General features: G+C 43.2%; 1 long non-coding RNA gene across 1 annotated transcript; it reads left to right on the top strand.

Moving 5' to 3' along the window:
* The first annotated feature begins 53,069 nt into the window (after window positions 1–53,069).
* LOC115091970 lies at window positions 53,070–63,759 on the top strand. The gene is made up of 2 exons (XR_003856860.1): window positions 53,070–53,129; window positions 63,648–63,759. It is a non-coding gene; the product is annotated as an uncharacterized LOC115091970 (long non-coding RNA).
* The last annotated feature ends 8,330 nt before the right edge of the window (window positions 63,760–72,089 follow it).

Genomic DNA, 72,089 nt, shown 5'->3' with positions numbered 1-72,089 from the left:
TGTTTGAAAATAGGGAATATCTACAAACACTCTTATGGTGAGCAAAAATGCATAAAGGTGAACAAACAGAAGTTTCTTAGAATTAAAGAGCCCTAACATGAAAGATCAATGCTTTATCTTAATAGGTTATGTGCATACATGTTGGTAATACTTATTATGCACAAGCAATATCAATGTATAGGTGGGAGTTTCAGACTCTACATTTGAGATGTTGTTGCAGACAATTGGCCCCAAAGGATTCATTCACTAAGGAGTCAATTTTTAAAGGGTTCAGGCACCTAATTTAGGCTTACAGTCATTAAGGTGCAATGTTTTTTCATGGGAGGGGTTCCACTATTGCAAGGGGGTGCCACCAAGATAGTGGGGCCCTTCTCCCGAAAAAGATCGCAGCTGGACAGCGCATTCTTTTGTCTCATGGCCAAACACCACAGGACAAAAGAACATGGCGAGCAGCCCTTTAGGTGCAATGGTGGTCCCAACTTCAAGGGACTGCCATCGCCTTAAAGAGCAGTTACCAAAAAAAAAAAAAAAGCCGCAGCTCAAAGCAAAGTTGAGTGAGGGTCAGGACTGACTCCTGGCTCAGCCCAAGTCTGTCATTCAAGGTGGCCCTGATTACTTAATGTAAAAAACAATATACAATTTCACATACAGCAATGGCCATCCCCACCTCCAACCCCCCTCCAAAGTTTAAAATGAAAGTTATTGGGGTATGCCTCACCCCAATAAAGACATAAAAGCATTGGAGTATAGTATCCCCCAAAGTACTCCTCCCCCTCCCTGTTCCCCCCAAAGATGTGAAATTAAAGGGGATTCAGTGTCTTTATTTATTTATTTAAAACCTTTTCTATACTGGCATTAGTGGGTACATCACACCGGTTTACATTGTAACAAAATGGTTGAAAATACATATAACAGGGGTAGTAAACAGTAAGGATAGGGGGCACACTTGAGGCAGTAAGGAAGGGTAGAGCAACTGCAGAGAACTTCTTAACAAAGTAAATCAGAATAAATATATCGATATAGGACAACTCTCAATTACCAATTGAATAGAGATAGAAGTAATTGACTGAAGCTATATACATATGTGAGTGAAGTATGATTGACTGGATCTATATACATAAGTAGGTAAGGTATGACTGGCATTATACATATGTAATTAAGGTATAGGTACACACTGGTAAAGTAAATTGGCATTATATACATATGTAATTGAGGTATAGATACATACAGAATATCTGGAAAGGGCTTCAAGGAGGGGCTTTTAGACTGGAATGTATATTGTGGAGGGGGCGGCTGTTAATCAGGGAAGGCCAGTTTGAACAACCATGTTCTTTCTGAACTTAAAGTAACATGGTTCAAGACGGAGAATAGAGGGCAAGGAGTTCCAACGTGCAGGGCCAACGATTGTGAGGGCGCGTTCTCTTGTGGAAGTAAGATGTGCTGTTTTGAGGGTGGGCACGTGAAGGGATCCTTTGTTGATAGATCTCGTGGGTCGATTTGGGTGCGCAGCCATGAAGGGAAGGTCGAGCCAGTTGGAATGGTGAGAGTAGATGGCTTTGTGGATGATGGTGAGAGTTTTAAATAGGATACGGGATGGGATGGGGAGCTAGTGAAGGTCTTTGAGGATGGGGGTAATGTGGACTGTTTTTCGTGTGTTTGTTATGATTCTTGCCATGGAGTTTTGGAGCATTTGGAGGGGTTTTATGGTGGAGTAGGGGAGTCCTAGGAATAGTGAGTTGCAGTAATCCAATTTAGATGAGAGGATGGTTTGAATTACTGTACGGAAATCATGTGAGTGAAGTAGGAGTTTGAGTTTTTTTAAAACATTAAGTTTAAAGAAGCCTTCTTTTAAGATAGAGCTGACATATTTCTTAAGGTTAAGATGTTGGTCGAGGAGTACTCCAAGATCTCTTACAGCTGGTTGGGCGAAGATGATCTTGAAGGCTGGGTCTATGGCAAAGGCTGGTTTTGGAGTAGTGTGTTGAGAGATATACAGTAGTTTGGTTTTGCTGGTATTTAAGGAAAGGTGAAGGTTGGTAAGGAGGGAGTTGATCGATGTAAGGCAGGTTTCCCAGTGCTTTAGGGTGTCAGAGATGGAGGTGTGAATCGGTATAATGATTTGAACATCATCTGCGTACAGATAGAATTTTAGGTTGAGGTCCGAGAGTAAGTGGCAGAGGGGGGTGAGGTAAATGTTAAATAGGGTGGATGAGAGGGAGGAACCCTGTGGAACACCTTGCAGCAGGAGAGGGTGAGGGGCGGATAAGGCATTACCAATCTTAACAGAAAATTTTCTGTTTGCAAGGTAGGATGTGAACCATAGGAGGGCACTGCCTGATATGCCAATGTCTTTTAGGCGGGTGAGCAGGTGGTTGTGGCAAATGGTGTCAAATGCCGCAGAAATATCAAGGAGGGCAAGCAGGTAACTGTTCCCTTGGTCCATACCTCTGAGGAGGTGGTCGGAGAGAGTGAGTAGGAGTGATTCCGTGTTAAAATGTTTGCGGAATCCAAATTGTGAGTTGTGAAGGATCTTATGGTCCTCAAGGTAATCCATGAGTTGTGTGTTAACAATTCTTTCCATTATTTTGGCTTTAAATGGGAGGTTTGAGATAGGGTGGTAGTTAGCAGGATCTTTCGGGTCTAGTGAAGGTTTCTTAAGGAGGGGTTTAACTACTGCCTGCTTAAGAATGTTGGGGACAATACCTGTAGTGAGGGAGCAGTTAATGATATCAGCTATTGATAGCTACCAGGCTGCAAGTGTCTTCCCTTGCACCCCCAAAGCTTAAAAATAAGAATCAGATCCCATGATGGGGCCGGGCACCTCCTAGAACCCCACCCAGTTAATGCAATTTTTCAAAATGGTGCCGACCTGACTTTTGTCCCTGTCACATGACTGGGGCAAGTCTGGGGACTGGACCTATGCCACTGTATTGTTAAGCCCCCTCACTTCTGATCAAAGCAACTCTGGCATAGCCTCCAGCAGCATGATGTTTCAAGGACATGGGATAGAACTTCTAACTTTGGACTGCCTTTATAGGTCCCATAGCCGGGACTTCCTGTGGCACTGGCTGATGATGTCACATCCTCCAGGGGGTATATTTATTTATTTATTTATTTATTTATTTATTTCTATACCGGCTTTCACGACCAGAGGTTGCATCAAGTCGGTTTACATTTAACAAGTCGTGTAATAAACATAGAACTAGGGTAATTGAACTGGTGCAGAAAATAATAGTTACAATGAACAAGGAAATTACCAACTGGGATAGGAGGAAAAAAGAGAAAAGGGACAGGAATATTTACAGAGGGTATAACAATATAAAATTTATGCTAACAGTAATCCATGTACTTATATAAGGGAAATTCCATATTCTTGCTGTCTGCTCTTCTGTATTTGGTATTAATAACGGGATGGCAGTGGCACTTAAATGTCGAGCCCTTTGGTTATCATGGTGGCCTTCACATGTTTGTGGTTCCCATTGAGTAGGTTAATCTTTGCTACTTATTGCCTCCCGATCTACCGTGAGTATGTGATTACGGGGGTTAAGCTGGATGCTTGCTGTGAACTTATGGGCTTCTATTATGGTCATGTTCAAGTTTCTGAAGCTGCCTATGCTAATGTTTCTGTTTTTGGATATGCTGTTACTAATAAAAAATATTTACACAAAAAAAACGCATTTACAGTGAATATTTACATAGTATGCAATAAAGGATCTGTGTCTAGAGGATGTCAAGGGCTAAATGAAGTCAAGGAAGGGGTGGGGTATGGGATGGTGGGGTTTACACTAGGATAGAGGGAAGAAGGAGGTTAGGGGTGACAATTGGTGATTGAAAGGGAACCTGGATCAATCTGAACTCTGGTAGGCTTTTTTGAAAAGCCAGGTTTTTAGTCTTTTCCTAAAAGTAGGTAGGCATGGTTCCTGGCGAAGCTCTGAAGGGATGGAGTTCCATAGGCGCGGTCCTGCTGTGGATAGAGCTCTGTCTTCGAAAGATTTGTGTTGGAATGTTTTGGCTTTTGGAACATGAAGTGATTCTTTGTAGTGTTCTCTAGTTGGTCTGACAGAGGTGTGTTTCTTGAATGGTATTTGTAGATTTAATGGTGTGAGTTGATGTATGACTTTGAAAATGGTGGTAATAGATTTGTACATGATTCTGTAGTGAATGGGAAGCCAATGAAGGGTTTTCAAGATGGGGGTGATGTGGTCGAATTTTCTGGAGTTGGTCAGAATTCTGGCGGCTGTGTTCTGCACCATCTGAAGGGGTTTTGTATGAGCGGCAGGGAGACCTAGTAGAATAGAATTACAATAATCCAGCTTTGAGAAGATTATTGCTTGTAGAATTGTTCTAAAGTCTTGTGAGTGGAACAGTGGTCTGATTCTTTTGAGGATGTATAACTTGTGAAAACAGTCCTTGGTTGTTTGGTTTATGAATGATTTAAGGTTTAGGCGGTTATCGATGATTGCTCCTAGGTCTCTTACGTGCGAGGTTTGCAGGTTGGCTGGTAGGTTTGTGGTGATGTTGTTGTTTTCGGGTGCTATAATGAGGAATTCTGTTTTTGAGGCATTTAGAATAAGGTTAAGACTGTTGAGGAGGAGTTTGATTTCAGTCAGGCAGTTGTTCCAGAATTCTAATGTGTTTATAATGGATTTTTTTATGGGGATTACGATCTGTACGTCGTCTGCGAATAGGAAGTGTTTCAAGTTTAGTTTGGTGAGGAGGTGGCAGAGTGGGAGCAAGTATATATTGAAAAGGGTGGGGGAAAGAGAGGAGCCCTGTGGAACCCCTAGTGAAGATGGATGATACTGAGATTCTGTGTTATGGATTTTAACCTTATATCCTCTGTTTTCCAGAAAGGTTTTGAACCAGTTCTGTGCAGTGCCTTGCACTCCGATGTTTGCCAATTGGTTTAGTAGAATGTGGTGGTTGACCGTATCGAATGCCGCCGAAAAGTCAAGTAGAATTAGAAGGTAGGAGTGTCCTTTGTCTAGGCCGGTTAGGAGGAAGTCTGTGAGGGAGAGTAGAAGCGTTTCCGTGCTTGCTGCTCTGCGAAATCCAAATTGGTTGGGGGACAGTATTTGGTGATCCTCAAGGTAATTGGATAATTGTGTGTTTACTAGTTTCTCCATGACTTTTGCTATGAACGGGAGGTTGGAGATGGGGCGGAAATTACTGGGATCATTGGTGTTAAGGTTTGGTTTTTTGAGTAGTGGTTTGATCGATGCCATTTTGAGGTCATCTGGGTAGATACCCTGGGCTAGCGAGCAATTAATTATGTCAGCTAGGGTTTTGGAAATAGTGTCTGGGATTAGTAGGAGAATTTTTGTGGGGATTTGGTCGAATGGGTGAGTTGATGGTTTCATTTTCTTCAGAGCCTTTTGAATTTCAACAGTAGAGATGGGATCGAAGTAGTTGAGCGTAGTGTTTTTGTTTGGGTGGAGATATGAATTGAGTGATGGATTATGGTTTGGTGTCAACTGTTTGAGCAGGTCAGAGATTTTTCTATTGAAGTAGTGAGCCAGTTCGTCTGCTTTAGTCTGTGCTGTGTCCATAGGGATGTCTGGAGCCAAGGTTTTTGTGAGATTGGAAACGTAGTTGAACAAAGCTTTCGAGTCAAATATGAGGTGGTGGATCTTACTGGAGTAGTAGTCCCTTTTGGATTTCAGTGTGCTGTTTTTGTAGAGGTGGAGGGTGCGTTTGTATTCAGCTAGAGATGCAGGTGACGGGGATTTTCTCCATTTTTTTTTTCTTCTGTCGTAGAGACTGTTTAAGTTTTCGTAGTTCCTCATTGAACCAAGGTTGCCTCTTTGTTGCCTTGTGTTTAATATGTTTTGTTGTTAGAGGACATAGTGTGTTTGCTATAGATTCAGTTATTTTAGACCAGGATAGTATGGCTGCGTTGGGAGTGGTGGTGTCGATGCTGGATAGATCTGGGGCTAGGAACTTTGCGAGTTGCTCAGAGGGGCATGTTTTTCTGTATAGGAATGATTGAGGTGGGAGGGGGGGTGGTTATAGGTCTGTTTTGACAGCGAGAACGCAGCGGAGATTATAGAATGGTCTGACCATGGAACTTTGTTGCATTCCGGGTGTTTTGGGAGGTCAATACCGGTGTTAGTAAAGATAAGGTCCAATGTATGACCCGCTTTGTGTGTAGGTTCGTTAATTTGTTGTTTGAAACCCAAGGCTGTCATGGCCGTTAGGAAGGCTTCGCCGTTGGGGGAGAGAGGAGACTTATCCACGTGTAGATTGAAGTCTCCCAGGATAATGGCTGGTGAGTCTAAGTTTAGATGGGTTGCTATGATTTCCAGAATAGGGGAGGTATTGGATTCTAGGATGCTTGGGGGGGCGAGGACTAAGAGAATTTGCAGAGATTCGGATTTAAAGAGGCCTATTTCTATTTTAGTTGATGAGATGATTGGTTGATGAGTAAATCTCAGTGATTTTTTTACTGCAAGGAAAATACCTCCGCCTCTTTTTTTTTTCCTTGGAATGGAGAAGAGGTCGTAGCTTTGAGTGGGTAGTTGGTTTAGGAGGGCGATGTCTGATGTTTTGAGCCATGTTTCAGTTATGGCGCAGAAGTCTGGATTATTGTCTTGAAGAAGGTCGTTAAGTATCAGCATTTTGTTAGTGAGAGATTGAGCGTTGAAAAGGATGATGGTGAACAGTGTGAGTCCTAGAAATTGGGTGGTCGGTGAGATCATGATTGGAATGAGTGATTTGTATGTGCGTGGCCGGTTGATCATGGTAGGAACGATGGTAAATTGAGGTGGCATGTTATAGAGGTAGTTGAATGCAGAGGGTGTGTTGCGAGGTATTCTTCTAGATGAGGAGTTGTCCTTGAGTGTGTAAAGTTAGCGTGAATGTCCTCGCAGCTATGTAAATTGGTCCTCGGGGTCCTTAAGGTGTACAAGATTTCTTTTTGGTTCTTCTTTTTATATCTTCTATTTCCCATACGTCGTCTTTCTGCGCTCAGGGGAGGGTTCTGGATGGATGAGTCTGGTTGTGGCTGGGTAGTTGTTGTCTGCAGCTGAGTGGGTACTGATTGTAGTTGTCTGGGTCCTGGATACAGCAGAGTTGATTGCTGGATGGTGTTGAAAAAGTCCTGGATGTGGCTGAATTGGGTATTGGACGTTGATGGGTTGTTACTGACTGCAGTTGGATGTGTCCTGAGATCTGGGGGGAGCTGGATACAGCTGGCTGAGTGGTGGAGGGATGTGGTTGTGTGTTTGGTGGTTTGGGCGAGGTTAATAGAAGTACCCAGGGGACCCAGGAGACAATAGGGCCTGTGTATGTTGGGGGCGAGAGGTCTCGCAGTCGCAGTTGGCCTAGATAGGGTTGTTCCTGGGTGGGAAAGCTATAACCGTCAGTCAGATGGGGTGGGCTTTCTCAGGGGCTGCACGAAGGGGCGCACAAAGGGGCAGGCCCCTTTGTCGCGCTCCTTCGGCGCGCGGCGCCCAAGAGCTTGCCGGCTCTTTGAATCGATTCGGGTCACGTTTAGTCGCGTTGTCGTGATGTCACCGGCGCGACTTCGCTGGGTTTGTGGGGCGTTGGTCTGCGGCCGTCGGCAGGAGGAGTGGCAGTCCCCGAGGACTCCTCCCTTGCTGGATTCGGGCGGCGCTGGGCGGCGGGAGGGCCCGAACCGGTCGGCTGTCATCGCAGCGGAGGAGGAGGAATGCGGAAGGCGGACACCCCGATTCCCTCGAGGTCGGCGCGGGGGCCCACGGAGGTAGGGCGAGAACTAAGGCCTTACCCCGATGGGCTCAAGCGCCGGCTGCGCGGGCCTCTCTCCCAGCTCCTGAAGGTGTCTCCGGGGCTCAGCTTCCTCAGCGTGGTCCAAGGTATATATAAAGGTATATATATTCCTCAGCGTGGTCCAAGGTATATATAAAGAAGCCTCTTGCAACCAGCCAGTACCTTGGCAATAAGTCTCCTGAGAAGCTTTCTCCTCAGTGTGTTGCTAGTTTGTGTCTTCTGTTTCTGTCTTCCAAGCCTTGTCTTTTTCTGTTCCCTGTGGTTGTTCCTCATCCTGTCCCTGGGCCTCTGCCCGTTATCTGTCTGTATCCTTCACTGTTGTCTTGGCTGACCCTAGTTCCAGACTTGACTCCTGCTTGCCCATTGCCTGCCTGACCTTGGATTGTCTTCTGGATTCTGCTTGTTTGCTGCCTGCCCTGCCTTTGGACTGCTTACTGGACACTGGTACTTGCTGCTAGCCCCAACCCACACTTGGATTTGGACACACTCTCCTGCCATGCCCTGGGACCTGCCTAAGTCCTGCTTGACTGTCTGCATCAAGGGCCCCAACCTGTGGGAATGGCGATTAGTATAAGTAAAGCGCCTGTTGGTCCCTTATTGGTACTTCTGCCCATGGCGAATGGAGCCGCATGAGTTTCACATTCCATTACCTCACCACACAGGGGTCCACATCACTACTAGTTAGTCCGAAATGGCTCATGGAGTGGTTGGAGGGCTACCCCCTAACAGTTTGCTGAGGCCATGGACCCAGCAGAGCTGGCAGCACTCCACACCATTCCTGTTAGGGTGCAACCAATTCAGCGGCAGCAGCAGAATGTACTGGATCAGATCATGGGGGTTTTGAAGGACTGCCAGTCTGGATGGATGCGTTTTCTCCCCAGTGGCACCACCGATAGTGCCTCCACCACTGGCTCCAGCACCCCCTACTTCGACGCTTCCCCCAACTACCTTCCCCACTGAGGTACCACAGCAACCCTTGGGAATGTCAGGGATTCATCAATCAGTGCCACGTGCACTTCACCCTGCACGCAGCCCTCTTCTCTATTGCCTCATCTTCAATGAACCAGGTCAAGCATCTTCAGCCTCATCTGAACTCTTACAGATTTGCTAGGGCTCCCAAACTCTGGGGGAATAAGCAGTCCAGTTTCAGATGCTGGCTTCTGAGCTGAAGTGGTGTGACAACAGCCTGGTAGCTATCTTTCGACAAGGTGTCTCAGAGACCATCAAGGCTGAGCTTGCAGGGAGAGAAATAACCACGTCACTGGAGGAGCTCATTTGCTTAACCATTCGGCTGGACCTTCACTTTCGTGAGCCTGCCCGGGAACAAGGGCAGACCCGTCACCCGATCCATCTTGCACCACACTTTCAGTGACCTGTGGTTCCTCCCAGAACACAGACCCTGCCTGACCCCACTGAGGAAGCAACGCAGGCTGATCACATTAGATTCACCTCAGAGGAACGCCAACAACTAAGAAGCCTGAATCTCTGCCTGTATTGTGCTGGTGCTGCTTACTAAGCAAGCCCAGTGCCCTATCAAACCAGAAAACTCCTAGGGATGGTAGGGGAGGCCACCCTAGATTGACGAGGCACTTTTCTACAAGTCCTGTTGCCAGTAAGTCTGGCCGTGAACATCACCATGATACATTTCAGGCCCTCCAAGACTCCGGTGTGGCAGTAGCTTCATAGACGAATCGGCAGTTCCCCAATACAGCATCCTCATGGAACCGCTGGAGACACTATTCGTGGTGTCCTCAGTCTCCGGTGAGCCTCTGTCAGGGCACATTACTAAGACTATGACCCCGCTTCTAATGTGCATGGGCATTCTTCAGTAGAAAACCACCTGCCTGTATTTCCTCCCAAAGACTGTAAATGCCGTCATCCTCAGCCTGTCCTGGCTGTCCCAACATCAGCCTCTGCTTGACTGGGGGTCCTTCCAAATTTCCAAATGGAGTCCTGCCTGCCATGAGTGATGCATATCTGGAATTCCGATCTCTTCACTGGAACTCCGCCAGTTCACCTCTACCTTGTCTGGGTTGCCTGCTGTTTATGGAGACTTCACTCATGTCTTCAGTAAAAAAAACAAAAAAAACAGGCTGAAGTCTTATTTCCTCACCAGGTCTATGACTGCTCTATTGACCTGATACCTGGGAAGATGCCCCTCCCACCCCTCAGGGCAGGGTTTACTCTCTGTCCTCTCCAAAAACTGAAGCAATGACAATATATTCAAAACAACTTGGAAAGGGACTTTATCCACCCTTCCTCCCCCCTGACAGCAGCTGGATTCTTCTTTGTGGGGAAAAAAGATGGCTCCTTTTGGCCTTGCATCGCTTATCGGTGTCTGAATGCAATCACCAGGAAGAATCTCTACCTGTTACCTCTTGGCTATCATATTGGCTGACCCTGGTTCCTGACCCAACTCATGCTTAACTGCTGCCTGCCCTGACCTTCAACTGTCTTCTGGATTCTGTCTACTCAATGCCTGCCCCGACCTGTCTTCTAGATTCTGCTTGTTTGCTGCCTGCCCTGACCTTGGACTGCCTGCTGGATACCACTGCTCGCCACTGGCCCCAACTCACACTTGGATTTGGACTTTCTCTCCTGCCATGCCCTGGGACCCGCCTAAGTCCTGCTTGACTGTCTGCACCAAGGGCCCAACATGTGGGAACAGCAGTTGGTATAGGTGAAGTGGCTGTTGGTTTCTTCCCAATACTTCCGCCCATGGTGAGAGGAGCCACGTGGGTTAGCCCGTGTTGCACATTCCATTACCTCACCACACAGGAATCTACATTGCTACCAGTTAGTCTGAAAGGGCTCACAGAGTGGCCAGTGGACTACCTCCCTAACATGTATATCGCATGATATATGCTAACATGTGTTAGAGCACTACCGTGACTTGATGCAGCATCCAGTTAGGGAGTTACATGTGTAAAACGGCCCTTTTGAAAATTGGCTAGGGCTGTGCACCTAAATTTATTTACTTATTTTCACCAGACACCTCAAATGTGGGCAACTAGAGGGGCAGAGTTGCTGCAGAAAAAAAATGCTAGATGCCTATATCTAGACAAATGAATTTCAGGCCTACATTTAGTAACATTTTCAGCCCAGAATTTAGGAACTTAGTCAGCTGTAAATTCTCTTACATTTAGGAGCCTAAAACCAGGGACCTAAGTGAAGTGCTGAGCGTTTTCTGAAAACTGACCATAAACTTTACTCTATTCTATGTCTATTAGAAATGATCTTGGTGAATCGGACCCTAAATCCCCAGTACAGTAGGTTTTTTTTTTACCTCTTGATTTGTAAACTTTTGAACTTCTTTCTGCAAGATATAGTTTGATCAAATGACTGGACAAACCTCAAGTTCACTGATGAGTGTAAAGAGATTTGTGAAAGATTTGGTTCCTTTTTCTGTTGGGAGAGATAAAGGCATTGAAGCTGATGGTTTTTCCAAACCTTGTTGCTAGAAATTAAAAGTCCTTCAGTAAACTTTTCCACTGATAAGTGATTATCCTTGCAATCTACAGAAGAGATCATATGATCTGTGTACTGTTCATTTTGCTATTTTCAGTGACCAGGCATCTGTATTTCTTCTCTGTCTTAGACTAATGCATCGAAGACAGAAGCTGCCATCAGTCTCTAGAAAGTCTGTTAATTCAATCCACAGTATCTCTGGTAAGATCTGATAGTATTTCATCCAGCTTTATATTGTGTTGATGTTCAGTCTGTTTCAAGTCAAGAAGCCTAAACCAAGGTTAATAAGAAAAAAAAAATAGATAGGTAGATATAGAGAGAGTTTTATTGTTAAACATAACACAGTGAATGATAGCAGATGAAGACCTGAACAAACCAAATGACTGTGTTAAGGAGATTTTACTAGAATTACCAGCTGTCAACCTAATCCACAGAATCTAACATTAAAACAGAGATGTAATAAAGTCACCATGATAACTGGTCTAGGTAAGCTGGGAAAGGGATATAAAAGAGAAGAGAAAATCTGAGGTAATTGCAATGGAAGGGCATGGTGCTGAATCCCAACTCCACCTCCAGTAGAGTGGAAGCCCAGAAGAGTAGGAGGAAGCTGCTAGGCACAAAAACAAACAAACAAAAAAAAAAAGAACAGAGTATGTATTAGGGATGTGCATTCATTTGAAACAAAATGGGAAATTTTTAACAAAATATCCCATTTCAATTAATGTTTAAAACGAAATGTAAGAAAAAAAAAGTTTAATTTGTCACCAATAAAATAAAAATAAAAATCCTTCCTGGGCACCACGTTTGATCCCTCTAAATAGCATCCCCTGAACCCTCTTACTATGTTTTCTTTCTTCATGGGACAGGAGCAATCCTTGGTCAGTTCTGGCTTGCCACTGGTGTGCTTAGACATGGTGCAAACAGACAAAGGCCAACACCATTGTTAATTTATTCTGTACAAAATGTCATCGCCCAGGACCAGGCTGGCGCCATTTTCTACAGAAGAAATAATGGCACCAGCCTCTGTCTGTTGGTGCCATTTCTAAGCATACCACTAGTGGGGCAGGAGGGAAATAAAGAAATATGGTAAGAGTTCAAGGTGGAGGGATCAGATGAGAGGCTTTGGAGGGGTTATTTTCCTTCTCTGACAGGACCCAACATTTTTTTTTGTTTTCCTTTCATTTTTCCCTTCATTTTTAAATTTGTTTTGTAATTTCATTTTAAAGAGATGTAAAAAAACCAAACAAAAAACAACCCAAAGTAAATGAATCCCCACCTTCCCAAAAACAAAATGTAAAAAATGTCTGTGTACACATCTAGTATGTGTGTACCTTGAGTCTGACAAGTGGGTGTCAGTGTTGGGAAATGTCCTGACAGGACAGGAAGCTGAAGGAAGAGAACCTGAACCAAAGTAAGTTTCTCTGTTAAACACACACTCCCTGAAATACCCTTCCACTGGGAAGTGTCAGGAAAGGTAATACCCACCCACTTTGTCTTGTGATCAGAGCATCTATTGTTAAGAAATGTCTATAGCTTGTTCTTTTACAGTTTGGTTAGAGTAACACTTTTCTCCTAGGTCAAGCAGGATGGTAGTCCTCATAGATGGGTGACATCATCAGATGGAGCTCGGCATGGAAAACTTTTGTCAAAGTTTCTAGAAATTTTGACTGGCACACTGAGCATGCCCAGCATGCCACTATCGACTCAGCCTTGTGGGGTCCCTCTTCAGTCTCGTTTTTTTCCACGAAACAGTTGCCTCACGGTTGTCAGAGCTCTCTCCTTATTTCTTCAAAAACTTTTCATATCGAGGTTTTTTTCCTCCGGTATCCTCCGAGCGGGGTCCCTCTCAGCTGTCTGTCCCTCCGATGTCTTGGTAGCTGTTTCTTCTGTCATTCCTTGCAGTCGATTCCCGAGCGTGTCGCCTCCCGGTGGCCGCTGGCCATTGACTGTCTTCATGGTGTCCTCTGGGTTTCGCAAGTGCCCTCAGTGCCCGGGGACCAGGTCTTTCACGGATCCACACAAGGTCTGTATCCTGTGCCTGAGGGCTTCCCACGACGTCCACAGGTGCCCAGACTGTGGCCAGATGACCCCCAAGGGCTGTTGTTCCTGACTAGACAAGATGGAGCAGCTTTTTAGCGCCAAGAAGTTGGCTCCATCGACTCTGGCATCGTGGACTTCGACTCTGAGGGGCCATGGAGACCCCTTGGACTCACCATCGCCTTCTATGTCCTGTCTGGTTCCTTTTCGTGATGAGAGAGGCTTGGGTGACTGGCCCTCTCCATCGTCTGACCGTTCCAAGGCATCCAGATCATTGGCATCCTCAGTGCTGGAAAAGGACCTGGGCCAAGCACTGAGGGAAACACAGACACTGGCAGTCATCATCGCACGGCGCTGGCACCAACTCCAGAGGAGCAGAGGCCCATGCTGAGCCTCCTCTGAAGCGACCCCATCATGAAGAGGCCCCATCCTCTCCAAAACCCAGGAGTCCTAGGCATTCCCCACCGAGTGCGGAGGCAGGTACCGAGCCTTCTTGGCCCCCTGTGGAGGCTCCAGTGATGCCTCATCCTCCATCTGCGTTCTCATCATCGGACTTTCAGGAGGAGTCAGACCGCAGGGTGCAGCAGGTGGTGCTTTGAGCCCCCCAGAGCTTTGAACCACTTCCGGCGCCGGCCCCCATACTGGTGCCGGAGCCAGCGCCTGTGCTGTTAGCGCCCCTGCTGGAGCGTCTCGATGTCCTGTTGGGCGTCCTACTGATGCAACTGGTGCCCGGGGCTCCTTTGGCTCCCCATCAGCCACCAAGGTCCCCCTCCGGAGTGATACTGATTCCTGGATCCTCAGAGGAGGAATATTCCAATCACGCCTGAAGCCCTCGAGGGTGCCTCCACTCCCTGAGCCCATTCCTGGGCCATCGTGAGTCCCAGGACCGTCTGTTCCCTCGGACCCCTCTATGTCCCCAGTACCATCGATGCCCTTGAGACCCCCAGCACCAAGATTGCCAAGACAACTCTCGATGCCGCTACCGATGGGCATGGGCGCTGGCCTCCCTCACCGTCATCCTGTAGACTTTAGTGAGGAGGATGTGCCATAAGATTCCTGGGGCGATGAATCATCGGAATCCTCTTCCGAAGACTCTGGCAACTTGCCTTCTGAGCCTTCTCTGCTGGAAGAGAGGCGTCACTCTACCCTAGAAGACCTCTCCTTCGTGGGCTTTGTCCGGGATATGGCGGAAGCCATTCCTTTCCAACTCCTAACGGAGGAGGACACCTGCCACAAAATGCTGGAGGTTCTCCAGTTTGAGGATGTCCCGAAGGAGGTGGAAGCCATCCCAATCCATGAAATTCTCTTGGAACTTCTATACAGGATGTGGGAACACCCAAGCTCTGTCCTGCCAGTCAACTGGAAGACAGATGCCCTTTATCTAGTCCAACAGGCCCTTGGATTTCAAAAATGCCAGCTCCCCCACCAGTCTGTGGTTGTGGAGTCTGCCTTAAAAAAAACACCAAGAGATCTCATACCCATTCCTTCAGGCAGAGAGCATAGGGCCCTGGACGCCCTTGGAAGGAGGGTCCTTCAAAGGGCAATAGCTTATTGCCCATATCACCTCATGGCTGAATGCAACAGGAACTTATGGAAACAAGTTCAAAGTTGGGAGAGCACCTGCCTCAATAGCAGCAGTGGTACAAAAGGGCCTGGAGGCCGGGCAGCATGAGGTAAAGTCAACTTATGATGTTTTCCAGATGGCGGCTAGGGTATCGGCTGCGGGTATTAGTGCCTGACACATAGCCTGGCTTCGGGCCTTCGACCAGATGTCCAGGAGAGTCTGGCGGACCTGCCCTGCACCGGAGAAAATTTCATCGGGGACAAGGTCAGAGATGTGGTTGCTGAGCTCAGGCACCATCACAAGACCTTGCAACAGCTCTTGGCCAGCACCTCGGACCCACCGTCCTCCATGTGCAAGACCCTGTGTCACAGACCTCACAAGTCCTTCTACCCCCAGAGGAGATACTACCCTCCAGCTTCCTGCACCAGGGTGCCACGCACTAGGACCAAGGACCGGCCTCGCCAACAGTATGTCCCCAGACCCCAACCCATGCCGCAGTCCAGTCCAGCTGTGGGCTTTTGACTGGCAAGAGAGTGAGTTCCAGCTTGCGTTGCCTACAGACCCCTACCCACCAGATGAGGGCCGCCTGTGTCTGTTCACAGACCGCTGGCCTCCTATTACCACCGACCGCTGGGTTCTGTCCATCATACAACATGATTACCACCTGAATTTCAGGACAGACCCGCTGGATTCTCTGCCACCCCCAGTGTAGGACCTGTCAGGGCATCGGGAAACTCCCTAATTGGAGCTCTCGGCCTTGTTGAGGGCCGGAACTGTAGAACCCATGCTCCACTCTCAGCAGGGCCAGGGTTTCTACTCGAGATATTTTCTGATACCAAAGAAAACAGGCAGCCTCTGGCCCATTCTCTACCTCAGAGCCTTAAACAGGTTCTTGCAGTGAGACTATTTCAAAATGGTCTTCTTGGGCACCCTGATTCCTCTCCTTCAAAAAGGAGATTGGTTCTGCTCTCTCGATCTGAAGGACACTTACGCCCACATAGCAATATTCCTACCTCACAGGAAGTATCTCCGCTTCATAGTGGGCTGCAGACATTTCCAATACTGGGTACTGCCATTTGGCCTTGCCTCTGCCCCGCAGGTCTTTATGAAATGTCTGGCAGTGGTAGAAGCACACCTGCTCCCCAGTAGAGTGCCAGTGGATCCCCCTACCTGGACGACTCACTCTTCAGAAGCACTACACAGGAGGGTGCTCTATGCTCCCTCTGCTTGACGTTCAAGGTGCTACAGTCACTGGGGTTCGTGATCAATTTCCCCAAATCTCATCTGCCCCCATCTAAGCAGTTAGCATTCATTGGGACTTTCCTGGACACAGTTCTGGCCAGAGCGTTCCTCCCCAGGGATCGCTGGCACACTCCGGCGGCATCAGACGGTCTCTGCCCAGGTACAGCTCCGCTTGCTGGGCCACATGGTGGCATTGGTTCATGTCACTCCGCTTGTCTGACTAGCCATGCGGGTGGTGCAGTGGACACTCCGCTCTCAGTGGCTCCAAGCCACCCAGGATTTCTTGACACCAGTACAAGTTACATCACCCCTCCGAGACTCCCTCTCCTGGTGGGAGATCCTGGCCAACTTGGAGAGGGGTCTACCCTTCCAAGCACCATCCCCCCAGGTGGTACTGACCACCGATGCCTCCACCTTAGGCTAGGGGGCACATGTGGACAGCCTCTACACACAAGGCATGTTTCAAATAAACTTCCTAGAGCTGCGAGTGAGCCAGTATGCCCTCTCAGCATTCCAGGATCACCTTTCTACAACCAAGTCGCAATGTGGTACATAAACAAGCAGGGAGGCACGGGCTCCTTCCTGCTTTGCCAGGAGGCAGTACAGATTTGGGCTTGCGCCCCATCCAAGGACATGCTCTTACGAGCAGTTTACCTGGCAGGGACAGAGAATGTGGTGGAGGACTGCCTGAGTTGAGCATTCCACCCGCACGAGTGGTCACTCAACCCAACAGTCACGTACAGAATCTTCTGCCTGTGGGGCGTTCCAGATGTGGACCTCTTTGACTCCCCTCAGAATTTCAAGGTGATCCACTTCTGCTCCCTGTACAGGGAAGATGGAGAACCAGCCTTGGATGACTTTGCCCTGTTTTGGGGCAAGGGCTTACTGTACACATATCCCCTGCTCCTGCTGGTGGGGAAGACGTTTGTGAAGCTCCAGCAGGACAAGGGGCACCATGATCCTGGTTACTTCATGTTGGCTGCGACAGGTCTGGTTCCCGATCTTGCACAACCTATCGATCCGGGAGCCCACGCGCCTGGGCATCTCCCCCAACCTAATTCCGCAGGACTAGGGCAGATTACGCGACCTGAACCTTTACTCGCTGGCCTTCACTGCCTGGATGTTGAAAGGGTTGTCTTATAATCCCTTGACCTATCTGATAAGGAGTCGCAGGTACTAGTGGCTTCCTGAAAACCTTCCACCAGGAAGTCTTACCGGTTGACGTGGAGGTGGTTCTCCATCTGGTGTGAGACTCCGTGACTGCAGGACTATTTGTGGTTCCTTTTGGAGTCTGGGCTACAGACTACCTCGATCCGAGTCCATCTGAGTGCTATCAGTGTGTATCACCAGGGGATAAGTGGTGCACCCATTTCTGTGCAGCCCTTGGTGGGCTGTTTCATGAGGGGCCTGTTGTATCTAAAGCCCTCTCTGTGCCCTCCTGTTGGGTCCTGGGACCTCAATGTGGTACTAGCATGGCTCATGCAGCCGACTTTTGAGTCTATACACTCCTGTGAGCTTAAACATCTCACCTGGAAAGTCATTTTCCTGGTTGTGGTCACCTCCGCTCACAGGATCAGTGAGCTTCAAGCATTAATGACGTATCCGCCCTATACAAAATTCTTTCAAGACAGGGTGGTTCTATGCACTCATCTTAAAGTTCCTGCCTAAGGTGGTGGCTGATTTCCAACTCAATCAGTCCATCATTTTGCCCACCCTCTTTCCGAGGCCTCATTCCCACCAGGATGAATGGGCTCTTCAAAGCCTGGACTTTAAGCATGTTCGTGCCTTTTATCTTGAGTGCATGGCAGCCCACAGGCAGTCCATGCAACTCTTTGTCTCCTTTGATAAAAATAGACTTGGCGTTGAGGTGGGCAAGCAGACCCTGTCTGACTGGTTGGCGGACTGTATATCCTTCTGCTATGAGCAGGTGGGCCTTCCATTTGGAGGCTGCATCAAGGCGCACTCAGGGTCATGGCAGCGTTGGTGGCGCTCTTTCGTGTGGTCCCCATCGCTGAGATCTGCAAGGCTGCGACATGGAGCTCCCTGCACACGTTCACCGCCCATTACTGTTTGGAAGAGGATGGTTGACAAGTCAGTACCTTTGGCCAGTCTGTCCTGCATAATCTGTTCCAAGCATAAGAACTCAACTCTCCCTACCTAGGGCCCAGTATCTGGTTCATGTTGCCTTCTGTGTCACCCTCAACCCTTCTGTTGTTGTGCCCTTTGGCTCATGGTTAAGTGCTGTTGGTCCTGTTATAGCCGGGAGTAGCTTGTAGCTTGATATTCACCCATCTGTGAGGACTACCATCCTGTTTGTCCTAAGAAAAAGCAGAGTTGCTTATGTGTAGCAGGTGTTCTCCTAGGACAGCAGGATGTTAGTCCTCAGGAAACCCGCGGATAGTGGCATGCTGGGCATGCTCAGTGTGCTAGTCAACGTTTCTAGAAACTTTGACACAAGTTTTCTGTACCGGGCTCCATCTGATGATGTCACCCATCTATGAGGACTAACATCCTGCTGTCCTAGGAGAACACCTGTTACAGGTAAGCAACTCTGCTATATTCTCTTCAGGATTCAGTAATCTCTGGGTGTTTTTTCTGCTCAGCTCCTGCTGCTCCACCTCCATGTCAGTTTCTCTCTACCTTAAGAATTCTGGGGTTTTGGAGTCTCCACCTTCCCAGCTTTTGGGGACCCCAACTACAGAGTTTCATTGGTCCCCCAACCACTAGGTAATCTTGCAAATGTAGATTTCCTGAGAATATTTCCTGCTCCTGAGTTTAAACCCTTCCAGGAGTTATTTCCTCTTTACTGGTCCAATCCCTCTGATCATTGGGAATGTAGCTCTTATCCCTTTCCATTCCTCTGCACTGCCTTAGATCTTGTGAACAGATAAAATGCGGTGGCTTATCTTTGGGTATTTAAAGTTAGGCCTGGCTCTTGTTCAAACAGATCCTTTGTGTTCCATATGTCAAACAGCCTCTTTTTTACAGATCTAAAAAAGATCTTGAAAGTGGAGAGGACCAAGAGGTGATCCAAAAAAACTGGGGAGTTACTCCCATACTCCTCATACTCCACAGAAGGTTACCTAAAAATTCTAAAGAGTGGATTTCTGGTTGGAGTCAGTTTGGAACTTACCAGGCTATTCTTGCTATTTCTTTAACCCCAACAAGTCAGGGAAATTGAGACCCATCCTGGATTTATGAAAACTGAATATGAGCCTGTTATGGAGAAAAGTTCAAAATAAATTCCTTCCATATCATCTGGCTCTTCATCCAAGCAGGAGTCTGGCTGTGTGCCTTAGATCTGAAAGAGGCATATGCTCGCATATCTGTCCATCAGTCTCATTGGAAATACCTCAGGTTTGTGGTAGATTCTTCTCATCACCAATACAAGGATCTTCACTTTGGGCTTTTGGCAGCCTTAAAGGGTCTTCATGAAATGCCTAGCAGTAGCGGTGGCACACCTTTATCACCAGGGGATTTGTGTCTTCCTTTACCTGGATGACTGGCTGGAGACAAGATTTTCCCAAGCAAGGGTTTTGGACTCCCTGCAGAAGATGATCCAGCTCCTTCAGTCACTAGGGTTCATAATCAACTGTGCCAAGTCAAGCCTTGTTCCTACCTAGCAAATCAAGTTCATCAGGGCGCACAGACAGACTCACTGGAGGAGAAAGCTTTACTCCCATCAGATTGGGTATTTTGTCTTCAAACTCTGGTCCAGAGCTTATAATAACGGTATCAGGTCCCTGTCTAGGCAATCGGCAACAATGTATGTGTTCCCCATGAGAAGCCTTAACATGAGAGTTCTCCAGCTACGCCCAGTAAGATCAACTGCCTCAGCCCTTGTTGCTCCCTGTGAAGATTACCACTGAAATGAAAACACCTCATCTTTGGTAGCTAGATCCACAAGTCCTGGAGATATTTCATCAGGTAATGTCAGTGATGTATATGTCCACCAGGGGTTGAGATGCACACAAGGACTTCTCCCGAATTCAGGGGATCTGGTCAGCAACAGAACATCTGCTTCACATCAATTTCTTGGAGATTCAAGCTATTCAACATGTTGAAAGTATTCTCGCATCTCCTTCAAGGAAAGAGGTTTCTGATCCAAATCGACCAATAAGTGGCAATGTTCTGCATGAACAAATAAGGGGGCACATGATCCTTGACCCTCTGCCAGGAACTCTGAGAATTTGGGAGTGGGTTCACAATCCCAGAGCTTTTTTTCAAGCAGCTTACCTTCCCGGAATCTCCAGCACACTGGCAGATTGCCTCAACAGGGTTTTTTGCCCCTATATTTGGTCCCTACATAGCTAATTCTTAATAAATATAACATAATTCTCTGTCAATAAGCAGGCATGAATTAGCCATAACATGTGAGTGACATCATCTGATGATGCCAACATGGACTCAGCTCTGAGTCAGTAAAGATTTTATTAAGACTGTGCAGGAGTTCTTGCACATGCTTACTACCTCACGAACCCTCCAGTCTTTCTTCATCCGAGCTACTACAGATGTATTCCAATCTTTCTTATTATTTTTTGTTTTATGACCTTGGTACCTCTTTTACTGCCCCATTGCTGCTTCTATTTTCCTGCTACTGCCTCGGCAGCTCCTCAAACAGAACTTTTAAGACTGGAGCCACAGAGCCAGGATGTTCCCAGTTCTTTTTGAGGAGATCCAGAAGAACCTGGGGGATAGGGATGGAGGTTATTTCCTTGGGAGCATCCAGGAATTGTAACAGCTCCATCATTTGATGCCTGTCATCTTGTTCAGTCTTTAATTGGAAGGGAACCAATTCAGACATCTCCTTCACAAAATTTATAAAGGAAAGGTCCTCTGGAGGAGAACGCTTTCTGCTTTCAGTAGGTGAAGGTGCTGAAGGTAAATCCTCGGTATCTGGTGAAGAATCATCAGTCCAGGTATCGTAGGGATCAGCACTTGTTCCTCTAGGAGCTAGAGGAAGACGGGGCGGTGGGTTCCCTGAAGGTCCTGATCACTCCGTCCAGAAACAAAACTGCAACTTGAGGGCTCCATGTAAAAAGAAAGACTGAAGGGGACCCCACATAGATGTGTGACATAATGGCATGCTTAGTGGGGCACGGTCAAAATTCTAGAAACTTTGACACAACTTTTCTGTGCTGGATGATGTCATCCCAAGTGTGAAGTCTGATATCTTGCTTATCCTTGGAGAACATCTCATCATGTAGCAAAAAAGATAAAGAAAGCTACCAGTACTTCTGAGAATGTATGAATGTGCCGAAAACCAAATGACAGAATGACACTCCTCATTATATAGTAAACATTCACAAAAGGATAATTTAAAAAACTGCCCACACTGATGCAAAATTTGCAGGTACATTTACCCATTTGTGCCAGTTTTGCAAGGAAAAGTATACATATACTTTCTCTTTCAAAACTGCCCTGAAAAAAAGTACCCACAGATTTGCTTCTGCTTTTTCTATGGGTACTTTTGCCATACAAAGTTACATGAATATATATAAAAACATACATATATGTTACTTTCCTCCCACAACCTAAAAACTCCTCCTGGTCAATCTGTATTTTGCACAGATAAAAGAATACACATTATTGTTTCACATGCATACTCTGAGCTGGGAAAGGTATGGGCAATTTTCAGACAGTTTACCTATGTAAATGACTTCTGAAAATTGTCCTGATAATTACCAAAATGTATTAAACACATTCTTCATATACATTACACCAAAGGATAATTAATGTTAACTAATGATAACTTGGCTGGATTTATGTGCACAAAATTAAAATAGCAGCTATACTACTATGCAAACATTAGCAACAACTAGCATTGTATGAAATTGCAGTTGCAGCCATATACAAACACATGCAGGAGAAAATACAGGATGCTTCTCAGTAGTTGCAAATATTCTTGCCAGTGGGCCATACTTGTTTAAATTTTAATTAATCACCTAACAGAAGCTCAAGGCAAAAAAAAATCTTGCAATATCAAAATAAACACCATAAAACTGCAACCTCCATCAATAATACCTGTGTACATGTTAACATGGGTCACCAAAACCCCACCACCACCACCACCCCCATCCCCCAAATACAAATCTGGGCCTACCCCTGGCCATTCTAAAAAAGAAATCCAGGCCTCTGGAGCCCCTGAAACTCTGAAACTCGGTCCTCTGAAGCCTCAAAAGCATTTACAGATCAGTGTGTCAACAATACCATTTTGGATGTGTTACTGTTGCCAGCAGGAAGAAGATGGCTCCTTCCTGCTGGCAAAAATGTGAGGAACTTTATTGCAAGTGAGTACTGGGCTGAGGTGGATGAATTTTGGTAGCCCAGATGTCTATTTAGGGAGAGGGAAAGGTGTTTTCAAGGTCCAAGGAACAGTTTCTATTCCAGGGTGGATTAGGGAGGGCCCTGAAGCCCAGATTTGTGTTGATTGATGGAAGGGAGGCATCTCTCTCTCTCTCTCTCTGCATGTTTGGTCCCATGCAGCCTGTTCTAACAAGGCCCACATATCTGGTCTGGCTAATGCAGAGCGTTGCCAAGTTACAACAATGTATTCTGTTTAACCAGGACATTGTAACATGACAGCGTTATGCATCTCATTATTGCTGATCATTTTACATTAAAATAGGATGTAAAACCTGCATTAAAATTGGTGGATAATGTACATTATCCACTAATTTTAAGTCATTTAGTACATTGACATCTTACATGAATCACTGATAAATAATGCAAAGGAGGTGTACAGCTATAAATCCCTACAGGCTCAACTCAGCTAAATTCTTGGCTTACAAAAATATCTGACAGAAAGATATTCAGCAATTTTGGTGAATGAAAATATTCAAATCCTTTACTCAAAAACACATTTCACAGTCTCTATATATCCCAGAAATGTGTTTATAGACTGAGTCACATTAAGCATATTTAATTACAGGATTCAGTTCTTGTGCTGAGCTATGCAAAATAAGATAAAACCTAATTGTTTCTTGTTTAGAAAAAATGTCACAGCAGCTATCAGTGGTTGGTATTTTTCTTGGTGGTTTCATGACTAGGCTGATTTTTGTTTTGCCTTTTGACTTCAGTTTTGGAAATGAAAAGTAAGGAAGGGTTTCATGCAAGACTGTTTCTCTTTAAAAATAAGCCAATTTGCTAGGTTCAGTGGCAGTGCTATGTGCTGCCTTGTGGGATATCTTGATCTGATCTCCAGACCTGGCTTCTGATTGTAGGACTGACCTTGGTGTCAGAAAAAGGGAGTTCCAGTCTTTGTGCAACAGCAGCAGCTACTTGAGCTGAGTTCTAGAGGCAACTCCTGTACTCAGTAATGGATTTAGGTTTTTGTTCCCTCCCCCTACCAATAATGTCAGGCAAAAGGGAACAGAAGATCTAAGGCACAGCCACATAATTTCCTACAGAAGTTCAGGGGTAGATTGTGGCAAGAATTAAAACATTCTGAAGCACATTGGCAAATATTTCCATCTTTTATGTTACAAAATATAGTAGTTTTCCAACCTTGGGTCTGTATAACTTATTTTGTGTTTACTGGGCGAGGAAAAGTGATTTCAAGTATCAGAACGGGGATGAGAAGGAGAGGGTGAGAGGACTGGGGGAAGGAGGATAAGAAATAGGGTGCGGAGAATATGAGAGGTCTGGGGATGGGGTGAGGGAGAGGGAGAGGGAGAGAGAATCGGGGATGGTGAAAATGGGAAATAAGGAAGGTTGAAGAACAGGGGAAGGATCAGGAATCTGAGACTATGGAAGAGGATGTAGAAGGCAAGTTCCAGGATTAAGGGAGGACTGAGAGGAGGATCACAAGAGGCAGCATCTGGGGTTTGGCGAGGGAGAGGATCTAGCATAAGAACATAAATATGCCATACTGGGTCAGTATCAAGCCCAGTATCCTGTTTCCAGCAGTGGCCAATCCAAGTCACAAGTACATGTCAAGTACCCAAACATTAGATAGATCACGAGGGTCTATTGCTTATTAATTTCCGTAATAGTTTATGGATTTATCCTCTAGGAACTTATCCAAACCTTTTTTAAACCCAGTTACACTAACTTCTATAACCACATCCTCTGGCAATGAATTCCAGAGCTTAACTATGTACTGAGTGAAAAAGGATCTGTTTTAAATGAGCTACTTACTAACTTCATGGTGTGCCCCCTAGTCCTTCTATTATCTGAGAGAGTAATTTACAATAACCTGTTCAAGTCCTTTCATGATTTTGTAGACCTCTATCATATCCCCCCCCCCCCCCCCCTCAGTCGTCTCTTCTCCAAACTGAACAGCCCTAACTTCCTTAGCCTTTCCTCATAAGGCAGCTGTTCCATGCTCTTACCATTTTGGTTGCCCCTCTCTGCCCTTTCTCAAATGCAACTGTATCTTTTTTGAGGTGCAGGACCAGAACTCGCACACAGTATTCAAGGTGTGGTCTCACCATGGAGCGATACAGAAGCATTATGATATCCATCGTTTTATTTGCCATTCCCTTCCTAATAATTCCTAACATTCTGTTTGTTCTTTTGATCAGCAAAGCAGACTGAGCCGATGATTTCAATGTATTATCCACTATGACGCCTAGATCTCTTTCCTGGATGGTAACTCCTAAGATAGAACCTAACATTGTGTAACTACAGCAAGGGTTATTTTTCCCTATATGCATCACTTTGCACTTGTCCACGTTAAATTTCATCTGCCACTTGAAAGCCCAATGTTCCAGTTTTGCAAGGTCCTCCTGCAATTTATCTCAGTCCGCTTGAGATTTAACTACTCTGCATAATTTTGTGTCATCCGCAAATTTGATCACCTCACTCATCGTACCCCTTTCCAGATCATTTATAAATATATTAAAAAGCAGTGGTCCAAGTACATATCCCTGAGACACTCCACTGTTTACCTTTTTCCATTGTGAAAACTGACCATTTAATCCTACTCTCTGTTTCTTGACTTTTGACCAGCTTGCCGTCCACAAAAGGACATCACCTCCTATCCCATGTTTTTTAGTTTTCTTAGAAGCCTCTCGTGTGGGACTTTGTCGATCGCCTTCTGAAAGTCCAAATATAACACATCTACTGGTTCACCTTTGTCCACATGTTTATTCACCCCTTCAAAAAATGTAGATTTGTGAGGCAAGACTTCCCTTGGGAAAATCCATGCTGGCTGTGTCCCATTAAACCATGTCTATCTAAATATTTTGTCATTTTATTTTTATATCAGTTTCTACAAATTTTCCCGGCACTGAAGTCAGGCTCCCTGGCCTATAGTTTTCCAGATCACCCCTGGAGCCCTTTTTAAATATAGGGGTTTCATTGACCATCTTCCAATCTTCAGGTACAACAGATGATTTTAATGATAGGTTACAAATTAATTGATGTAGTTCTGAAATTTCATTTTTAGTTCTTTCAGAACCCTGGGGTGTATACCATGCAGTCCAAGTGATTTACCACTCTTCCGTTTGTCAGTCTGGCCTACCATATCTTCCAGGTTCACTGTGATTTGGTTCAGTTCATCTGAATCATCACCTTTGAAAACCGTCTCCAGAACGGGTATCTCCCCAACATCCTCTTTAGTAAACACCAAAGCAAAGAATTCTTTTAATCTTTCCTCGATGGCCTTATCTTCCCTAAGTGTCCCTTTAAACCCTCAATCATCTAACTGTCCAACAGACTCCCTTGCAGGCTTTCTGCTTTGCATATATCTCAAAAAGTTTTTACTATGAGTTTTTGCCTCTATGGCCAACTTCTTTTCAAATTCTCTCTTAACCTGTCTTACATTTAACTCACCAATACTTATGCTTTATTCTATTTTCTTATGATGGATCCTTCTTCCAATTTTTGAAAGAAGATCTTTTGGCTGAAATAGCCTCTTTCACCTCACTTTTTAGCCATGCTGGTAATTGTTTGACCTTCCTTTCACCTTTGTAGCTGCACCTTTTAGGGGTTTTTTTTTGTTTTAACTATTTTTCTCATTTTATCAAAGTTTCCCTTTTGAAAGTTTAGTGCTAGAACCGTGGATTTACTTACTTGTCCCCCTTCTAGTCATTAATTAAAATTTGATCATATTATGATCACTATTGCCAAGCGGCCCCATCACTGTTAACTCTCTCACCAAATCCTGCACTGCACTGAGAATTAGATCTAAAATTGCTCCCTCTCTTGTCAGTTCCTGAACCAATTACTCCATAAAACGGTCATTTATTCCATCCAGAAACTTTATCTCTCTAGCATGACCTGATGTTTCACTTACCCAGTCAATATTGGGGTAATTGAAATCTACTATACAGAAACAGTTAATGAAAAAATGTGCAACGAACCACACTTGTCTCACAAAACACGTTGCAAACAAATTTGAAAATTTTATGTGCTTAGGAATTTATCTCACAATGTGGACCATCATACCACCCTTGGTTGGTTTAGGCAGTAAGCCACGCTTTCAACCATAACGGGTCATATTTAATCATCGGTCCGGAATAGTCTATTAAATTCCTTTTAGATTTCTTCAATTTTCTACTTTATTAAATTTACTTTTTTTATCGTTTTTTGTCCATTTATAATAAAATGTTTTTAACGGAGTAAGTAGCGGAATTGCCTTACTTGTGCGGAGCGCCTCCGCGCTTCCGAGATAGTGCCTTCACTCACTTGTGCAGAGCGCCGCCGCGCTTTCAAGACTTCAATTTCAATGCTGCCGCGCTTAAAAGGCAGCAAATTCCGATCGAGGGTGCTCGTGTGACTTGGAGCTCCTGTAGTCCAATTCCGATCGAGGGTGCTCGTGTGACTTAGAGCTCCTGTAGTCCGACGTACGTTTCGCAGTTGTGCTGCTTCAGGGACTCTGTCCTAATCAGAAGGGTTAGGCTTAAGAAGAAACCAAGGTTAGTTCCCGCCAAACTCTTTCAATATTTAAATGCCTTCGTATTTGCTTCCGTCTAATTCATTATAATGCCGCGTTCAGTCGCCTAATGCTCTTACCGGCATTCTGCAGAATGCCGGTATTCTGCAGAATACCGGCATTCTGCAGAATTGAGCAGAATGCCGGTAAGAGCAACTCCCTCAGATATTCTCTGCATTTATCCCATGCTTTCTTCAATTCAAATATTGTTATTGTCTTCACCATCTCCATGGGGAAGTTGTTCCATGTATCCACTACCCGCTACATAAAGAAATATTTCCTTAGATTACTCCTGAGTCTACTCCCTTTCACCCTCATCCCATGATCCCTCATTCTAGAGGCTTCTTTCCCTTGAAAGAGGCTCGCCTTCTGTGCATGGAAATCTTGGAGGTATTCAAATGTCTCTATTATACTGCATCTCCCCCCTCGCACCTTTCCTCTAGGGGTATACATGTTTAGATCTTTAGGTCTATCTCCATATGCTTTAGAATTAAAACCACTGACCATTATAGTAGCCACCCTCTGGACTGGATTCCAACCAGTTTATATCTTTTTGCAAGTGCTGTCTCCAGAATTGTACAGGTTATTCAAATAAGGTCTCACCCAGGGACTTATACAGGGGCAATATCACCTCCCTATTTCTGCTGACCATTTCTTTCCATCTTTCTTGCTTTTGTCATTACCTTATGCACCTGTTTGGCCACTTAAAAATCATCAGATATAATGATCCCCCAATACTGCTCCTCTTTCATGCTTAGAAGAATTGCTCCCCCTATATACCCCTGCCTTGGGTTTTTGTAGCCTAAATGCATAACTATGCATTTTTTAGTATTAAATCTTAGCTGCCAAACCCTACCATTCCTCAAGCTACACTATAATCCCTTCTCCTATTTTCCACACCTTCCTGGGTGTCTACTCTGTTGCAGATTTTGCTATCATTGGCAAAGAATCATAACTTTGCGACAATCCTTCTGCAATGTCACTCACGAAGGTGTAGACAAAGATCCGGTCCAAGGACTGATCCCAGTGGCACATCACTAGTAATGCCCCTCTCCTTGGTAGTGAATTTATTCACCACTACCCTTCGTCGCCTCCCACTCAGCCAGTTTCTAACCCATTCAGTTACTCTAGGACCCAAACCAAGGTCACTCAAATTATTTACAAGTTGCCTATAGGGAACCGTGTCAATGGCTTTACTGAAATCCAAGTAAACTAATCCTAATGCTCTTCCCCATTCCAACTCTGGTCACCAAATCAAAGAAATTGATCACATTTGTCTGACAAGACCTATCTCTGTAAAACCATGTTGCCTCAGATCTTGCAATTCATTAGATTCCAGAAACTGTACTATCCTGTGTTTTAGCAGCGATTCCATTAATTTGCTCACCACAGAGATTGGACTTACTAGAGCAGAGCTTTCCAAACTTTTCAGGTTGGTGACACACTTTTTAGACAAACATAATTTCATGACACAGTAATTCAATCTACTAGCAAACCAGAGGTTAAAGGTTAAATGAACGAAATGTATTTCAACAATTTATGTACGTTTCCTTAAATATATACATAATAAAATGTTTCACGACACAACCTATCTTGTGAAAACCTTTCATTTATATTAAATATATATAATATTCCAAGATTAATGTTATTGTTATAATTTATGAGTAACAATAATAAAACAAAGTTATTGTGTTTTTCAATTTACCTCTTTAATGAGATATATGAGCTTAATGGGATGAACACAGCTTTTGAATATTTGGTGTTAATAAAAAAGTCCAAAGGGTATTCTGCGTAATTTTAAAAAGCTGGCCGGTTTCACACTATAAAATTATTTGATATCCTCATTCAACTAATTCTATATGGCTAGGAGAGTGAAGTCTGGAATATATAGGAAGGGACAGAATGTCAATATAAATCCTGCACCTCCAGTTCTGTAACTCTGTGCATCCATTGAAATTCCCCAAAATAATGGAGCTTGGATGTTTCCCTTACAGCTCATCATACTAAAAGATATTTTCAAATTCTGGTGTCACCTCACAGTAACAGCAGCACAAACACCTTCCACTGCCAGGCACATTGTGAACTAACACAAAACCCCATCAAAAAAGACACTCAAAATCTATACTGCAATCCCATTGTAACATAATAGTAATAACACCAAGGACTCAAACAACAATAACCCTACCTGTGAAAAAGCAAGGGTAAATATTACACTGGGTCCTAGAATACCAATACACCACCTACTGAGGAAACAAAACAAACCAGATTGCTATAGTTCCCTATGCTAGCAGAATCTCTCATCATGGTCACACACACAGAGCAGAGACAGACCCTCACCGAATACAAAATAAAGGAGCACAAATTAAACAAAAACTGAAATGGAAACCCCAAGAAGCCAGACTCTGTGTATTAACAATGGAGAAACAGAACCACCATTCCTCATAAAACAAATAAAATCAAGAAACATAAAGCATCAGTTATAATAGTAAAACCATACTAATAAAAGAATATTTTAAAACTACTGATAAATAGAATTTTTATTAATTAAAATCATATACATTTTTTACAAACACCAATAAAATATTTCAAAACAGCATATATATCAAATAACACCCAATAATTAAAACTAATAAGGATTTTAAAAAGCCCCTGCTGTCCACACATGGGAGCTCTTGATTTCCAATCACCCTGATATTGTCAAGGATTAGGAGGTTATCCTCTCTCTCTCTCACACATACTCACATGTCCATTCTCTCTCACACATACACTGTCACATACATACACATTCATGCTCTTATACCCACCATAACCTCTCGCTCTCAAAGACACTGACACACTCTCAGGCTCTAAGACACTCTCTCCCCCTCCACACACACCCCCCACAGAAACTCTTACTCCCCTGGATTTTCTCATACACACTCATGCTCTCACTCTCTCTGGCTCCCTCACATACACACAAAAACACACAACCAGGCAAGCTCCCAATCATTCTCACACAAACACACACACCCCAGGCAAGCTCCCAGTCATTCTCACACACTGAAACTGACCCCCAGGCAGGCTCCCATTCATTTTCACACCACTCCCCTCACTATCCCCCAGACATGCACACATTCATTCTCACACACACAGACCCCCAGGCAGGCACCAATTCATTCTCACACACACATACACCACACAGAGGCAGGCACTGGATGGCGCGGGCCATCCAGTGCCTGCCTCTGCCATTGGCCGGCCCCATGTGACAGGGGCCGGCCAATGGCACAGATACCCTGTCACATGGTAAGGGCAAAGGGCCATCGGCGCCATTTTTATTAGTGGCAGGCGACGGCCCGAGAGCGGGAGATCGCTCCCGGGAGCTGCACTGGACCACCAGGTACCTGTAAAAGGTTTTGGGGGGGTGGAGGAAGCTAAGGGATTAGTTTTAAAAGGTCTGGGTGGGTTTTTTGTTTATCAGCTCGGGCGCAGCCGATAAACAAGACCGCGATCGGCCCGGATGGAAAAAAAATCACGATGTGAATCTGAACAGATTCCGGTTCCAATTCACATCTCTATTACCAAAGATTACATGTGCCAATCAGTAAAAAGTAATTTTTTTTTTTTAACCTTTGCTGCCTTATCTTAGTTTTCTAATCGGTTGGTCACAGGCTTTTTTGTTCCACCTTCCCTTTCTTATTTTTTTGCCAATTCCTTTCATATTCTCTTTTTTTCTATTTCTTTTCTCTCCATCTATCTTCTTCCCTCAACACACAGTCAGGTTCTCATTTTCACATGCTTTCTCTCTCTCACACACACACACAGGCCCTCACTCTCACATGCTCTCTCTCATACAATCATTCATACACAGTCTCTCTCTTGCACATGCTGTCTGACTCACACACCCTGGCTCTCTTTCACTCTCACATGCTGTCTTGCTCAAGCACAGGCTCTCACTGTCACATGCTCTCTCTCATACAATCATTCATACACACAGGCTCTCACTGTCGCATGCTGTCTCTCTCTCACACACCCTGGCTCTCTCTCACTCTCACATGCTGTCTTTCTCAAGCACAGGCTCTCACTGTCACATGCTGTCTCTCTCACACACATAGGCTCTCACATGCTGTCTCTGCAAACATTCAGGTCCTCACTCCCACACACAATCTCTCAACTCACTCTCATACACGCACACAAAATCTTTCAACTCATCTCATACATGCACACAATCTCTCAACTCATCTCATACACACACTCTATGGGCCCTCAGCCTCTCTCTTACCTCTGGGCCTCCTCTTCATGGGTCGCTGCAGGATGTGCTTTGCAGTGGCCCTGATCTTCTCGGGCCGATCCACGGCGGCAGCGGCCCTGATCTTCTCGGGCCAATCCGCAGTGGCGGCCCTGCTCCCGGGCCTCCTCCTCTTCTCAGCCCGCTGCAAGAGCACTGCTCCTCTTCTGCACGTGACTGATGCTCCTCCTCCTTCCTGCCCATGCGGCTCTGGCAACATTTTTCTTCCGGGGCCGCGCGGGCAGGAAGGAGGAGGAGCACCTGCACGTTTTCGTGCAGTCGCCGGTGGACCTCATCCCATTGGAGGCTGAGCAGTGAAGTATCGCTGTGCTGTGCGCCGGAAACACAAAGCAGGAAGATCAGCAGAGCCGTGGCGACGTGAGCTCCACCACGGCTCTGCTGATCTTCCTGCTTTGTGTTTCCGGCGCACAGCACAGCAATACTTCACTGCTCAGCCTCCAATGGGATGAGGTCCACCGGCGACTGCATTGGTTCCCCCTGACCTCTCCTCGGTATACCACTTGCTCTGCCCCGTCACATGCACCGGGCTTGTGCGACACACCAGCACACTGGATGCAACACACTAAAGTGTCGCGACGCACACTTTGGAAAGCTCTGTACTAGAGTGTATTTCCCAGCCTCCTCCTTATTTCCACTTTTGTAAATAAGAATCACATTCGTCCATCTCCAGTCCTCCGGAAGTACTCCCAATTCTTTTTTTTTTTTTTTTTAATTTTTTATTTATGCATTTTAACATAATTACAAGCATCCACTTGCTAAGCAATCTCTTAATTACAGGAAAAGTAAATTATTAAAAAGTAAAAATTATAACAGTTTTTATATCTCAATACTATTATCTGTACTCAATATAAAATAGAAGAAATACAGGAGAGCTAAAGAAATCAGAGCGATTGTTTCATCTTAGCAATATCATTACAAATTTGGAAAACCTGAACAGATCCACCACTATTATAACTACAATCACACCAAGCAGCAGGTCTAGCTGGGATTAGAATGAGTGTCCAAGAATGATCTAAGCTGTAATGGGTCAAAGAACACATGTCTCTTTTCCTGGTAAAATACACAACACTTGCAAGGAAATTGCAATTTAAATATTGCTCCTTTTTGTAGAACATCCTCCATCATAATTAGAAATAGTTTTCTTCTCAATTGTGTTTGTTTCACCAAGTCCTGGTAACACCATATTTTCTGATCAAAAAAGAGAGCTTGATTATTCCTGAAATATTGGTTAAAGATATTGTTCTTGTCCATCAAGAAAGCAAAGGAAACTAATAACGGTCTCCGATGGGAGACTACCATCTCCTGGGAGGATTCAAGTAAAGTTGTTAAAACCAGTAATTCTTGATCTTCTATATTTCCTTGATTAACTTCACTAGGATACAAATAGTATGCCTTAGTAATCACAGGTTTAATTTCTTCAGGTATTTTTAATATTTGAGATATATACAGCTTGAATAAATCTAGTGGAGAAATATTCCTGAGAACTGGAAAATTTAAAAATCTTAAATTGTGCGCTCTCAAATTATTTTCAATCTTTTCCAATCTCTTATTCACCTCACTATAGTTCAAAATTATAACTGACTGTGCTTTCTCCACTTAGGTTATCCAACTTTCTATCTTTTCAATTTTATTATTTTGAACAGCTATTTCAGTAGCATTTTGCTTCACTTGGTTTTTAACATCAAGCACTTCTTTTTTTTAGTCCCAGTATGGCCTTTTCAAGAGACTGAAGGGCAGTCCATATTGTAGAAAGAGTTATTTCAGCTGTGGGCATTAGCAATTTTACTTGCTTAGAAGGCTCCTTATCCACATCTCTTCCCTCACCCACTGCTGCACCGACGTCATTACCAACAACCCAAGCATACCGGCAAAGTCCAGCCCTCCTCCTTCTCCACCTCCTTGGGGCTCTACCTTTGTTTGTTGCTCCAGCATGGTAAGTCTCTTTGATGTTGTTCCCTGTCCAACCGCTCCTGCCTCGCCTCGGAATACCTCCAACGGACTTACGGTTTCCTGCAGCCTTCGTTACTCGTCTCGGCCTGGAGGCGCTGGTCTCTTTGGTGAGCCAGGCCTTAGAGATATTTCAGTCAGAGAGGCCAGCTCTCACTCCTCAGCTGGCCCCTCAGCGACCCGATCTCCTGGCATTAGTGGAGGCACCGCTGCAAAAAAGCTTCCAATCCGGGGTTGAGTTGCTTCCAACGGTGTGGAGGAACTTTCTCCACACCGTACCCGGGATTTTCTTTTAGTATGAGGCATGTGGCAAAGAAAACAGAAAAATCAGGAGCCTCTCACAAGCATGACTGTTCAGGTCGCCATCTTGAAAGCTCCAGTACTCCCAATTCTAAAGAAGTATTGAAAAGGTCATCCAGTGAAGCTGCCAGAATTTCTCTAAATTCCCTTAATACTCTCAGATATATCTTATCAAGCCACATTACTTAATCTAATTTGTTTAGTTAGCTCACTTCCAGTCATATTTGTGTTCATTTTATGTGGTCCTACTCTTGTCCCTTCCACATTGAACACTGAACAGAAATATTTGTTAAGCAATTTTGCTTTTTCTTTAATCAGCCTCTACATATTCCTCCCTTTCACTTCAGAGTCTCAAAATGCCATTTTTGTACATCCTTCTATCACTAACATATCTTAAAAATATATATATATATTGTTCTCCCATTTTACAATATTTACTATTTTTTCTTCCATTTGAATCTTTGCATTCCTGACTACTTTCCCAGTTTCTCTTAGCTTTTCCAGATGATATTGCCTGTCTTCCTCTTTCTGCAATCTTTTAGTTTATTAACAGTAATCTTTTTTTTTCCCCTTACCTTTTCAGTTACTACTTTAGAAAGCCATAGTGGCCTCTCTTTCATCTTGCATTTATTTACTTTCCTAACAAAAAGGTTAGTTGCCCTTATATATCCTTTTAGTTTTGCCCACTGCTCTTCTACTTCCCCTAGATTTTCATATCCAGCAAATAATTCCTTGAGGTACTCCCCCATTTTAACAAAGTTGGTTGTCCTGAAGTCCAAGACTTTCATCATTCAATGAACCTTCATCTCCTGTGCTCTAATACTGAACCACACCATCTGGTGATCACTGGATCCCAGATGATCATTCACTATAATAACAGAATCTCTGCCTCCATTAGTAACCACCAGATCCAGTATTGCCCCCTCTCATGTGGGTTCCATTTTCAGTTGATGAAACAGTTCTTCTTGCAGAGAATCCAGGATCTCCCTGCTTCTAGAAAACCCTGCAGCTGGGATGTCCCAATAAACATCTGGTGGTTTGAAATCTCCTAGCAATAGCACTTCCCCTTTCATAGAAACTTTGTGAATATCCTCAATTAACACACTAACCATTTCTTCTGTCTGTCATGGAAGTCTGTATATTACAACAGTATAAATAGTTGCTCCATTCCCTCTTTACAGATAAAATCACAGTGCTTCCATCTTACCTCATAATCCATGCAAGTCCATTGCTTTAGTATTATATTTTATGTTTAGTGCCACACCTCTCTTGCTTCCTACTCTGTCCTTCCTGAATAGACAGCAGCTTGGTATAACTGTATTCCAGACATGCTTTTCCATGTTCCATATCTCCATGACAGCCACTACATCCAAGTCAGATTCTTCCATGACTGCCTCATGATGTGGAACTTTATTTTCCATACTATGAGCATTATTGTATATAGCTTTCTAAATGTTGCCCTTTTTTCCCATTTCTATTCAAATATTTAATATTGTATTTACCTTAGGGTTTTGTTCACCTATCCCTGATGATCCTAGTTTAAAGCCCCCCTCAGTAGGTCTGTGAGTCTGTGTTGAAAGACGCTGCACCCCTTCTTCAACAGGTGGATCCCCATATCTGCTTTATAGTGTTTGAAATATCAACCCATGGTCCAGGAAGCTGAAACGTTCTCATTGACACTATTTTACACAGCCATTCATTCATCTTCAAAATGAGAGTTTCCATGTCTGGGCCTTTATCCTTGACTGGGAGAATGGAGGAGAATACTACCTGTGCACCTGTCTGCTTTACCCTCTCTTCCAGAGTCATGAAGTCACTTTTGGTATGATCTGTGTGGTATTTAGCAGTATCATTCATGCCAGCATGGATGAGCAGCACAGGTTTTGTAGTCTGTATGCTTGAGGATTTTTGACAATCTCTCCATAAGGTCTTGGATTTGGGCACCCAGCAGATAGAACACTTCTCAGGATAACATGTCTGGTCAGCAGATGGATACCGCTGTGCCCCTCAGAACTATCCTTTGCCTCTGAGGTGCAGTGGTGGATGAGCCTGCAGCTTTGGGTTTGGCAAGTCGCGGTTTGTCCTCATTCTGGGATGGATTTTCCTCCTTCTGCTTCCAGGGCTGCAAACTGTTTCTTCAGCTCGAGAGAAATCGGAGTCAGGGTGTAGGGGTGGCTGTAGCAATCTGGGCCCAGCTATCATCTTGTGGTCTAGGTTCATATTCCCCTCTGCTTGAAATTTCCTTTTTGTTGCCTCGATAAGCATTTTGTTGATGTAGTCCTCATTATTCTGGATGCATCTCAGTCTCACCATCTCCTCTCTGGGTTCCGACAACTGTTTCTGAAGGAGTTGATCTGCAGACATTCTTCACACTGAAGCTGTTCCTCACTGTTTATCAGGACATCTGTCTGGACAGCAGTAGACGTAACAGTGGCAAGCGTTTTTGCAATACAGTGTTTCCCAGCCATGCTTCTGCTATTGGGAGCTTCTGGTGCCTGTTGAAAGAAATGAGAAAGACTTACCAAAGTTGCTACCTTTCCTTAACTATCCTGCAAGTAAAATTAGCTAGTTCAGTTTTTGAAGTCTTCACTCCTATAGAAATAACCGCCAGTTCTTATTTACTTAACCCTATTCTGTAGACGTAAACTTTTCATGAAGACTGTAATCTGTAAACACCTGTATTTATTATAAGAATTTGTATTTACTATTTATATTTATTATTTAGCCATTAACATTGTTCTGTTACCACTTGGTACTATTTCTCTCCTTTACCTCAAACTCTAAGTTCCTACTAAGTTAGCCATGTTATTTATACCCAATTGTTGGATGTAATTGTATATTTGTTTAATTGTTCAATCTGTTTGATGTAATTTTCTGTTCCTTGTTCTGTGTAAACCGAAGTGGTATGCACAAGTGCATGAACTCCGGTATATAAAAGCCTTTAAATAAATAGTTCATCAAATCAAACTTCTACCTCCATACTCAGAATTCCTGCTTGTGGTCCTGTTTGATTGCTTACTTGATGCTTGGAAATATGACATGAATATCTTATTCTTTCAGACTACAATAATGTAGTACAATATTATAGATGTAGGAGGTGTATAGTTTTGTGTTGCTCCTATATAGACTCCTGTTCCTTAAGGTATAAAAGTAAACCAAAGCAAGTAGAAATTATTACCCCAAATATCAAATATAATGCTACCAATCAAACTCCTGAGAAATTTAGTTAATTTGTTCTATACATAGATGATACAAAATGACCTAAACCACTTGCTATCCCTCCCCTTCCTAGTACAAAGCAGTACTTTCTCCAACTGATGACCAGTACTGTATTCTAATCTATGATCTTGATATGTTTACCTGTGAGCTCTAATAAATCCAGTATTTATTTTAATCTTGTTTTAGAGTTAATTTCACATTTATTTTTCTAAGATGACTAATAGATACAGTTGTATGCAATTTTCCAAAATCTCCTTTTAGATATTAAAATGCTTTTGTATCTATTAAGTTTATATTCTATAAAGAATCCTGTTGCCTTGGCTTCTAAAGATCAGACCAACTAAAAATAATTACCTGAAGGATTTACTATGGTATTACTAATTAAGCTCCCTCTGAATGTTACTTAAGTGTTTGGTTTTCACAGATGACTACATTTATCTAAATTACTTCCTTGTGTTTCTCTGCCAACTAATGCCAAGTTTTTCTCTGTAGTCTAACCCCCTAATTAATGGGTTAATCTGTAAAGCTGGAATGGTAGGTAGGAGTTGGGGTGAAGGAGCTCTTTCCCTTCTAAACTTTCTCTCAAAAGTAAAGGAGTAATACCCAGCAAACAAAAAAGCAATGTAAATATCCTTTTCAAAAATAAACAAAACAAAAGCAATGAAGAAAAAATTATCCCTTTTCAAAACAAGGTCTCAGCAGCTGAAATTAAGCCAGAAAAATTGCCTCAGTTTGTAACTGAGCTCCTCCAAGAATGGCAGATCTTTCTTAGCTTGGCTGATCTATATATAGAACTAAGGCCCTGATACAATTAACAAAAGTAATGAGCCCCTTTCAACCTCTATGGCTTCAAACAAATGTTCCCTTTGAACTACTAAATCTAAAGGCAAAAGGGAGAGAGAGATAATAAATATCTTAAACAGTTGGTTAAGCCTTATGTCCCTAATGGGAGCCTTCACTCTGTACAGAGTTATTTTTTCTATACTGTTGGTTAGAGAGGTACATACAGTGGGCTGTAGGCTTTAGACCAACTATTTGACCTGTAGAAAGAGAGTGAAGGTTTGGTTATTCTCCATGGACAAGCAGGATAGTAGTCCTCACACAAGGGTGACATCATCAGATAAAGCCTGATGCAGAAAATATGTCAAAGTTTTTAGAAACTTTGACTAGGCACACTGAGTATGCACAGCATGCCCTATGCCACACGTCCATGCGGGTTCCTCTTTAATCTCTTCTTTTCTGTAGAGCTGTGAGCCTCACAGTTGATTGAGCTCTTCAAAATTGTTGGCGTTTTGGCCAAGTGGAAAACTTTTTCACATTTTCGCAATTTGTTTTCTCTCTCTTCCATCGCTGTATACCTCTTGGTGCCTTCCCATAGTGTCCCCAGTTAGGGTTTTTCGTCGTCCCCACATGCTGGCAGTGCTTCAGTGCCTGCCTGCAGGTCATCAATGCCCGCTGCCACTGTTCCCTCCTTCAGCCCTGTTATTTCATTCCGTCATGGCCATGTCTGGTTTTCACTGAAGCCCCCAGTGCCTGCGGACCATGGAGATCATCTATCCGCATGATGTCTGCATCCTCTGCCTGGGGGTATCGCATGACATCCAGGGTTGCCACTTTTGCAACCAGATGACCCCGAAGGGAAGTCAACTTCAGCTTGACAAGATGGAGCACCTCTTCTACTCAAAGAAGTCTGACCCATTGATGTCTGTATCAGTGGCATTGGCAGCTAAGGACCTCAGAGCCGCACCACTGGACACCTCACCATCACCATCGGTGGACAGTCTGTTCCATTGAAGTTGCTGGTGGTCAGGGATGCCGGAGTTACAGGTAAGCAACACTGCTTTCCCAGCAAGAGGTTGTTAATTCCAGCAAGAGAGGAAGTGGTCCGTATTTCTCTCCAAGATTTTGAAAAGGTTTTTAAGATACGCTGATTTTGTTTTGATTGATTTTTAATAATATGATTATTTTTAGATTGTTATTGTATTTGTGCATTTTGATATGTCTGTTCACCATTCCAGTCAGCAATTGCTGTGTGTATGGTATATAAAAGTTGAAATAAATTAAATAAACTCTACGAGGTAGCCCTTTCCCTTCTAAACTTCCTCTCAAAACCTAAGTGGTAATAATACTCAGCAAACAAAAAAGCAATGCAAATATCCTTTTTCCAAAAATGATCAAAACAAAAGCAATGAAGAAAAAATTATCCCCTTTCAAAATCAGATCTCAGCAGTCGAAATTAAATCAGAAAGATTACCTCCATTTGTAACTGAGCTACTCCAAGAATGGAGGGAGGGAAGTTAGATAGGATGGGAATACAAGGAGGAAAGCAGTACTGGAACATAAACACACCCAGTGGCAATTCCTTGTGTGTCTCACACAGAAACATTGCTCCCCCATTCCCCTCTCACACAGACACCCCTCCCCAGCCAGTCTCTTCTTATCATCCCCCAGCTCCTTTCCTCACCCTCCAAATTATACCAAAATGATCCCCTTTTCCTCTGCTCCAGTCTCACCCCTAAATAACAGGATGAGAGGATTTAGGGAGCAAAGTGTCTGTTCTAGCCTTAGTCTCTCTGCTAAATACTGCCTGGAAGGGAAGGAGCTAAAGCAGAGGGCAGTTCTCTTCTGAGTGAGATTCAGCTCAGCTGGGAGGCAGCAAATCTTCAGTTGGTTTGCTGCCCCCCAGGCCTTTGCTTCCTTGTCATAGGACTAGTATGCCTATCAGCAATTCCAAGCCTGACTGTACTAGAGATTTGTCACTGCAGTAACTTGCATGGATGGAAACAGTGGGGCCGATGCAATACAGTGCACTTAGCCGAGCGCACTGTATAACCCGCACTCCACGGGTTAAATAGGCGCTAATCCACCCCCTAATGTAATAGGAGGATTAGCGCCTATTTAACCCGCGTCAGATATGGAGTGAATGTAATAGCACTCATCACATGCAAATGCATGTGAATGAGCCTATTACTCATTCACTCCGCATGCAAAAAGATAAATGTGCATCTCAGACGCACATTTATCGCTCAGCTATTAACGCCTGCCTGGAGCAGGCATTAATAGCTGAGCGCAGGTAAAAAAAATGTACAGAAAAGCAGGAAAAACTGCTTTTCTGTACTTCTTTTTTAAAGTAAAAAAAAAAAATCAAAAAAATAACTCGGCAGACCCACCGAGTTATGAAGACCGACACTGGTAAATTTGGCATCTGTTTTCATAACCGGCCATCTTCCAGTAATGAAAATGACCCCCGCTGGACCACCAGGGACTTTTGGCAGGTCTTGGGGGACCCTCCTGACCCCCACAAGACTTGCAAAAGTCTAGCGGGGGTCCGGGAGTGACCTCCTGCACTCCGGCCGTTGGCTGCCAGTATTCAAAATGGCGCCGATAGCCTTTGCCCTCACTATGTCACAGGGGCTACTGGTGCCATTGGTCAGCCCCTGTCACATGGTAGGAGCACAAGATGGTGCTGATGGCCATGTGACGGGGCTGACCAATGGCACCAGTAGCCCCTGTGACATAGTAGGTCAAAGGCTATCTGCACCATTTTGAAACTGGCAGCCGAGGGCGTGAGTGCAGGGGATGGCTCCCGGACCCCCTGCTGGACTACCATGGAGTTTTGGTAAGTCTTGGGGGGTCAGGAGGGTGGGGGGGTTGTAGTTAATTTAATTTTAGCGGGGAAACAAATAGGAATTAACGGATAAACATATCGGGGGCCCCCCTTGCCGAATGCAACGTATCTCCCCCCCCCCCCCCGACGAATATGAATCCCGAATGCAACGTATGGTGTCCCTCTGCACATCCCTAATGGTTACTGCTTAGATGTGACATCTACTGGCCAAATTCAGGGCTCATTATTGCAAGGTTCTGAAAGGAGACCTGGTGTGTATGGTCCCCAGCTCATGACCATCACTGCACTGACTGGATTAAATATAAGTCGAGAGGAGATATAAAATAAGGGGGAAAAAAATCCCTGGGTAGTTTAGGAATGAAGGCTTATGGTGTCATATTCAAGCTCTGGTTCTGATAGAGCTGAAGGTAGAAAGAAACAGGAAAAAGCTGCTGGGTCAAAATAAAATAAGGAAAATCCCAGGTAGCTGTGAATTAAAGGCTCAAGGTTTCTTAGACAAATAAGGGCATGCTCTGATTGAGCAGGAAGCCAGAAAGGAACAGGAGGACTCTGTCAACCTCCCAAACCTTCCCTTCAAAAAACAATCTAGGGGTACATTTTCAAGGATAAAAATAGACTTAACCCCCATAAGTTCTCCACAAGTGGAGTAAAGGAATAGCCTAGTGGTTAGAGCAGCGGTTCAAGTCCCACTGTTGGTCCTTGTGACCTTGGGCAAGTCACTTTACCTCAGGTACAAAATTAGATTGTAAGCCCTCTGGGGATAGGGAAATACCTACAGTACCTGAATGTAATCCACTTTGAAGTGCTGAATAAAGTACGAAAAGCAGAATATAAAAATCTAAATAAATAAATTTTCAACTGCCAGAAAGTATGCACTCACTTTAATGTCCACATAAAAAAAATTAGATGTTCTGGGTAGCATTTCATGAGCATGTAAGGGTGTCCTTTACTATTTGCATTAATGTCTCCACAGACACTGGAGTTATGAGGTCAAAGAGTAGGTTATTAGACACTCTCCAGTATGAGATGGCTTACATGGAGTGTTTCTATAAACGTCATGAGCTAACTTTGGCTCTTGTTCTTTCTTTCAGTCTCCTATCCTAGGAAGATGAGTTATACTCAAGGATGGAGTTCACAGGCCTCCAGAATTTGGGAGTCATCTTGTGGGTCCAACAGGATCTTGAGAGTGAAAGGACTAGAGGTAATTTGTGGTAGAAGAGGAGTTACTTTTTGGTTTCACTGAAGAATTGCCTTAAGTATCTTAAGTGCATTTTCAGGCTGTAGTCAGGCCTGCTAAGCTTGGAAACCTGCTAGAGAAACATTGTTTAGAAGATGATCAGCAGACACTCATCTAAATGTTTAGGAGATTTTTCAAGTTCCATTTGCTGAACTACAGAGGGAAAATCCCGGAGGGGAGCACCTCTAAAGAGTACACTGCGAGAGAGCTGAAAAAAAGGGTTCCATTGGTCAAAGGATCTGTGATTTTGATAATTGACTGTGGTTGGATTTTTGATTGCTCTGTGAATTGCACCAGACTCAAATGTACTGTTTGCCAAACTATTCATTTGTATCAAGTAGCCCAGTAAATGGATTTATTTTGAAACACCATGTGTCTGTGTGGGCATGTTTGTTTTTTACTGGGAGGTGCAAGAAGGGCATTTCATAAGGCTTAAGGGCCTTGAAAGAATTTTCTTTGCCTGGCTCCCCCATCGTCCTCATCCCCCCCCCCCCCCCCCCACCCATTGGGAACAAACCCTGGGAGCATGAAGTGTTTTAGTTGCCTTGCTGATCCCAACTGTGCCCCTAAGTTTTACTAGCTGGCAGAACAGGGGTTACAAGCGTATATTAGAGATATGCACTTACCTTGTATTAGATGTATACCTTTAACATTACTCCCTTATTTGACTTCACCTAAATATGCAGTTTTCAAACTCAATATATATGGGTACCTTGTGTTGGAAATTCCTCTTATTTTGTGCAAGCTTTCACATGTGTGTAGCTTAGCTGTTAGGCGCCTTACTGAAAATGTATCCAAATATATGTGAGAATAAATACTAACCACATTAACTTAATTTACCAAACAAAACCCCTGAAAAGACAATTCCATTCCAGGCCAGCATGTGAATGAGATTGTGGATAGTTTGCCACAGTTTGAACCTATTTCAAACATTTATTTATTTATTTTAAAACATTTGTTTTACTACCTATAACAGATCAATCTGATCTAAGCTGTATACAGAACATATTAAAACAATTTCACAGCAATACATTATAAGACATAGAGCAACTATTATAACTTAAAATACCAAATCACACACAATATTCAGTTGATAAAATGGACAAAAGCTTCTTGAAACAGAGACTCCAAGGATATACTTCTGGTAATCTGTGGTAGTTCTGGTGTACTTCTGGTAGTACTGTGGTAGTTTACCAGTACATTGCCTAAGGAAGGAAGATTAGTAGTCCCAAAATCCTGTATCTTTACATATTTTTGACCTTACAATACATACAGTATAATCTCCACCCAACTATTATAAGATTTTCCTTTCAGACTACCTAAAAAAAAGTTTTTTGGAGTAATTTTATATTGTTTGTTTTAGTTTTTTTTAGATTTAGCTCATACCTTTTCATTGGTAACTCAACACAAATTATATTCGGCTACTGTAGGTCTTTCCCTGCCCCCAGAGGTCTTACAATCTAAGTTTTGTACCTGAGACAAAGGAAGGTAAAGTGACTTCCCAAGGTCACAAGGAGCATTAGTAGGAGAAGCAGGATTTGAACCCTGGCTTCAGACTGCTCTAATCTCCAGCCTCCTCCTTCACTCCAGTCTGTCAACACTAACAATGAAAACATTTGCCTAGTTATGTAATCTGCTCACTACAATATAGTAATCTTCCTACTAATTTGATCTTCTTTCTTTACAAAATAAGTGGTTGATAAAAACACTTTTTGTCCTCTAATCACAATTTGCAGGTTCTGAAACACTTTTTTGTTTAATTCTAGTTTACAGACTATAAAGTGAAAAGGGCCAAAGGGATATGTGAGAGATGACAGTAGTGTTAGAAATCTTCAACAGCAATTTTTTAACATTTTTACACACCTTAGTTAAAGATGGCCAAAATATTTTTTCTATTGAACAAAAATTCTCTCTTAGTCAGTACTGGAAGACTTCGGTGTTTTGAGTTACAACATTTCTAAATTGACACCCATTATTCAACTTACAACACTTGTTTCGATTTTGACAACTGAGCTGTAATGGGACCCACCGATCACGTTACCAGTAAGTCATGGGTAAATCCTTGTGGCAGTCAGTCCTTTATTTCAGTGATTCTCAACCTTTTTTCTGTCAGGACACACCTGACAGATGGTTCTCACATGCGTGACACACTGAACACATGATCATCACGGGGGTAAATTTAAATATATACTCTGTATCTACAGGAACTGTTCTGACGACCCCCCTCCCCCCCCCAACAAAGGGTACAGAACTAGAACAGTCCCCGTTCAATTTAGCATACAAAAAGAGATATTTCTGGTGTCATCTCAGTAACAGCAACATAAACACTCTCTCCTACCAGGTACAATAGCCCTCCTTAGATAAAAAGAGTAATTTACCATCAATGCATGTCCTATTGAGAAAACTCAACAAATAATATTGATACAGATGCCTACATGTAGTAAAATACCTCACCTCGGTCACACACATAGAATCGACCTTCAAGTACAGAAAGACCACAAATTACAAATATGGAGACAGAAACTGGAATGGAAGCCCAGAAAAGTCACTCTGCATGCAGTTTTGCAAAAAAAAAAAAAAAAAAAAAAAGACTTAATAACAAACAGGAGAATAATCAGTGGATTGTTTTTCATTGTAGTATTGAAAATTCCCACTGATTTTTTTTTTGTTACAGGATTGAAATTCCCATGAAAAATAAAAAAACTGAAAATGAAGGTTCCCCCTAATTATATAAAACATGGTTGTAAGAAATGGAAGAGGGCCTGAATGTTCAATTTGATATGGGACCATAAGAATTAAAGAGGAAGCAAATATTATAACCCTGGAATAGCCTGCCTGTTAATGGAATTTGAATATACCTGAGTCTGATATGGAAGGCAGTGATAGGTACAGAGTTGAGATGTTGAGTAAACCTGGTAACACAGCAGGTCATAGCACAGCCAGGTTGGTATCGCAAGGCCATGACTCCTCAGTAACCAAGTGAGTCAGTGCCTGCAGATTGGTGGTAGCCAAGAATTGTCCAGCAAGGCCAACAGGATCTAGGCATCTGGATATTCAGGCAGTGAACTTGCTAGTTTTCAGGAGAGCGGGCGCTAGCCTCGGAGCGCCGGCTCTCCCCCGCATTTTACTGTATCAGCCCGTAAGTTGTGATGTCCATGCAGGATCAATATTTGGCTAATTGATTTTTTTTCTAGATAATGTAACATGGACTAAATCCATGGTTTGTTTGTTTTTTCCAAATAATAGGATTTTTTTGGTTATTGCAACTTCAGATAAAGGTGCTCTACTGTATTTTTCACAATTATCTGATTATTTAGAGGAAAATGAACTACTAAACCCCAAATAAGATGGGTTTAGGAAAAACCACTCAACTGAAACTCTGGTATTATTTGTAGTTGATTCCATCCTGAGAGGTTTTGATTGTGGACAAAGCTTACTTGTTTTGTTAGATATATCGGCAGCGTTTGATACGATAAAGCAAGAGATTTTAATCACTTGGTTCATTGAATCAGGGATTGCTGATACATACACCTCGGAAGTGGTTCAGATACTTCTTAAGAAATAGAAAATATAGTGTGTCAATAAATAATAACTCTAGCCGGATTGAAGTGACAAGAGGTGTTCCTCAAGGCTCTACATTGTCCACCACACTATTTTAACGTTTATCTTCTCCCCTTTGTAAGATTCTGGATAATCTAGGGTTGAATTTTAGAATTTACACGGACGATATACACTTTTTCTTCCTGATTAAACATTCTATTTCTATAGCTATAAAAAAATTAGGGATTTATATCGACACCATTCAAAAATGGTTATACAATAACAGTTTAGTACTGAATATTTCAAAAACTGAGGTAATTCATCTGTTTCATTGCCCATATGATGGAATACTACCATCATTTAAATTCAATGGCCATGAAATAGCCTGCTCTGCTGTTAGAACCTCTGTGTACTGTTGGATGGAAAATTGTCAATGACAGCTCATATTATAAAACAAGTCCAAATCGTATATTTTAAACTAAGGAGACACTGAGAAAGCTGAAAACATTTTTGGACTTAAATGATTTCCATTTAACCTTATAAACATTGATGTTTATGGGATTCGATTATTGTAATTCCTTATTAGGAATCCCAGTGACATATATCAAGGCATTACAAATATTACAAAACTTGGCAGCTAGAATTCTGACAGGTTGTTCTAAATATGATCATATCATACCAATTCTTAAGGCATTATATTGGTTTCCAGTCCATTACAGAATCCACTACAAAGTATTATTTTTATTACATAACATCATTATAACCCTGAAATGGCTTGGACCCAATTTTCATCTATATACACCTGTGCATTCTTTAAGATCTGCAAATTCCAGTTTACTAGATATTTGTTCAATTCACCAAGCACACCTAGGAATAATCCACAATAGAGAAATATCAATGGCTGGGCCAAACTTTTAGAACACAGGGCAAGTCAACCTCAGAACCATGACAGATATTAAATTATTTTTTGGTTTTTTTTTTTTTTAACTTTTAAAACCTGGCTTTGTAAGGCAGCTTTTGAAAATTAGATATGAGCACAAAAACATCTGTACAGTGGCATTTGTAAACATGGTGAAAATTATGTAATAACATGGCTTTATAATATTCTGGAGTTGGGATTTCATATTTATTTTGTTTAATTGTGATGTATGTTTGTATATTCTATTTTGTTTTAAATGATTTTGTATGTTATTTTGTATGCTGCTGTGATCAGTGGAGTGTGGAGCTAACACATTTTTCTCACTGTACATCATTTAAACATTTTATTGGTGGTCATTACTGACATTTTTAACCAGTTTCCTGTATGTCTACCCAGCCTCTGGAAAAGACATATTAGCAAAAGAGCTATTTCTTATACTCACTGGATCTAACTGATCCCATATTGGCTATGATGTTGTAAATAACATAACATGGATACATGTTGTCCCTCCAGCCCCCTTGCTCCTCTCTCCAAACAGTCTTCCTCATCCCATCCTTTCCACATGCATAATTGCAGAATGTAACTACTGGAAAAAGCAGAGCACAGCTTTATCAATGATTCTGTGTAATCAGTGCCCTTAGCCTCCTGAGATTGTAGGGCACAGGAGAAAACCGCATGATTAGTTTATTGCCAATTATTTGATAACCTGCCACAGAATCAACATTTCCGAAAGCTGAATGGTGCCTGCCCTGTCTTCAGTTTCTGCTCCTGCTCTTGTTCCAACCCCTCCTTTTGCAAACAACCTACAAGGAACCCTCTCCTTTTGTTGCCCCTCTCTCCCACCTCTGTCCTATCCTGAAGTTAACAAGGTGGGGGAGGTGGGGTTGTGAAGTTGGAGTGGACAGAGAAAGCAGTCAGAATGTTTGATCCCTCAAAGATCTCTTAAATCCATATGAAACCAAAGATGATTTTGATATAATTCCTAGATGATGTCCCTTTAGAAAAATTTCATGTACCTGCATATGTGGCAAGGACCCGGATGTGTTTTTGGAAGTCTGCAGCTAATGACATCTCACAGCAGGCAGAAAGGGCATTAATTTAAATTCAAAGAAACCTTGATATGACTGACAGAACTGCTGACAATTTTCAAACTTGTGCTAATTCAATCCCTTTTTGTATCTGATGCCATGGTTCCAATATACGTGCACATATCTGCTGATATTAAGGGCATTCTGGCATATAGAAACTCGTATACTTGGAAAGATGACAAGGGCTTTCTCAAGAAAATATAAAAAGAATGGTTGCACAATTTCAGTTCAAAAACAAAAGTGACATTTCACAGTTAGAAGTTTGTAATGTCTTGATAAATTGTTGATTTTTGTGCTTGGTGCATTTTTGATTTGTATATAGTTTAAAAACAATGTTAATGTTTTTCAATAAAAATTGACTTTTTTTTTTTTTTTTTTGCAGAGCCAGAGGTTTAAATCTTTATGCAAAATTGTGCAAATTTGCTGCAGACTCTTGAAAGTCTGCCGCAGAAAATTGGAGGCTCTGTATATAATTCAATGATTTCCAAACCTGTCTGGGAGGATCCCCAGCCAGTCAAGTTTTCAGGATATCTGCAATGAATATGCATGAAATAGATTTGCATACACTGCACCCACTGGTATTGAATTCATCATGAGAAGACAGTTTCATATTCACTATCCCAAAATAAAACTACAGAACATGCTAATCAAGTGTTAATAGAAGCAACAAGAACAAGATCTGGACTACTAGTCAAGTTTTGGGCTGAAGCAGGTAAATATTGTTGCTTATGTAAGAAACTATTGTAACAGCAAGTTACTGAATGAAAAATCATTAAAAGAAGTATGCACAGGAAATAGGCAAGCCGTAGCATACTGCAGCATGTTTAGATGCCTCATATACCTGAATTCCTTAGTAATATTAGAAGTTAAATGCTAAAAGCAAACCTGCAATAACCAAGTTTTGCAAAAAAAAAAAAAAAAAAGTAAAAGATTTCAATGTGTATGTTGCAACCCCTAATAGACAAAGGCAAAGTCTTATTGAAAAGTGTGCATCATAAAATGAAAGAAGCAGCAACGTAGAATAACCAACATAAGTGGGCACAGACTACTGCTGATGCATTTTCATCTCACCACAGGATGAAAACTTTGGAACTAGTGCCAGAGAAATGAGAATTTAAGTTAAAGTAAACACCCTAAAAATGATGTGGAGCAATATAAAGCATGACTAGTGACTTGATTATGATCAGTGTTTATGGAATAGACTATCATAGACCAAATAGTCCATCCATTCTGTCCAGTATGTTTCTTATGGTAGTAATTGCTGATCCATGCAGGATACCCCCATGTTTCTGTTAAGGGTATTGACTACTGCTCTGTGCAGGGTTACCTCCAAGTCTTATGGTTAAGGGTAGTAATGTAAACAATCAAAAACCAATCAACTGTCAAACCCATAACAAAATTACTGCTAGCAACATTTTTACAGGGTGAGCAGCCTTTTTGATAATTTGTAAAATGCTGCTGATTGAATATGCTTTGCTTTTGGACTTGGCCATAGAAGCAGTCCTGCACTTTTTCCCTAATGACTGAGTATCAGTACCTTGGACTGTAAAAGTCAGGACCCAGCATTGGCTGTCATCTAAATCCAATCCCCCCCCCCCCCCCCCCCGCCGCACACTTCCACCAATGAAGTGGAGAATGAAGCTGTAGTTGCGTCAAAATCATGTAGGCTAATTAGGTTAAGGGTAGTGATCCCCATGCCTTCTGTTAGGGGTAGTAGCTGCTGCTCCATTCCCCCATGCACCTTTTTCTTAATTTCCAACTCTAGCCTTTAGGGATCCACAGTGTTTATCCCATGCCTTTGTGAATTTGTTTACTGTTTTTGTCTTCACCATTCCAGGCATCCACCACCCTCTCCATGAAGAAATATTTCCTGACGGTTCCGAGTCGTCCACCCTGAAGTTTCATGTTGTGATCCCTAGTTCTACTGTTTTTGCTTTTCTATAGAAAAGGTTCAGGGAACTTGCATCATTAAAAACCTTTCAGGTATCTGAAGGTCTGCATCATATCTCCTCTCACTTCCTTTCTTCCAGGGTATATATATATTCAGATCCTTCATCCTCTAGACATAGGTTTTCTGATACTGACCCCACCACATTTTAGTCACCCTTCTTTAGACTGCCTTTGTCTTGCCTCTATCCTTTTTGAGAACTGAACACAGTACTCCAGGTGAGGCCTCACCAAGGACCTGTACAATTATCACCTCTGTTTTTTCTTACTGGTTATTCCTTTCTCTATGCAGCCCAGCATTCTTCTGGCTTTAGCTACATCACCTTGTCACACTGCTTCAGTTGCCTTCAGATCACCAGACACTTTCACCAAAAGGTGCCTCTTCCAGTCCTTGCACATTAGTCTTTCATCCCATCACACACAGCTCTCTTGGATTATCGCACCCCAGTGGCATAGCCACGGGTGGACCACTGCCTCTCCCCAAGCAACACCCAGGTGTCTCACAGGCTTCTTGCAAAGAAAAATCTGAAAGAGCTGCTCCCACAACCTAGCAGGTGGTACTTGAGTCCCAGGGTAAACTAAAACCAACAAAGGCAAATATTCCAATATCTCCTTAACTTCCAAAACCAAACTGCTCTGCCCCCAGAGCTCACAGGAGAGAGCTGCTTTTATTACTTCCTAGAAACATAGAATTGATGGCAGAAGAAGACCAAATAAGAACATAAGAAAATGCCATACTGGGTCAGACCAAGGGTCCATCAAGCCCAGCATCCTGTTTCCAACAGTGGCCAATCCAGGCCATAAGAACCTGGCAAGTACCCAAAAACTAAATCTATTCCATGTTACCATTGCTAGTAATAGCAGTGGCCCATCCAGTCTGCCCAGCAAACTTTCATACTTATTTTTCTCATACTTATCTGTTACTCTGACCGCTGAGGTCAGGGCCCTTATTGGTAACTTTTTGGTTCTAATTTCCTTCCACCCCTGCCATTGATGTAGAGAACAGTGCTGGAGCTGCATCAGTGTGAAGTATCAAGCCTAAATGGTTTATGGTTTATTAGGTTTTTATAAACCGTCACATCAGTAATAAAATCATCACAATGGTGTACAATTGGTAAAAAAAAAAAAATAGAAATACGATAATATAATAAAAATACATAAAATCGGTTAATATCAACTAAAATAGATGTAGGTTTAAATGAGCCTAAAATAGATCTGAAACATTAATAAAAATGGAAATACAAGCATTAAATAAATAATATAAAATGAAATAAAATAATATAATAAAATCAATGTGAAAGAAAGTTTAGAATTAAGATTCAGAGCTTGGAACTTACTGAGTTGGTTAGCATGACTCCGCATAGGCGCATGTAAATAGCCATGTCTTGAGATCACTTTTAAATTTCTTTGTCGGTTTGTAATTGTAAATGAGTTGGCAAGGGTATTCCAAAGCTTGGGGCCTGCAATGGAGATTGCCCTCTCACGGACCTCACTAAGTCTTGCTTATTTAATTGTTGGAATTGAAAGGAGACCCTTATTACTAGAGCGTAGGTCTCTTTGGTACATGTAGCAGTATGGCATAGTTTAGCCATTCTGTTTTATTTCCATGTATTATTTTAGTAACCGCTGCAATAAGCAAGCTACTCCCACGTCTATATGTTTACCCAGCCTGTGCAATTTAGTCCTTGTTGGTTGTTGTCTGAATATAAATCCTCTTTTCTTCATTCGGTCCTGCTGTTGAAGCAGTGAGCTGCGCTGTATATGTAAACAAAGTGAAGTATCAGGCTTGATTGGTTCAGGGTAGTAACTGCCGCAACAAGCAAGTACTCCCATGCTTATTTGTTTTTCCAGCCTGTGCGATTTAGTCCCTGTTGTTTGTTTGAATATAAATCCTCTTTTCTTTGTTCTTCCCTGCCATTGAAGCAGAGAGCTGCGTGGATACTTGCACATTACTTGCAAGCAGGTTAGAGACCTTGGGGTAATACTAGACAATCGTCTAAACCTTAAGAAAATGGTCAACACAACCTCCAAAGACTGTTTCTTCAGATTACAGATTCTAAAACGACTTAAACCACTCTTATTCTTCCACGACTTCAGGACAATCCTCCAAGCGCTACTGTTCGCCAAAATAGACTACTGCAGTGCCCTTTTCCTAGGCCTTCCCAAATCCACTACCAAACCACTGCAGATGTTACAAAATGCGGCTGCGAGATTGCTGACCAGTACCAGCCGCAGCGAACACATCTCTCCCATCCTCAGGAACCTACACTGGTTACCAGTTTAATTTCAGAATTCTATACAAATCAATCACCGTAATTCATAAAACTATCCATCATCATCTTCAACTCGACCTGGAAATCCCATTCAAACTCCACTCCTCTAACAGACCAACTAGAGATACTCTCAAAGGCACCCTGAAATTTCCCCCTACTAAAGCTTCACGCCTCTCGATGACCAAAGACAGAGCTTTTTCGATAGCTGGCCCATCTATCTGGAATAGCATCCCTTCAAGTCTCAGAGTGGAGCCTTGCCTGTTAACTTTTAGAAAAAGACTTAAAACCTGGCTCTTTCACCAAGCCTTCACCGACCCACCAGACAATCACTAGTTGTCCTTCACGCTTACCCGTTATGATGATTATACTCACGAATGGACTCTGACTCTCCCAGGTTAAAGCACCATTAAGCTTTAACCCGTACGCCCTATGGCATCACTTCATATTTATTTCTTGCCTTATCTTCTTTCCAGCTTGTTGCAAGCTTCCAAGTTCTCTTCCCTGTTGATTGTAACTTTGACTCATTCCTACTTACTGTTTATCTTTCGTTTACTTGAATAGTTACCCCAGTTTTTTTATTCTTGTTAATTGTAAACCGATCCGATATGGTTATTTACTATGAAGGTCGGTATATAAAACTGTTAAATAAAATATGCAATTAAAGGGAAGCATCAGGCTACTTTGGTTTGGGGTAGTAACCACCGCAACAAGCAAGCTACTCCCACGCTTATTTGTGAATGCAGATCTTTTTTCCCACATTTCCTCTTGCCGTTGAAGCATAGAACAATGTTGGAGTAGCATTAACCTTGTCTATTGTTATTGAATAAGGATAGTAGCCGTCATTCCCGCAAGCCACCCCCATGCCTCTTCTCTTCCTTTCATTCACATCCTCAAGACTTTATGGATCCACAGCGTTTATCCTACGCCGTTTTGAAATCCTTCACAGATTTGGTCCTCACCACTTCCTCCGGAAGGGCGTTCCAGGCATCCACAGCCCTCTTCGTGAAGAAATACTTCCTGACATTGGTTCTGAGTCTTCCTCCCTGGAGTTTTAAGTTATGACCCTTGGTTCTGCTGATTTTTTTCCAATGGAAAATGTTTGTCATTGACTTTGGATCATTAAAACCTTTCAAGTATCTGAAAATCTGTATCATATCACCCCTGTTCCTCCTTTCCTCCAGGGTATACATATTTAATTCTTCAATCTCTCCTCATAAGTCATTCGATGAAGACCCACCTTTTTGGTCGCCCTTCTCTGGATCACCTCCATCCTGTCTCTATCCCTTCTGAGACATGGTCTCCAGAACTGAACACAGTACTCCAGGTGAGGCCTCACCAAGGACCTGTACAAGGGGATAATCACTTCCCTTTTCTTACTCATTATTTTCTCTATGCAGCCCAGCATTCTTCTGGCTTTAGCTATCGCCTTGTCACATTGTTTTGCCGACTTCAGATCGTTAGACACTAACACCTCAAGGTCTCTCTCCTGCTCCGTGCACATCAGCCCTTCATCCCCCATCGAATACATTTCTTTTGGATTTCCACACCCCATATGCATGACTCTGCACTTCTTGGCATTGAATCTCAGCTGTCATATCTTCGACCAGTCTTCCAGCTTCCTTAAATCCCATCTCATTCTCTCCACTCCTTCCAGCGTGTCCACTCTGTTGCAGATCTTAGTGTCATCCGCAAATAGACAAACCTTACCTTCTATCCAATCCGCGATGTCGCTCATGAAGATATTGAACAGGACCGGTCCCAACACCGACCCTTGCGGCACTCCACTCATCACTGCTCTCTCTTCTGAGTAAGTTTCATTTACCATCACACATTGTCTTCTGTCCTTCAACCAGTTTGTTATCCATGCCATCACCTTGGCACTCACTCCCAAGCTTCTTGTTTTATTCACAAGCCTCCTGTGTGGGACTATATCAAAAGCTTTGCTAAAATCCAAGATGGCCATTCCAATACCCTCAGAGAGGGGCTTTATACAAATGGTGCCTCCCCTTAATTACCAACTCTCACTGAACTAGCTGAAAGAAATTCACCCAGGGCTTAATGGTAATGAGCCAAGAGGGGCCATTACAAAGGGCTATCGTCAAGCAGATTCAGACAAATACATCTACATACTGCGACAAGGAGAAGGATATCCTACACTAGCTATTTATGTGGATGACATACTAATAGTAACAAGTGACAAGTTTCAGCAAGGAATAAAGATGTTTTTTCTAGAGACCAAAATTGAAGTAAAATATTTGTGAGATCCAAGTCAAATTTTTTGCATTGACACAAAAAGAAATGTAGACAAACATTTGTCAATTAATCAAAAGAATTATATTGAAAAAATCATTGAAAAAAACAATTTGGCATGAGTGACTGTAATTTCAACATGAAGGAATCATAACCATTATAGTTATATTACAAATGTTTTTGCTTATCAATTAAAGATAATCTAAAAGTGTTACATAAATTCAAATGATCAAGATACAATGAAATTGTACAGTATTATTCATACACAAATATCTATGAAAACTTTACTTGTATGCATTCATACACCTTCACAGTCAGAAAGATCCAATTTGACAGAGATTACAAACAACTCACATATTCCAAAGGAAACAGTTACATAAATAACATAAAGCACAATGTATCAATTACAATTTATTGAACATTGTTTCACTCTCAAAACTAGTGAGACAATGTATAACAAACATCATGTGTTCTAAGGTGGCTAGTAAATGTTAAAGCTGGTGGTAGAAAATGCTTTGTTCTGAATAAACTTGAATCTATTCCTACTAGACTGAGTCCATTTCTACTGAGTCCATGATGCAGCAACTCACACTACAAGGCTGTACTCAACCCGTTGCTGAGGTGAAGAAGCATCATCTGAGGAACCCTTTTATACGGCAGTTGGTGACACCATCCAAGGGTACCGTGGCCTTTGCCTGTTGCGGGCCCTTTAAATGTTCTCAGTTCACCTAGGAAGGGGGGTCCAGAGGCAGAGGTCCTGCTGATGGCGACATTTGGCGGCGTCCCATCGTGGTGAGGCCTGGCCGGCATTGGGATGAGTGTCACGGCTCTCAGTGCCTACCTGGAAGGCGCAGAACGTAACAGGGATAGTATATGTCTACTGTTTGCTTGAATGTGGGAGCTGATCCAGAAGGATTGCTATCCCCAGGACTCGGGTCCTGTCCAGGAAGCAAATCTCACCAACAAGGTATTTGAGAAACATTTCTGAATTGGGAGGATTTATTTTTTTTTTTAGCTCTGAAGAGTATCTGAAAAAGAAAAACTTTACAGGAACCTCATGAAGTCTTGAGTTTTCCTAGCTTGATTTCTTCAGTGAGTATGAGGATTTGACTTGGAAACTGTAGAAGTTCCTAAAATATGTCTGATTTGTCTTGCTACCTACTGATTTAAAGATGTGATTCTTGTACTTTTCTACATTTTGTATCAGCTGTATTTTCTTTTTCCTTCTAATAAATTTTTTTGTTTGGGACAAAATTTCATTCATTTTAGATTAAGAAACCTGCTTGGTGGCCTTGCAGGATTTTTCCTGCCCCAATTCCACAGAACCCAAGTCTTTCTCACTCCCTGGGTGAGCAGTCAAATGTTCTCCAGGACTGGGAAGGTGGCCCTCTTCCCTGAAGGGGGTCATACAAAGCTTCAGGAGAAAGAATAATTGATTATTCAGATGCAAGCTGGAACGCTTGGGCTCAAGAAGGAAAAATCTTCCAGAGGTTCTGTAACAAGCTATCGCAAGCAGCAATTAGCTGGAAAGCTGTTAAACAACAGATGGTGTGCTTATCTATTTGTGAAGCTGAATATATTGCTTCATGCAAAAGTATTAAAGAATGTGGTTAACTACAATTCTGGAAGAACTTGGATTTAACAAGTACTGTAAAAATCCAGTTGGCATAAAATCTGATTGCCAAAACGCAATGGAACTGGTAGAGAGTATAACTCAAAATCAGCAAACAAAACACATAATCTTAAATACTTATTTATAAGAGATGAATTGAAACAGGGAAAATGTCAAATGAGCTACATATCAATAGAAGACATGATCTCTGATGCTTTATTTAAAAAATATATAGTCTGCGCTATTATCATTTAGATGGATTATATTACTTTCATATGGGCCGATACAGTACAGTGTGCTCCGATGGAGCGCACTGTTAACCCGCCATTGGACGCACGTTTTACCTGACCCCTTATTCAGTAAGGGGCCAAAAACGCGCGTCCAATCCCCCGAACCTAAGAGTGCCTGCAACATGCAAATGCAGATTTTTCTGATAGGATCTTCCCCTGGTGAATCCATGCTGCCTTAGGTCGAGCAACCCACCGGAATGTAAATAGTTCACTATCCTTTCCTTCAGAAGCTTCTCCATTAATTTTCCCACCACCAAGGTGAGGCTAACCAGCCTGCAGTTTTCAGCCTCCTCTCTGTTACCACTTTAGAAGCAGGACCACCAATGTTCTTTTCCAATTTCACAGCACCTCTCCCGTTTCCAGGGATCTATTGAACAGGTCTTTCAGTGGACCCACCAGCACATCTCTGAGCTCCTTTAGTATCCTGGGATGTACCTCATTTGGCCCCATGACCTTGTCCACTTTCAATTTTCCTAACTCTTCCCATAAATTCTCTTCTATAAATGGGGTTTCATCTACTCTACCCCCATCTACAGTCTTGTCAACCAGCGACGGTCCTTCTCCAGGGTATTCTTTAGTGAACACTAACTGAAGTATTTGTTTAATATTTCTGACATTTTTTCGTCTCTCTCCACAAAATGATCTTTGCACCTTTCAATTTCACTATACCACCTCAGACCTTTCTCTGATATATCTGAAAAATGTTTTGTCACCTCAAATTACCTCTTTGGCAATCCTTTCTTCTGCCTGACCTTTTGCTTTCTTGATTTCTTTCTTCGTCTCCCTCAGTTTCACCAGATTTTCTTCCCTGTGTTCCTCTTTTTAGGATCCTTGTACTTCAGCTATCTCCTTTGACAACCAGATCATTTTCTTATTCCTCTTAGTTTTGTTTACTTTTCTAACATATAGATTTTTTGCTTTTGTAATTGCTCCTTTTAGTTTGACCCAAGGTTGTTCCACCTCTCTCATTTTCTTCAAGTCTTCTAGTTCAAGTCTTCTAGTTCAACCTCCATTTCGACAAAGTCTGTATTTTTGAAATTCAAAACTCGGGTCTTCGAGTGACCTTTCTGTATCCTATTAGCGATATCAAATCATACCGTTTGATGATCACTGGTGTTCAGTTGGGCACCCTTCTGGATATTAGAGGCATTATGCCCATTAGTGAGCACTAGATCGAGTATAACTCACTCCCTCGTGGGTTCCATTACCATTTGTTTGAACAGAGCCCCTTGTAAGGCATCCACTCTCTCTCTATTTCTGGTAGATTCTGCAGAAGGGATTCTCCAAACTACATCAGGCAAATTAAAATCTTCATAAGCAACACTTCTCCCTTCTATCCCACCTTTTGGATGTCTTCAACCAGATCTGTCTAGTTCTGTTTGAGTCAGAGCCTGTAGACCACATCAGTAAAAATAGAAGCACCATTTTCTTTTTTTTTTTTTTAAGGACTGTCCATAATGCTTCTTCTCCCCCATGTCCCTTGAAATCCTGTTGCTTCCCTTCTCCATTTTTGTCCCCTCTGTCCTTCCTTATCAAGTTATAGCCAGGGAGGCTGTATCCCATCATGAGATTCAGTGAACCAGGTCTCTGTAGCAGCAACTATGTCCAAGTCAGCTTTCCACCATTAAGGCATGCAGGTCTACAATTTTATTGCCTAGGGTACGAGTATTTGTGGTCATAAATTCTTCACTTACCCACGGCCGCCGTTTGCGCCAACCACGAGGCTACTCTGATCGGGACTCGAGCCTTCCTCTTCCTCTCTCCTGAGCCAATCAGGACAGCCAACTCCGTTCAGCCAATCGGGGGACAGCCCCGACTGGCCCTTTAAAGCAGCGCGACAAAGGGGCAGGCCCCTTTGTGCAGCCCCGGAGAGTAGCCGCAGCCACCTCTCGCGCCAGCCTCTCGCTGCAATTATAATCCCTCATAATCTATTTTATTTGACTTTTGCTTCAGACCTTATCTAACCCACGACTGCCTCTGCCGTCTCCACGTCCAGCAATCAAGTAAGCAACCCAGCTTAGTCTCACCTTTGCTTCTATCTCTCAAGCCCTCATCTAGCACTCAATTTTACCTCAGCACGCATCCTGCAGTTACACAGTACCTGCATTCATATTGTTTCCAACTCACATTCCTCCGGAACTTAACTCCTGGACAGGCCCGTGGAGTCTGATCATTCAGGCACAGTTCGGATCGAACCGGCCCTCACCCGACCATCGCCCTCTCCGCCCTCTCCTCTCACAGCTCCACCAACATGATCATCACCGTTCACTTCTCCAGGATGCGTTCCTTCGCAATACCCATAATTTACAATCACCAAAATCAATTGCTCTTCCATCCAGCCGTCAACAGAGGCTCATTCCCATCTTGATATCACCAGTCACACAAATACTCGGACTCGCACTGTTCAACGCCCAATCTATCACCAAGAAAACGCACAACCTCAATGACTTCCTTTTAGAAACTAAACCAGACATCTGTGCAATCACAGAAACCTGGTTAAAACCCACAGACACAGTGTTGTTAAATCAGCTCCCCATTCAAACTTACGATCTCCTCTCAATTCCCAGACCCAAAAAAAGAGGAGGAGGATTGCTCTTAGCAGCAAAAAAAAGGCTGGGCCTAACCCTACATCTCTCAAATGCTACAACCAATCTGGAATTTGCCTTTTTTAAATCAAAGTTCCTTCAAATCGGCCTAATCTACGCTCCACCAGGAACTCTTGAATCTGACCTTTCTCCTGTCATCGAACTTATCGCGAAACACTTCAATGCGGACAAACCAGCCATCCTGATGGGAGACTTTAATCTGCACATGGACGCCCAGCCACTATCTGCGAACTGCGAAACTCTACTCACCACATTCAGCCATATGGGATTCAGACAAATTGTCAACAGTCCAACCCACAAAGCGGGCCACACTTTAGACCTCATTTTCATAAATGAGGGCATCTCGCTTCCTGCCAATCCAACATGCTCACCAGTCCCATGGTCGGATCACTAGATCATCTCCACAGTCCTAGAGATTAAGGAACACCCTCCCCAGGCAGCCCCTATAACCTCGGTAACTTTCAGGAAACCTTGTTCTAGAGAACTCCTCAACAAGCAGCTCTCCAATGAATTAGTCCAACTCGACCTCTCAGACGCCAACTCTGTGACCTTGTCTTGGATCAACATCACTAACAAAGTAGCTGAACAAACCTGCCCAACGACCACTAAAACACTTCTTCCAGAGAGGGACAACAGGAAACCGTGGTTTACACCTGAACTGAAGTCTCTCAAACATGACCCCAGAAGTAAAGAACATAGGTGGCATAAAAACCCCTCCACAACAATCCTAGCGGCCTTCAAATCCTGTCTAAATGCCTACAGGAATGTCATCAACAGAACAAAGAAATAATTCTTCTCAAAAAAGATACATCACTTCATCTTTGATGCCAGAGCTCTGTTCTCTTACGTTTCAGCCCTCACTAAACCGTCCGCACCCCTCATTCCAGATGACCAAGCCACCAGTAAAGCCAATGAATTGGCTGACTTCTTTAAGAGTAAAATCTCCACACTTAGCGCGCCCCTCACGGTGCCCATTCCTCCACCCTCCCCCACACTCTCCATTGGTCATCAATGTAACTCATCTCTAGTCTCCTTCGAATCGACGTCTTCTCTAGAAATAGAAAACATCCTTAAGAAACTTAAACCTTCTTCACACCCATCAGACCACATACCGTCCAACTTGCTCTGTGCCATTCCGAATATCATTGCTAAGCCATTAGCAGACATCATAAACTGTTCCGTAGCTCAAGCTTGCAATGCTTAAACCTCTTTTAAAAAAAAACCCAACCTTTCACCATCAGACCCAGCTAACTTCCGTCCCATAGCGAATTTGCCGTTGATCGCCAAACTCATGGAAAAAGTCGTAAACAAACAACTATCTGAATACCTAGAAGAAAATGAGATTCTCGCTCCAAAACAATGTGGCTTCCATAAGGCACTAAACACTGAATCATTACTATCTACTCTCTCGGACACCATCCTCCTAAACCTAGAAAAAGGTCAACCATACCTACTCGCTCTTCTGGATCTGTCTGTGGCATTCGACACCGTGAACCATACGATCTTATTACAACGACTCGCAGACATTGGCATCAAAGGATCTGCATTCAACTGGTTCAAATCCTTCTTTGAAAACAGGTGTTACAAGGTAAGGATCAACAATAAAGAATCACACCCAGTCAGTTCCAACATGGGAGTCCCCCAAGGATCTTCTCTTTCACCCACGCTATTTAACATCTACCTCCTACCGCTCTGCCAGTTACTCACTAACCTAAAGTTAACCCACTTCCTATATGCAGACGACATCCAGATCCTCATCCCTATCACCGAGTCTCTTCACAAAACCTGGTCCCTTTGGAATAGCTGCCTTCTAGCAATCAACAGACTTCTCACCAGCCTCATCCTCGTCCTCAGTACCAACAAGACAGAGATCCTTCTAATAGCTCAGGACAACTCCTCAACTCCTCAAGCTCTTCCCAACTAGCCAAATCATCAATTAATCATTCATTACATGTGAGAGAACTGGGTGTTCTACTTGACAACCAACTTAACCTGAAAAAATTCGTAAACAACACCACCAAAGAATGCTTTTTCAAATTGCAGGTACTAAAAAAACTAAAACCACTCCTACACCTCTGAGACTTGGTACTACAATCTATCATTCTATCCAAAGTGGATTACTGCAACTCCCTCCTTCTGGATCTACCCGCCAACACAATTAAACCACTACAGATGGTCCAGAACGCTTCTGCCAGGATTCTCACAAACGCCAACAAAAGGGAACACATCACGCCCATCCTTCAGAACCTTCACTGGTTACCAATCAAATTCAGGATTTCCTGGCGTGTAGCCAGATGGACTCAGAACGAATGGGATAGTATCCGCGTGCTAGCAGTTGGAGACGGATCTGACGTCAGCACGGGGGTATATATATCCCCACAGGAAGCGTAGCAACTCAGTAATTTCCGTCTCCAAAGCAGTTTGGCGTGCCTGCACGCTAGTTGAGCGTGCTTTCCAAGACTACTTTAATTTTTCTCTTTTCTTATAATTCTAGATTCTACTTTCTACTTTCTGTAAAACTTTCGAGCCCCGCGCTCCTGCGGTGATACCCAAAGGTCACTCCCCCAGTTGAGCTGCCCGGGGTAATTTCCGTGGTCCCCCCGGAGGTTAAGTCCTCGGTCCGGCCGAATCACGGCAGGGACACAGCCCCTGGGCGAGGTTCGGGTGAGGCTTGCGAGGCACCTCGGTCCCAGCGTGGACGAGGCAGTGGGTGCATATCCTCAAACGCGGTGGTGAAGGTAGTTGCCCGCTCTCCCCGCAGCCGGAGACCGCCTGGGTTCCAGCCGAGAAGCGCCGAGGTTCAGGTGAGGCGTACATCTCATTTTTTGGGTCTCCGAAGGAACAGAGGATCGGCGGCGTGGCACGCCAAGGAGGGCGCCATTTTGTGGGCCTCGTTCAGGTAGGGCGCCGGTAATAGGCGCAGGTTTATTCCTCCTTGTGCGTATATTGCCTTATTGTTGTGAGCATTTCCACTGAGCGTGTATTGCTAACCGCCGGTTCAGGAACGGTATTGCTACACCACCTGTTGCTGAAAGCCTATTGAATGCTATTGAGCGTGTATTGCTAACCGCATATCGCTGAAAGGCCTATTGACTGCTATTGTGCGTATATTGCTAACCGCCTATTGCTGAAAGCCTATTGAATGCTATTGAGCGTGTATTGCTAACCGCATATCGCTGAAAGGCCTATTGAATGCTATTCTGCGTATATTGCTAACCGCATATTGCTGAAAGCCTATTGAATGCTATTGAGCGTATATTGCTAATCGCATATTGCTGAAAGCCTATTGAATACTATTGAGCGTATATTGCTAATCGCATATTGCTGAAAGCCTATTGAATGCTATTGAGTGTCTTCTGCTAGCAGATACTTGTCTGCTTCTGGTTCCGCCCTGACGGTTGATGTATGCCACCGTGGTGGCGTTGTCGGACATCACTCTGACTGCTCTGTTCTTCAGTCTGTGAGCAAATTGAAGGCATGCCAATCGGACTGCCCGGGCCTCTAGACGGTTGATGTTCCACGCTGACTCTTCTCTGTTCCACCGCCCTTGTGCGGTGAGTTCTTCGCAGTGTGCTCCCCAGCCGCTCAGGCTGGCATCTGTGGTGAGCAAAGTCCACATGGGGGAAGACATCTTCGACCCCCTGCTCATGTGGTTGGGACTGCAACCACCACCGCAACTGGGTCCGCACTCTGGCTGGCAGATGCAGGTGCGTGGAATAGTTCCGTAGACGGGGGCTCCAGCGAGAGAGCAGGGAATGTTGTAGAGGTCTCATATGGGCCCTCGCCCAAGGCACCACTTCCAGGGTGGATGCCATGAGACCAAGAACCTGCAGATAATCCCAGGCTATGGGCCGACTGGCTCCCATCAAATGCTGGATACGCTGCTGAAGCTTCAACTTTCTCTTGGTAGTGAGACGGACTGTGTCTGCCTGGGTGTCGAACTGTACTCCCAGGTATTCCAGAGACTGGGAAGGCTGTAGGCAGCTCTTGCTGAGGTTGATTACCCAGCCTAAGCTTTCCAGAAGGGCGATTACTCTGTCGGTCGTCCGAAGGCTCTCCTCTCGAGATTTCGCCCTGATCAGCCAGTCATCTAGGTAGGGATGGACCAGAATTCCTTCCCTCCTGAGTGCCGCTGCTACCACTACGACCACCTTGGTGAATGTCCGCGGTGACGTGGCCAACTCGAAGGGCAGAGCCCGGAATTGGAAGTGGCTTCCCAGAACCTTGAAGCGTAGGTAGCGCTGATGATCCGGATGGATCGGGATATGCAAGTATGCCTCTGACAGGTCTAATGCCGTGAGGAATTCCCCTGGCTGTACTGCAGCCTTGACGGAGCGCAGAGTCTCCATGCGAAACCATAGAACAACAAACAGAAATGTTTAAAATAGAATTTAAAAATCAAGGCTCTATCCACCTCTGCTGCAAATGTAGCAATCAAAATTCCTCTAAGTCAAGGATGGTCAACTTTGGCCCTTGAGAGTCACAAACAGGCCAGGTTTTCAGGATACCCACCATGAATAAGAATGAGATAGATTTGCATACTCTACCTCCATTGTATACAAATCTATCTCATGCATATTTTCATGGTGGATATCCTGAAAATCTGGCCTGTTGTGGCTCTTGAGGGCCTGAGTAGACCACCCCTGCTCTAGATAACATTTCTTCTTTTGATGTTTCCAGAAAGTGTTTGAGACATACAAACTGTACACTGAAGATACACAGGTTCTACAGCACCTTCCTAAGGAACCAAAGAATGCTTTGCTAGAGTGGTGTAGGACAGGGGTGCTCAAACCGGTCCTATAGGCCCCTATGAGATATACCTAATGAATATGCATGAGAAACATTTGCATACACAGGAGGTAGTGCACGCAAATCTCATGCATATTCATTAGGTATATCCTGAATACCCGATTGGCTGGGGGGGGGGGCCCGTAGGACCGGTTTGAGCACCCCTAGTGTAGGAAACCTTACACAAAGGCAGAATAGGTTGAAGAGAAATTGTTTATTTTCCTGAAAATAATTAAGGTTGGAAACCCCTTTGGTACAATCTACACTGGGAATGATATCTCTATGCTAGTTTATTAATAGATAAGGAAATAACATTCTCTGATGTACGGTATACTGCAGGCAAAAACAAACAGGTAACTTTAATCAAGGTTGCAAATATGGTTGGGGCAAAACTTAAATCCACTCCAGGTCAGTAATTCCCCTCCAAGGACAAACACAGTAAATACTTGAGATACAACTTCTGCTTACAGGATTAACACAGAGCTTCAAGGCATTCATATCACATAACATCAATATAAACAGGGAAAAGCGCTCCAGGATCCCACATCTTCACTTGCCCTCCTAGCAATCCAGATGCCAGGAAGCAACTTCCTGGTGGTATAACAGCGTATCTTTTGAACCCCTGGGAGCCAATCTGAGCCTTGATTCCTCAGAGCCGTTCAGTGGCTCTGCACACCAAACACTAGTATTGATTTAAATCTAAATAGGAACTGTCTATTTTGTTTCTTTATGTTTTCAAAACGGAATAAATGAAAAACCAACAAATTTTTTTTTTACAGCCACAAAAAACCCTCTGCTGCTGGTTCAGGGCTGCTGGCGCTGACCGAAGGCTTCCCTGGGGCTGCCCCCCAAAACGTTGCCAAGGCCTGGGGAAACCCCGGGTTCCTCTGACCTTCCTACCAGCAAAAAAAAAATTGGCTGGGCCAGGCCCTACAATCTCCCTTCCTCCACCTGGAACAATGTACTGGTCGACGATCGCAATATACTCATTTTTTTTCACTACATTGGCTGCCAGCTGAGTGCAAAATTATTTTCAAAAATAACTTTAGTTCACAGAGCTACAATGCTCCTTAATGTATTTGCTTGCTGATAAAGAAAGGAGTTTGAGAACTTTTGGGTAGTGCCTGCTTGATATTCTCTCTGTGCAGGGAGGCTCATAGAATCCCAGGAGAAAATGTCTGATGTCTCAGGACTCATGTTGTGGAATCGTCTCCCAGACATCCTCCGAAGAAAGTCTTGTTTCAAAACCTTAAAATGAATTGAAAACCTACTGTTTGAGTGAGCTTTTGCTTAGTACAAGTGAAAATAGTTGAGGAAACTGCTGTTATTAGTCTAGATTAGTTGGCACTGGTAATTTGTTGTTTATCTGTATTGAATATGGAGTGTTGATGTTTTTATTTGTAATTTATGTATGTTCTCTTGCAAGCCACTTAGATTTTCAGATAACAGCATAGAAATGTTTTGATAAATAATAGGGCCGTCCAACAAAATGGTGCTGTTGGCTCTGAGACTGGTGCCATTTTGACATCACTCTGGTATCAATCTCAGGGCTAACCAGCACAATTTATAAGGGACATCAGAGGGGCATGAGGTAAGTGGGCATTCCTCTTGCCCTATTTACCTCCTAGGAACTCCATAGAAAGGGTCAGCGGGGTCCAGGGCTCCTGGTCCCAGCACCTTTTTTGGCAGGTGTGGAAGAGGTGCCTGAAAAGCCCAGAGAAGACCTATTTCTGGGATTATTTTAGAACATAAGAACATAAGAAATTGCCATGCTGGGTCAGACCAAGGGTCCATCAAGCCCAGCATCCTGTTTCCAACAGAGGCCAAAACCAGGCCACAAGAACCTGGCAATTACCCAAACACTAAGAAGAACCCATGCAACTGATGCAATTAATAGCAGTGGCTATTCCCTAAGGGCTGGATTTTAAATGCCCTGCGCGCGCCGACATGCCTATTTTGCATAGGCCGCTGGCGCGTGCACAGCCCTGGGATGCGCGTAAGTCCTGGGGCTACGTAAAAGGGGCGGGACCGGGGGCATGGCGCCGGCCTGGGGGCGTGGTTGAGGCCTCTGGACCAGCCCCCGGGTTGGGTGATGGTGCGCCAGCAGCCCGCTGGCGCGCACAGATTTACGTCTGCTTTCAGCAGGCGTAAATCTGCCAACAAAAGGTGGGGGGGGGTTAGATAGGGCCGGGGGGTGAGTTAGGTAGGGGAAGGGAGGGGAAGGTGCCGGGGGGGGGTGGAAAGAGAGTTCCCTCCAAGGCCGCTCCGATTTCGGAGCGGCCTTGGAGGGAACAGGCAGCGCGTGCGCCGGGCTCGGCGCGCGCAGGTTGCACAAATGTGCACCCCCTTGCGCGCGCCAACCCCGGATTTTATAAGATACGCGCGGCTATGCGCGTATCTTATAAAATCCAGCGTACTTTTGTTCGCGCTCGTGCAAAATTATAAAATCTACCCCTAAGTATAATTGATTAATAGCCATTAATGGACTTCTCCTCCAAGAACTTATCCAAACCTTTTTTGAACCCAGCTACACTAACTGCACTAACCACCTCCTCTGGCAACAAATTCCAGAGCTTTATTGTGCGTTGAGTGAAAAATAATTTTCTCCAATTAGTCTTAAATGTGTTACTTGCTAACTTCATGGAATGCCCCCTAGTCCTTTTATTATTCGAAAGTGTAAATAACCGAGTCACATCTACTCATTCAAGACCTCTCATGATCTTAAAGACCTCTATCATATCCCCCCTCAGCCGTCTCTTCTCCAAGCTGAACAGCCCTAACCTCTTCAGCCTTTCCTCATAGGGGAGCTGTTCCATCCTCTTTATCATTTTAATGTTTATTTCAGTTTGGCAAAGAACTAAACCAAAACAAACATTAAACAAAGTGACACACAGACAAAAAAATACATTTGGGGGGCTGCACATCCCTAGAACCAAAGCAGAACTCAAGGACAGCTACAACATTTTTGACCTAACAAAAAATATTTATTAACTGTTTCAGATGGAAAGATCAATTTAGACCTGGGGAAACTGCTAAATCACAAATTCCTGTATCTTGAGTTATTGTATCTTTGTGACAGAATTTGCCAACACTGTCCAAGGAGAGATTTACGTTCTTCCTAAGATTTATTTACTGGTGATTCTATCTACTAAAGCTGTCCATTTGATTGAAAACAAATTCAAGGCCTTTTCACCTCTGGAATTCTTTGCCTAGATGTAGATGGTTACTTAGTTTTTCATAAACTTTGTAAATCCTGGTTATTTAGGACTGCATTTGGTTGATTTGGAAGTATTAGATAATGTTTGGAATTTTAATGTAATGCATAGGTAATTGATGTTTTGTGTATTGAATGTTAGTTTTGTTTGATGTTTTAGATTTTTTATTTTTGTTTTATGTTGATATGTTTTGTTTTTTATTTTATACTTAATGTTGTATGTAATGTTCTCGCCCAGAGCCCTTGCCAAAGGGGAATTTTTTCTAAATGTGAATAATAAATATCTCCAAAGCTTCAAGTTTATTGCACAGGTAAACATTTAATTAAGATAATATTTGAGTTCTGGAGCTTAGAAGGATGGGCACAGAATTGTTATAGTTGAGCTTGAGTGTACCCCCCAATATAGTCTTGACTTTTAAATTTAGACACTGCATGCACTGAAAACCTACACAGCAGGGAAACACAACCCTCCTAGATAAGGGTGGCCAACTCTAGTCCTCAAGAGCCACAAAGAGGTCTGGTTTTCAAGATATTCACAATGAATATGCATGAGAGAGTTTAGCATGCATTGCTTCCATTGTATGCAAATATCTCATGCATGTTCATTATAGATATCCTAAAACCCAAGTCTGTTTCTGGCTCTTGAGGATCAGAGTTGGCCAACTCTGCTCCAAGATCATCTTCCTTATGTGAGTTCTTCAAAGGACTTCTAGTGAAACTGATTTGGACAACTGTCAGGTTCCCATCCTCCAGCTACTCACAGATTCAGAGAAGGACTGAGCACAGGCTGGAGCCAGACACTAGTCTGGCAGGTTGCCCACAGGAACAGTAGCAGTCTTGAGTAGCAAGCTGCAGTGCTGGCCATGAACTAGAAAAAGAAACAGTTTACACAGAAGCAGACTTAACTCAGAAGTGCCTTTGCTGGCCAGGAGCTAGAGTCAGAAACAGATTCACAATGAAGCAGGCTTGAACTTAAAGGCTGGATTTACAGGCCGGAAGCTGGAGTTAGTAGCAAGTTCACAATGAAGCAGCTTGGAAAAGAAGCTTGACTTACAGGCCAGGAACTGGAATCAAGAGTAAGTTACCCCTTCAGAAAGTAGCAGACTCTGTACCAAGAAGCAGGTTAGTCTTTGGGTTGCTGCGAATAGCTTCCTGCAACCCCTTATAGCTGAGCCTCAGCCAATCCCCTTTGCCTAGGGTATGGCCTTCAGGGTTTTCTGAGTCAGATTTCTCGCCTACCACTTCTGCTCTCTTTAGGTGCCAAGTTGGTCTAAAAGCTAAGACTCCAGTCCTGAATTTTGAAGCTGACACCAGTTCAAGCTTCCATCAGGGTTTTATCCTAAATACTATCGGAGTTCCATTATACTTCTTGATGGTCAGAATCCACATGGGTACCAATTTTAGAGGCATGACCTTCAGGATCCCCTTATTACTCCAAGTTGTGGCATCATTCGTGTCCCCAAAAGGGAGAGTTAGATCATCCAAGCAGCATTGTTCTAGGTGTTCTCTCATGAAGCCTTTAGTGATGGACCCTCCGACTGTACCAACCTTGCTACACAATAGGTCTGGGATGCACATGCAACACCATCTATATGAAAGACGTCTTCAGGAAGCATGAACAAGATTTGGCCCTTGGTACTGAGAGAAGCCTCATGCTAGGAGATGGTCTTTTAGTGTTCCCTGTAGATGCCCCTCCAAGAGGTTCTCTGTGTGGCTGTTTAGTCGAAGCAGAGACCCAAGAGTATATAGGTCTGGTAACAGCTGTCAGAGGCTTGGTAGGATAGGTCTTCATCCTCCCTTTTCGTTTGTCCATCGTAGAAGAGAGAAATAATCCAGAAATGGGCTAGACTGATTGAAAGCTCACACTTCAGCATTTAGTTCATCGCCATCTTTGTCCCCTATGTGATTATTATATTCACCATTTGATGAGTAAACTTTGGCTACTTTTGGCTTTAAATTTTTCTAAGTCCCAAACATGAGTGAATTGAGCCCCTAAAGGTAAGCTTTAATGAAATCCAGGTCTTTAGCAGTGAATATGTAACTTTACATGAACCTTTTGATATTCTATAATGCTCTAATTCTATACTTAGATGTATACAAAATTGTGAAACATTGTTTTAATTTCCCTATATGAAAGACTGGATCTGTGTACCAAATTCCATATCTGACTGTTTTCTAGTGCTTGTTAAAAATGATAATTCAATCATGAACTTGAAAATGTAAATCAGATTAAAATTATTTTCCCTGGTATCTTTTATTCCATTGCGTAACATAACATAGCAAATGATGGCAGATAAAGGTCCATCTGATCCATCCAGTCTGCCCAGCAGGTTATTTAGGATTGTAACTGCTGCTCCATGCCGGTACCCTCATGCCTGCTATTTAGGGTTGCAATTGCTGCTCTGTGCAGGATACTTTGATTCAGCTTCAGGCATAGTAATTTAAAAACATACCTGACCATTTCTAATGTACTATGCCACTGAAGGCTCAGATTTCAAATTCATTTTGTTCTCAGTTGATATAGCAGGATAACCTTTGTAGTTTACTTTTGCCTGCACATGAAGCCTTAAACATATTAAGTGAATATTTCTGCATTACATGACCAAATTTATCCACTGGTGGTTGTTTTTTTTTTAAAGATATGCTTTCTAGCAGGATTTGCTTTGTTGCACATTCTGGGCTGCAGGCTGTTTTAGGATCTCACTGCTCAGTGAAAATCTTGTAAATGCTTGTTTAAGCAGCACTTTAATGAATAATAAACCACATAACTTACTCATCCACAGCTGCAGCCAAGTCTGTTGTTTGATTTAAGTATGCATCTGCTTCCTCTCTGCTAACTTTTCTTCAGTATTATTTTATATACCTCAGTTCAGGAAAAATTCTGGGCATCAGATCATCCTGGCATATACAATTTGAGAGACCACCAGTGAGCTCCTGCTGAGGACTGGGAGTTGTGGCAGCTGCCACTGGCTGGCAGGGCTGGGAGGGAGGGGGGGGGGGAGAGAGAGTTGTTGTGACTGTCAATGCCCCCAACTAAAGGAAGAGAGTTTTGGCAGCGGGTAGGGCCCAGGCAAGGAGAAAGATAACTGTTATTATTGACAGGGCCCAAACACAGGGGGGGGGGGGGGGGGAGAGCTGGTGTGGCTGACAGGGCCTGGAAGGAATAAAGAGAGTTTCCTTCCCTGGGTGGGGAGGGAAGGTTCTGGTGGAAGCTGTTGTTGGCAGGGCTAGGGAGTCACAACGGCTGCCGGTGGTAACAGGAGGGTGATTGGAGGGAGGAGAAGAAACTAGGGCGGGGTTGGTAAGTTTCTGGGGGAAATTTCTGGAAGGAAAGGGAAGGCCAAAGAAAAGCACTAAAGTAAAAATAAGAAAAAGTAAAACAAGAAAAAAAAAAAAAAGCAAAAAACAAATAAGTGAAAAAAAGACCCTGGCTCCTAAAAATATTTAACCGGTGCCTTAGTTTTATAAATATTTTTCCAACCCTATCTTAGTTTAGCTTTATTAATTCTCTGCTATCTGAACCATAGTAAATCTGTCTGAGGCTTAAAAATCAGGCAAGGCTAATCCTAACTTTTTCTGGCCTCCAATCTTCATCTGACCATGTCATTTTGGATCAGTGTACAGATATTGACACCCAAGATTTATCAAGATTTAAGCTACTTTGCACTCAGTTCATAAAAAAGAATGGAATATATATATATATATACATATACACACACATACACAGACAGAGAATCAGACTAAAAATAATGAGAAATAATAACAAAAATGACACAAGGAAAGTTTCATTCCAAAAGAGAATCTAATTCTGTATCAATATATTATTACATAAAAATATATGTAGGGTTTTTTTTTAATTATAATTTTTAAGAGATTTGTTCCTTGTTTGGTCAGTTTCCAAACCACTGGGTATTTCCTCAGTTGGTTTGAATGGCAGGGTGTAAACCCTCCCCCCCCCCCCCCTCCTTCACCTCCCTGGATATTATCCAAAATCTCAGTCTAAACCAAAAGGCCAAGAAGAGACCAATTGAAGCTCATGACCTTTATACCACACTTCATCTGAGCCCAAAGGCTAAAAAGCAATTAAAAAAAACAAACACAGGAGGTTTAATCCTCTTGATCTGGTCAGGGTCTGAATGAATGATTTTGAGTCCTGAGTGGGACTGAATAGAGGGCATCAGCTCTCCATATGACCCTGGTTCTCAATCTCAGCTAAAAGGGCAAGAAGGGATCATCCTCTGTTTATGATGTGCATGTTACAATTGATCTTAGTCAAAAGGCTGAGAAGCAATTGTACTTCACTTTTTGTGAAATGATGTATCACTGCCTTCCAGCTGCCCAGAAGTAAGGTAACAAGGTCTTCACTCTCCTTTCCACATCAGTTAAGAAAGCAAGGGTTCTAATTCAACCACCATCTGTTCAACAAGCTTCTGCTTTCCTATAATCCACCTTCCTCTTCCTGTACTTTGAGGTTGCCATTTTGCAGTGCTTCCCAACCAAGTCATGGCACAGGCCTGAATTTTAGGATATCCATAATAATTATTCTTTAGATATATTTGCATACATTGGAAACAGTATATATACAGTTGTGCTCATATGTTTGCATACCCCTGGCAGAATTTGTAAGATGTGTAGCATTTTAAGAACACGAGTGATCAGACAAAACACGTCTGCTATTTTTAATGTTTTAAATTAAAGTATAATGCATCACAGAATAGCACAATCATTAAACAAGCCATAGCAATAAAGGAAATAATAAAATGGTCCTGTTCAAAAGTTTGCATACCCTCAGTTCTTAATATCGTGTATTGCCCCCTTTTGTATCAATGACAGCTTGCAGTCTTTTGAGATAGTTGTGAATGAGGCCCTTTATTTTCTCATGGGGTAAAGCTGCCCATTCCTCTCGGCAAAAAGCCTCCAGATCCTGTAAATTCTTTGGTTGTCTAGCATGAACTGCATGTTTGAGTTCTCCCCAAAGTGGCTCAATGATGTTGAGGTCAGGAGACCGTGATGGCCATTCCAGAATCTTCACTTTTTTCTGCTGCAGCCACTGAAGGGTCAACTTGGCCTTATGTTTCAGATCATTGTCATGTTAGGAAGTCCAAGTGTGCCCCATGCACAGCTTCCTGGCTGATGAATGCAAATTCTCCTCCAACATTTTCTGATAAGATGCTGCATTCATCCTGCCATCAATTTTGACAAAATTCTCTGTGACACTGTAGCTCACACACCCTCAAAACAGCAGAGATCCATCTCCATGCCTCACGTTAAGGATTATGTGCTTATAGCGTTAAGGATTATGCGCTCATAGCGTTTACAGTTGTGACCATAAAGATCAATTTTGGTCTCATCACTCCAAATTATTTTGTTCTAGAAGTTTTGAGGCTTCTCTAGGTGCTGTCTGGTGTATTGTAAGTGGACTGCTTTGTGATGTTGGTGCAGCAATGACTTTTTTCTGGCAACTTTACCCTGCAGCCCATTTTTGTTCAAGTATCTCCTTAATGTGCATGCTGAAACACCCACACCACTTTGTTTCAGAGAAGCTTGTATTTCAGTAGAAGTTGCTTGTGTGTTTTTCTTTGCATCCTGACAAATTTTACTGGCAGTTGTGTCTGAAATGTTTCTTGATCTACCTTGGTATTAGCAGAAACCTTAATTTTCCACTTCTTGATCAGAGTTTGAATAGTACTGTCTGACATTTTCAAATCTTTGGATATCTTTTTATATCTTCTTCCTGATTTATAAAATTGAACTACTTTTGCTCACATATTCTTTGACAGTTCTTTTGCTTTCCCTATGCTTCAGTAACCACCAAAGTCAGTGCAGCCCTGGATGAAATGCACAAGATTTTCTCAAGAGCTAAGATACTCATTAACTATTTATACACAGACACTAATTACAATCAAACAAGGAACATGTGTGAATACTTACCCTTCATTGCCATCTCATCCTGTGTGTGTCAGCTTGAGTGAATATTATCAGCCCAAACATTCAAGGGTATGTAAAT

Source organism: Rhinatrema bivittatum, chromosome 5, assembly GCF_901001135.1.
Source record: "Rhinatrema bivittatum chromosome 5, aRhiBiv1.1, whole genome shotgun sequence".
Taxonomy (NCBI): domain Eukaryota; kingdom Metazoa; phylum Chordata; class Amphibia; order Gymnophiona; family Rhinatrematidae; genus Rhinatrema; species Rhinatrema bivittatum.
Note: the sequence above shows the minus strand (reverse complement) of the source record. Positions and strands in the feature narration are given on the sequence as shown.